General features: G+C 41.7%; 1 protein-coding gene across 2 annotated transcripts; it reads left to right on the top strand.

The window, feature by feature from the left end:
• Positions 1 to 27,315: 27,315 nt before the first annotated feature.
• Positions 27,316 to 68,023, top strand: LOC145864237 (mucin-5AC). Of its 2 annotated transcripts, XM_082969541.1 has the most exons (48): positions 27,381 to 27,432; positions 27,749 to 27,811; positions 28,832 to 29,093; positions 29,363 to 29,477; positions 29,762 to 29,852; positions 29,950 to 30,056; positions 31,178 to 31,394; positions 31,490 to 31,615; positions 32,005 to 32,122; positions 32,221 to 32,359; positions 32,865 to 32,975; positions 33,116 to 33,185; positions 33,405 to 33,542; positions 33,646 to 33,810; positions 33,921 to 34,015; positions 34,245 to 34,371; positions 34,480 to 34,735; positions 34,909 to 34,961; positions 35,243 to 35,343; positions 36,160 to 36,311; positions 36,388 to 36,526; positions 36,867 to 36,977; positions 37,314 to 37,493; positions 37,627 to 37,866; positions 37,947 to 38,103; positions 38,220 to 38,348; positions 38,866 to 39,016; positions 39,133 to 39,176; positions 39,264 to 39,521; positions 39,924 to 61,808; positions 61,948 to 62,189; positions 62,334 to 62,505; positions 62,756 to 63,003; positions 63,207 to 63,390; positions 63,478 to 63,667; positions 63,859 to 64,037; positions 64,131 to 64,200; positions 64,291 to 64,421; positions 64,777 to 64,811; positions 65,105 to 65,273; positions 65,422 to 65,520; positions 65,636 to 65,676; positions 65,947 to 66,069; positions 66,282 to 66,380; positions 66,625 to 66,753; positions 67,056 to 67,095; positions 67,195 to 67,318; positions 67,631 to 68,023. In XM_082969541.1, exons 1-48 carry the CDS (start codon positions 27,396 to 27,398, stop codon positions 67,836 to 67,838), a joined length of 28,320 nt encoding a protein of 9,439 aa, XP_082825667.1. In that variant the 5' UTR covers positions 27,381 to 27,395; the 3' UTR covers positions 67,839 to 68,023. The 2 variants fall into 2 exon arrangements, with proteins under 2 accessions (XP_082825668.1, XP_082825667.1); XM_082969542.1 differs by lacking the exons at positions 36,160 to 36,311; positions 36,388 to 36,526; positions 36,867 to 36,977; ... (24 more) ...; positions 67,195 to 67,318; positions 67,631 to 68,023 and having other exon boundaries at positions 27,316 to 27,432; positions 35,243 to 35,950.
• Positions 68,024 to 72,089: the final 4,066 nt, after the last annotated feature.

The raw sequence follows: 72,089 nt of genomic DNA, 5'->3' as shown, positions 1-72,089 counted from the left end.
ATTCATTTCCTCCACACCTGGCTTTTGGGGATTAATGAGTGTTAAGTTCTCTGCTCTGTATTCCCTCTCCCACGCTGACTGATGCTCTTCCTTTTTTGTCCTTCATTCTCCATCCCTCTCTTTCTCTTCCTCTCTCTCCCCACTTTCATTCTCTCTCTCTCTGGATTTATTGATCCTGAGTGGTGCAGCGGTCTAAGACACTTTATCGCAGTGCTAGAGGCATCACTACAGACCCGCGTTCAATCCCGGGCTGTATCACAACTGGAAAATAGGGCAGCGCAGAATTGACCCAGTGTTGGGGGAAGGTTTGGCCGGGGTAGGCCGTTATTGTAAATAAGAATTTGTTCTTAAAACCTGTTTGGGATAGAGGGCAGTATTTTCACGGCCGGATAAAAAACGTACCCGATTTAATCTGGTTATAACTCCTGCCCAGAAACTAGAATATGCATATAATTAGTAGATTTGGATAGAAAACACCCTAAAGTTTCTAAAACTGTTTGAATGGTGTCTGTGAGTATAACAGAACTCATATGGCAGGCCAAAACCTGAGAAGATTCTATATGGGAAGTGCCCTGTCTGACCTTTTCTTGGCCTTCTGTAGCCTCTTTATCGAAAATACAGGATCTCCGCTGCAACGTGACATTTTCTAAGGCTTTCACTGGCTCTCAGAAGGCGCCAGAACGTGGAATGATAACTCTGCAGTCTCTGGGCGAAAAACAGTAGGGGTTTTGGAGAGTGGTACTTCTGAGAACAATGGCACTGGCGCGCGCATGCATGTGACGACTCCATTTTCTTCTTTCAGTGTTTGAACGGATACAACATCTCCCGGTTGGAATATTATCGCTATTTTACGAGAAATATCGCATAAAAATTGATTTTAACCTCTTACATCTAGACGTTCCGCTAGCGGAACACCTGCTGCAATATCCAATGATAGGCGTGGCGCGAATTACAAATTCCTCAAAAATACAAAAACTTCTATTTTTCAAAAATATGACTATTTCACAGCATTTTAAAGACAAGACTCTCCTTTATCTAACCACACTGTCCGATTTCAAAAAGGCTTTACAGCGAAAGCAAAACATTAGATTATGTCAGCAGAGTACCCAGCCAGAAATAATCAGACACCCATTTTTCAAGCTAGCATATAATGTCACAAAAACCCAGAAGACAGCTAAATGCAGCACTAACCTTTGATGATCTTCATCAGATGACACACCTAGGACATTATGTTATACAATACATGCATGTTTTGTTCAATCAAGTTCATATTTATATCAAAAACCAGCTTTTTACATTAGCATGTGACGTTCAGAACTAGCATACCCCCCGCAAACTTCCGGGGAATTTACTAACAATTTACTAAATTACTCACGATAAACGTTCACAAAAAGCATAACAATTATTTTAAGAATTATAGATACAGAACTCCTCTATGCACTTGATATGTCCGATTTTAAAATAGCTTTTTGGTGAAAGCACATTTTGCAATATTCTAAGTACATAGCCCAGCCATCACGGGCTAGCTATTTAGACACCCGGCAAGTTTAGCCTTCACCAAAATCAGATTTACTATTACAAAAATGTTATTACCTTTGTTGTCTTCGTCAGAATGCACTCCCAGGTCTGCTACTTCCATAACAAATGTTGGTTTGGTCCCAAATAATCCATCGTTATATCCGAATAGCGGCGTTTTGTTCGTGCGTTCCAGAAACTCTCCGAAATGGTATATCAGGGTCGTGCGCATGGCGCAATTCGTGACAAAAGAAATCTAAATATTCCATTACCGTACTTCGAAGCATGTCAACCGCTGTTTAAAATAAATTTTTATGCAATTTATCTCGTAAAAAAGCGATAATATTCCGACCGGGAATCTCCTTTTCGGCAAACAGAGGAAAAATCACAAAGACGGGGGCGGCCAGGGCACGCGCCTAAGCCCACAGTCCCTTGATCGGCCACTTGACAAAGGCGATAATGTGTTTAAGCCTGGGGCTGGAATGACGACATTCAGGTTTTTCCCGGGCTTTGAGACCCTATGGAAGACGTAGGAAGTGTCACGTTAGAGCAGAGATCCTTTGTAATAGATAGAGATGGCAAAGAAGTTCAAGAAATGGTCAGACAGGCCACTTCCTGTAAAGGAATCTCTCAGGTTTTGACCTGCCATTTGAGTTATGTTATACTCACAGACACCATTCAAACAGTTTTAGAAACGTTGGAGTGTTTTCTATCCAAAGCCAATAATTATATGCATATTCTAGTTACTGGGCAGGAGTAGTAACCAGATTAAATCGGGTACGTTTTTTATCCAGCCGTGAAAATACTGCCCCCTAGCCATAACAGGTTAAACAGCGTTTGACATGCTTCGAAGTACGGTAATGGAATATTTTGAAATTTTTTGTCACGATACGCGCCGGCGCGTCACCCTTCGGATAGTGATTTGAATGCACGAACAAAACGGAGGTATTTGGATATAACTATGGATTATTTGGAACCAAAACAACATTGGGTGTTGAAGTAAAAGTCCTGGGAGTGCATTCTGACGAAGAACAGCAAAGGTAATCCAATTTTTCTCATAGTAAATCTGAGTTTGGTGAGTGCCAAACTTGGTGGGTGTCAAAATAGCTAGCCATGATGGCCGGGCTATCTACTCAGAATATTGCAAAATGTGCTTTCACCGAAAAGCTATTTTAAAATCGGACACCGCGATTGCATAAAGGAGTTCTGTATCTATAATTCTTTAAATAATTTATGCTTTTTGTGAACGTTTATCGTGAGTAATTTAGTAAATTCACCGGAAGTTTTCGGTGGGTATGCTAGTTCTGAACAAAACATGCTAATGTAAAAAGCTGGTTTTTGATATAAATATAAACTTGATTGAACAAAACATGCATGTATTGTATAACATAATGTCCTAGGAGTGTCATCTGATGAAGATCATCAAAGGTTAGTGCTGCATTTAGCTGTGGTTTGGGTTTTTGTGACATATATGCTAGTTTGAAAAATGGGTGCGTGATTAATTCTGGCTGGGTACTCTCCTGACATAATCTAATGTTTTGCTTTCGTTGTAAAGCCTTTTTGAAATCGGACAATGTGGTTAGATAAAGGAGAGTCTTGTCTTTAAAATGGTGTAAAATAGTCATATGTTTGATAAATTGAAGTTTTTGCATTTTTTAGGTATTTGTAATTCGCGCCACGCTATACCATTGGATATTGGTGAGGCGTTCCGCTAGCGGAACATCTGTCCCTAACAGGTTTTAACTGACTTGCCTAGTTAAATAAAGGTTAAATAAAAGTAAAATATAAATTGCCCATTGTGTCTGTGCTGTTCAAATGGCCACTGTGAGGTTCCCCAAGCAGCTGTTAGAAAGTGGAGCAGTCAGCAGAATCTGGCATGCCTCTCTCGATCCCCAGCTTCCGTGACTTTTCTCTCCTCTCTCCCTCCATCTCCTCTCGTACTTTCCTCTTCTCCTCTTTCTTTTCCCTGCTTATTTCCCCCAAATTGATAGATTGCACACTTCTTTCTGTCCCTGTTAAAAAGTGTTCTAGAGCATTTGGTCCTGCCTTTTCCCAGCACGATAGTCAAGCTTAGATGGAGCACTGAAAGCTGAGTTATCAGAATTCCACCACTTTACAATATGAAAGGAAAAATATATCCAGCCGTTACACTCCATAGAGAACAATGGTGCTGTCAATCATTTTCTTAATGATTCAGTCTCAAGGATACTTGCAGTTTGTTTCTGTCACGTCGTTCGTCGGAAGAATGGGACCAAATCGCAGCATGTGTATCGTTCCACATTTTATTATAATTGTGAAACTATGCAAGACATACAAATAAACTAACGAACAAAACAACAAACCGTGACGAAGAGGTGCAACATACACTACTCAAAATAATCTCCCACAAAACCTAGTGGGAAAAACATCAACTTAAATATGATCCCCAATTAGAGCCAACGATGACCTCTAATTGGAGACCATCCCAAAAAACAACAACATAGAAATACAGAAACTAGAACTTCACATAGAAATCCAAAACTAGACAAAACCCCCAACATAGAAAAAAGAAACTAGAACCAACATAGAAATAAATCAACTAGAAAAAAAACCTGTTACGCACTGACCTACTTGACAATGGAATATAAAAGCTTTCTATGGTCAGGACGTGACAGTACCCCCCCCCTCCCAAAGGTGCGGACTCCGAACGCACAACCTTAAACAAAAAAAAAAAACAGGGAGGGTTAGGGTGGGTGTCTAATGTCGGTGGCGGCTCTGGTGCAGGACGAAGAACCTTCACATCCCGCGGATCCTCCTGCATCGGAGGAGGTTCTGGTGCGGGACGAAGAACCCTCACATCCTGTTTATCCGCCAGCATAGGAGGCGGCCCCGGTTTGGGGCGTAGCCCCCGCTCCGCCAGCTGATCCCTCCGCTTTTGTGTCACCGGACCGTGGATCATCGCCGGAGGCTCTGGACTGCAGACTACCGCTGGAGACTCTGGACTGCAGACCGCCACTGGAGACTCTGGACTGCAGATCACCGCTGGAGACTCTGGACTGCAGACCGTAGCTGGAGACTCTGGACTGCGGGACGTCGCTGGAGGCTCCGGACTTGGGGACGTCTCAGGAGGTTCCGGACTTGGGGCCATCTCAGGAGGTTCCGGACCTGGGGCCGTCTCAGGAGGTTCTGGACTGTAGACCGTCTCAGGAGGTTCCAGACTGGGGACTGTCGCTGCAGGCTCCATGCCATGGATCATCACTGCAGGCTCCGCACCATGGATCATCACTGGAGGCTTTGTGCCATGGATCATCACTGGAGGCTCCGGGCCATGGATTATCACTGGAGGCTTCGTGCCATGGATCATCCCTACAGGCTCTGGGCCATGGATCATCACTGGAGGCTTCATGCCATGGATCATCACTGGAGGTTTCGGACCATGGATCATCACTGGAGGCTTCTTACATGGAGCCGGAACAGGTCTCACCGGACTGAGGAGACGCACTGGAGGCCGGGTGCGCAGAGCAGGCACAGGATATACTGGACCGTGGAGGCGCACTGGAGGTCTGGAGCGTAAGGCTAGCACAACCTGTCCTGGCTGGATGCTTACTTTAGCCAGGCAAGTGTGGGGTGCTGACACAGGATGAACTGGGCTGTGAAGGCGCACTGGCAACACAGTGCATAGAGCTGGGAGGCACACTGGAGACCAGGAGCGCTGAGCCGGCACAATCCGTCCTGGCTGAATGCCCACTCTAGCACGGCAAATGCGGGGCGCGGGCACAGCGCGCACCGGGCTATGAATGCACACTGGAGATATAGTGCGCATCACAGCATAACACGGTGCCTGGCTGTTCACCTGCTCCCCACGGTAAACACGGGGAGTTGGCTCAGGTCTCCACCCTGACTCTGCCAATCTACCCGTGTGCCCCCCCCCCCTAAAAAACATTGGGGGCAGCCTCTCGTGCTTCCGTCGTTGCCGTGCTAGTTCCTCATATCGTCGCCGTACCTCTCTCGCTGCCTCCACCTGTTCCCATGGGAGGCGATCCCATCCGGCCTGGATCCTCTCCCACGTCCAGGATCCCTTGCCATCTAGGATGTCCTCCCATGTCCAGTCCTCCTGACCACGCTGCTTGGTCTTTTGGTGGTGGGAGATTTTGTCACGTTTGTCGTATGATGAATGGGACCAAATCGCAGCGTGTGTATCGTTCCACATTTTATTATAACTGTGAAACTATGCAAGACATACAAATAAACTAACGAACAAAATAACAAACCGTGACGAAGAGGTGCAACATACACTACTCAAAATAATCTCCCACAAAACCTAGTGGGAAAAACAACAACTTAAATATGATCCCCAATTAGAGACAACGATGACCAGCTGCCTCTTGGAGATCATCCCCCCCCAAAAAACATAGAAATACAGAAACTAGAACCCCACATAGAAATACAGAAACTAGACAAAAAAAACAACATAGAAAAAAGAAACTAGAACCAACATAGAAATAAATAAACTAGACAAAACCCCCTGTCACGCCCTGACCTACTCTACCATAGAAAATAAAAGCTTTCTATGGTCAGGACATGACAGTTTCCTATGTGATCTCATTAAAAAGTTTCCCTAGGCCCACACCACACCTCCCACTTCCCCTCCTCCTCATAATAAATGGTTTGTATTTAGAACCTTATGCCACAGGATTGGTGTCCCTAAACTGGGACAGTTCAAATCAAATCAAATCAAATTGTATTGGTCACATACACATGGTTAGCAGATGTTAATGCGAGTGTAGTGAAATGCTTGTGCTTATAGTTCCGACAGTGCAGTAATATCTAACAAGTAATCTAACAATTTAACAACAACTACCTTATATACACAAGTGTAAAGGAATGAATAAGAATATGTACATATAAATATATGGATGAGCGATGGCAGTGCTGCATAGGCAAGATGCAGTAGATGGTATAGAGTACAGTATATACACTGCTCAAAAAAATAAAGGGAACACTTAAACAACACAATGTAACTCCAAGTCAATCACACTTCTGTGAAATCAAACTGTCCACTTAGGAAGCAACACTGATTGACAATAAATTTCACATGCTGTTGTGCAAATGGAATAGACAACAGGTGGACATTATAGGCAATTAGCAAGACACCCCCCAATAAAGGAGTGGTTCTGCAGGTGGGACCACAGACCACTTCTCAGTTCCTATGCTTCCTGGCTGATGTTTTGGTCACTTTTGAATGCTGGCGGTGCTTTCACTCTAGTGGTAGCATGAGACGGAGTCTACAACCCACACAAGTGGCTCAGGTAGTGCAGCTCATCCAGGATGGCACATCAATACGAGCTGTGGCAAGAAGGTTTGCTGTGTGTGTCAGCGTAGTGTCCAGAGCATGGAGGCGCTACCAGGAGACAGGCCAGTACATCAGGAGATGTGGAGAAGGCCGTAGGAGGGCAACAACCCAGCAGCAGGACCGCTACCTCTGCCTTTGTGCAAGGAGGAGCAGGAGAAGCACTGCCAGAGCCCTGCATAATGACCTCCAGCAGGCCACAAATGTGCATGTGTCTGCTCAAACGGTCAGAAACAGACTCCATGAGGGTGGTATGAGGGCCCGACGTCCACAGGTGGGGGTTGTGCTTACAGCCCAACACCGTGCAGGACGTTTGGCATTTGCCAGAGAACACCAAGATTGGCAAATTCGCCACTGGCGCCCTGTGCTCTTCACAGATGAAAGCAGGTTCACACTGAGCACGTGACAGAGTCTGGAGATACCGTGGAGAACGTTCTGCTGCCTGCAACATCCTCCAGCATGACCGGTTTGGCGGTGGGTCAGTCATGGTGTGGGGTGCCATTTCTTTGGGGGGCCGCACAGCCCTCCATGTGCTCGCCAGAGGTAGCCTGACTGCCATTAGGTACCGAGATGAGATCCTCAGACCCCTTGTGAGACCATATGCTGGTGCGGTTGGCCCTGGGTTCCTCCTAATGCAAGACAATGCTAGACCTCATGTGGCTGGAGTGTATCTGCAGTTCCTGCAAGAGGAAGGCATTGATGCTATGGACTGGCCCGCCCGTTCCCCAGACCTGAATCCAATTGAGCACATCTGGGACATCATGTCTCGCTCCATCCACCAACGCCACGTTGCACCACAGACTGTCCAGGAGTTGGCGGATGCTTTAGTCCAGGTCTGGGAGGAGATCCCTCAGGAGACCATCCGCCACCTCATTAGGAGCATGCCCAGGCATTGTAGGGAGGTCATACAGGCACGTGGAGGCCACACACACTACTGAGCCTCATTTTGACTTGTTTTAAGGACATTACATCAAAGTTGGATCAGCCTGTAGTGTGGTTTTCCACTTTAATTTTGAGTGTGACTCCAAATCCAGACCTCCATGGGTTGATAAATTGGATTTCCATTGATTCTTTTTGTGTGATTTTGTTGTCAGCACATTCAACTATGTAAAGAAAAAAGTATTTAATAAGATTATTTCTTTCATTCAGATCTAGGATGTGTTGTTTAAGTGTTCCCTTTATTTTTTTGAGCAGTATACATATGAAATGAGTAATGTAGGGTATGTAAACATTATATAAACTGGCATTGTTTAAAGTGACTAGTGATATATTTATTACATCCAATTTTTTATTATTAAAGTGGCTAGAGATTTGAGTCAGTATGTTGGCAGCAGCCACTCAATGTTAGTGATGGCTGTTCAACAGTCTGATGGCCTTGAGATAGTTGTTTTTCAGTCTCTCTGTCCCAGCTTTGATGCACCTGTACTGACCTCGCCTTCTGGATGATAACGGGGTGAACAGGCAGTGGCTCGGGTGGTTGTTGTCCTTGATGATCTTTTTGGCCTTCCTGTGACATCGGGTGGTGTAGGTGTCCTGGAGGGCAGATAGTTTTCCCCCGCTGATGCGTTGTGCAGACCTCACTACCCTCTGGAGAGGCTTACGGTTGTGAGCGGAGCAGTTGCCATACCAGGCGGTGATACAGCCCGAAGGGATGCTCTCGATTGTGCATCTGTAAAAGTTTGTGAGTGTTTCGTTGACAAGCCAAATTTATTCAGCCTCCTGAGGTTGAGTGTGAGGTTCATTTCCTGACACCACACTCTGAGGGCCCTCACCTCCTCCCTGTAGGCCATCTCGTCGTTGTTGGTAATCAAGCCTACCACTGTAGTGAAGTCTGCAAACTTGATAATTGAGTTGGAGGCGTGCATGGCCACGCAGTCATGGGTGAACAGGGAGTACAGGAGAGGGCTGAGAACGCATCCTTGTGGGGCCCCAGTGTTGAGGATCAGTGGGGTGGAGATGTTGTTTTCTACCCTCACCACCTGGGGGCGGCCTGTCAGAAAGTCCAGGACCCAGTTGCACAGGGTAGGGTCGAGACCCAGGTTCTCGAGCTTAATGACGAGTTTGGAAGGTACTATGGTGTTAAATGCTTAGCTGTAATCGATGAACAACATTCTTACATAGGTATTCCTCTAGTCCAGATAGGTTAGGGCAGTGTGCAGTGTGAATTCGATTGTGTCGTCTGTGGACCTATTGGGGCGGTAAGCAAAGTGGGTCTAGGGTGTCAGGTAGGGTGGAGGTGATATGATCCTTGACTAGTCTCTCAAAGCACTTCATGACGACGGAAGTGAGTGCTATGGGGCGATAGTCATTTAGCTCAGTTACCTTAGCTTTCTTGGGAACAGGAACAACTGTTGACCTTGCCACATACGTCTCGTGTCTGAGCCGTTGAATTGCAACTCTACTTTCTCTCTATACTGATGCTTAGCTTGTTTGATTGCCTTGCGGAGGGAATAGCTACACTGTTTGTATTCGGTCATGTTTCCGGTCGCCTTGCCATCATTAAAAAGCAGTGGTTCGCGTTTTCAGTTTTGAGCGAATGCTACCATCAATCCACGGTTTCTGGTTGGGGAAGGTTTTAATAGTCACCGTGGGTACAACATCACCAATGCACTTGCTAATAAACTCGCTCACCGAATCAGCGTATACATCAATGTTGTTGTCTGAGGCTATCTGGAACATATCCCAGTCCACATGACCAAAGCAATCTTGAAGCGTGGAATCAGATTGGTCGGACCAGCGTTGAACCGACCTGAGCACGGGCGTTTCATGTTTTAGTTTCTGTCTATAGGCTGGGAGCAAAAAAATGGAGTCGTGGTCGGATTTGCCGAAAGGATATTGTTGCTCAATATGCGATAATGTGACTAGAAAACGTTGTAATCAACAGCCAACTTTCCGGGACTTAGACATGTCTTATATGGGTAGAAAGCTTAAATTATTGTTACTCTAACTGCAGTGTCCAATTTGCAGTAGCTATTACAGAAAAATAATACCATGCTATTGTTTGAGAATAGTGCACAACAACAAAACACTTTTATCACAGAAACTGGTTTGATACATTCACCTCTGAATAATGTACTTACATTCAGTAATCTTGCTCTGATTTGTCATTCTGAGGGTCCCAGTGATAAAATGTAGTTTAGTTTTGTTTGAAAAAATCTATTTTTATATTCATATGTAGGAACTGGGTTCTACAGTTTGACCACACTGCTGTCTCTGGCTCCACACCCACCCCACCCAGTCATTTAGATATGTGAAGGATAGTGTATTTTCTGTAGGGAAGCAAATTATCCACCATGTATGACATTCTTGGGAGTGTGTAAACTTAATTTTTTATTATCATAGAATTTTGATATGTAATTCGGCACATTTGGGCAAACTCCTGGCCGTCTTGATACAAAGTTTAATTATTCACTGGATTGGTCTGAAACTTTGCACACACACACTGTTGCCATCTTTTGGACAACATCTAAATTGCACCTAGGATCATATCTCAATGTTTTTTTGGTTTGTATTATCTTTTACCAGATCTAATGTGTTATATTCTCCTACATTCATTTCACATTTCCACAAACTTTACAGTGTTTCCTTTCAAATAGTATCAAGAATATGCATATCCTTGCTTCAGTTCCTGAGCAACAGGCAGTTAGATTTGGGTATGTTATTTTAGGCGAACATTGAAAAAAAGGGTCTGATCCTTATTAAATTGGAAGTGAACACTTTGAAAAAGCTCAAAGCTGTCTTACTAGATCAAAACACACCTCATCACTATGTTGATACACCAACTGAAAATAAAACAGCTCATTGTTTTACAAGTTTTCACTTAGGGTTAGGGTTCTGCTTCTTTGCACCATCATCCTTCTCCAATTTTTGGAGGGGAAAGAGGGAGTGAAAGCCAGAGACCCTTAATGAATAAATAAATCACTTCCTGGTTGGGAGCTGTGTTGTTTCACTGCCAATGGATCTCTTTCACAACACTGTAAATCAACACATACACACCGAGACACACGATTAGGCTTGGCTGGCAGTCTGCGTTCCAATTCATCCCAAAGGTGTTTGATGGGGTTGAGGTCAGGGCTCTGTGCAGGCCAGTCATGTTCTTCCACATCATCACGACACACTATTTCTGTATGGACCTTGCTTTGGGCACTGGGGTATTGTTATGCTGAAACAAACTGTTGACACAAAGTTGGAAGCACAGAATCATCAAGAATGTCATTGTATGCTGTAGCATTAAGATTTCCATTCATTGGAACTAACGGGCCTAACCCAAACCATGAAAAACTTGCCCCAGACCCTTATTTCTCCTCCACCAAACTTTACAGTGGGCACTATGCATTTGGGCAGGTAGCATTCTCCTGGCATCCGCCAAACCCATATTCGTCCGTCAGACTGCCAGATGGTGAAGCATGTTTCATCACTACAGAGAATGCATTTCCACTGCTCCAGAGCCCAATGGCGGCGAGCTTTACACCACTCCAGCCAACGCTTGGCATTGCGTATGGTGATCTTAGGCTTGTGTGCGGCTGCTTGGCCATGGAATCACATTTCATGAAGTTCCTGACGAACAGTTATTGTGCTGACGTTGCTTCCAGATGCAGTTTGGGACTAGGTACTGAGTGTTGCAACCGAGGACAGACTTCAGCACTCGGCGGTCCCGTTCTCTGAGCTTGTGTGACCTACCCCTTCGTGGCTGAGCCGTTTTCGCTCCTAGACGTTTCCACTTCACAATAACAGCACTTACAGTTGACCGGGGCAGCTCTAGCAGAGCAGAAATTTAATGAACTGACTTTTGGAAAGGTGGCGTCCTATGCCAGTGCCACGTTGAAAGTCACTGAGCTCTTCAGTATGGGCCATTCTACTGCCAATGTTTGAATATGGAGATTGCATGGCATTTTGCTAAATTTCATACAGCTATCAGCAATGGGTGTAGCTGAAATACCCGAATCCACTAATTTGAAGGGGTGTCCACATCATTTTGCTGATGCAATATATACTGTATATGGACATAGTTTAGTGCCTAAAATAAGGGGATAAATACATGTAAAAAAAAAAGTAAAGTTTAAACTTCCTTTGGATTTTTTTGGGATCTGTTGTTCCATGTTTCATCCCATAATTTTTTAACCTTAAGGGGTCTTAAAATTCAAAATCAAATAGCCCCATATACTACCCACCACTGCGACCTGTACGCTCTCGTTGGCTGGCCCTCGCTTCATACTCGTCGCCAAACCCACTGGCTCCAGGTCATCTACAAGTCTTTGCTAGGTAAAGCCCCGCCTTATCTCAGCTCACTGGTCACCATAGCAGCACCCACCCGTAGCACGCGCTCCAGCAGGTATATCTCACTGGTCACCCCAAAGCCAATTCTTCCTTTGGCCGCCTCTCCTTTCAGTTCTCTGCTGCCAATGACTGGAACGAACTGCAAAAATCTCTGAAGCTGGAGACTCTTACCTCCCACACTAGCTTTAAGCACTAGCTGTCTGAGCAGCTCACAGATCACTGCACCTGTACATAGCTCATCTGTAAATAGCCCATCCAATCTACCTCATCCCCATACTGTATTTATTTATTTACCTTGCACCCCAGTATCTCTACTTGCACACCCTACCATTCCAGTGTTTAATTGCTATATTGTAATTACTTCGCCACCATGGCCTATTAATTGCCTTACCCCACTTATCCGACCTCATTTGCACATGCTGTATATAGATTTTTATACTGTATTTTTGATTGTGTGTTTGTTTATTCCATGTGTAACTCTGTGTTGCTGTATGTGTCGAACTGCTTTGCTTTATCTTGGCCAGGTCACAGTTGCAAATGAGAACTTGTTCTCCACCAGCCTACCTGGTTAAATAAAGGCGAAATAAAATAAATAAATCAAATTCCATATGACAGGGCTTGGACTCTAGAGGGTTAACTAGTTCACATTAGAAGCCTAAGTTACTTATGGATTTGTTTAGATCAAATGTTTTGACACATTTTGAAGTGAACCTGTAAATAATATGAATGTAAATACATTTTGTGGGAAATTATACCATTGTAATCAAATACCTAACAGTGCCTCAGCTGTTACGGTTGTCGTAGGGTGAAGCGGACCAAAGTGCAGCGTGATTATCATTCCACATATTTTATTGAACTGTGAAACTATGCAATACATACAAAATAAGCTGAATAAACAAAAACAACAAACCGTGACGAAGAGTTAACATTCCCGTCCTCAAAATTAATCTCCCACAAACCCAGGTGGGAAAAACACCTACTTAAGTATGATCTCCAATTAGAGACAACGATGACCAGCTGCCTCTAATTGGAGATCATCCCAAACAAAAACCCAACATAGAAATACAAAACTAGAACATAACAACATAGAAAATCGAAACTAGAAAAAAGAACCTGTCACGCCCTGACCTACTCTACCATAGAAAATAACAGCTTTCTAAGGTCAGGACGTGACATCAGCAGGTTCCACACAGAGAAACATTGGGATGAATCCTTAGAAATGAAAGACACGGGAGCAGGTCACTGGAAACTAGCAGTGTCTAAAGGTATTTTTTTACTGTAAATAACACAAAAGCATTTGCTACATTGGTTCTTTAATGAATAGTTTTGAGTCTATACAACAGTGCATTCAGGTAGATTGTGGTATAGTACAATAAATTATGTCACCACAAGGGGAAGTTAGAACGCTGATTATGCTTTTGGGTTCAGTGTAAAGCGTTGGAACCCAGGCGCTAATGGTTTTCTCTCCTCACTGGAGGAATGACGTGAATTGATGAACGTGTGATAAAAAACACATAGAAACTGACAATTGTGCACTTTACTTCACGATTGAATTTGAATTAACGGAATGATGAGGATGAAAAAGAGGGTGATTTGAATTTAGAACAATAGCGGAAGATTGATCTTCCTCTGTCCCGTGTGCACACCTGGAAAAATACACCTATTTTTGTTGTTTCTACTTTGTCAGAAGAAGCTGTATCTGAACTGTGGTCTATTACTTGCTATAACTGTTGTTACTCTGAAATGTTTTAATTCTAAGAGAAATTAAGATGTTCTGTTATATTCCATTATATTCTTAAAATATATGGGTTGACTGAATATACGCAAGTGATGTCTGCTAAATTAACAAGTAGCCTCGGTAACTGAGCACAGATAAATACAAAAATAAATAAAAAAGGTTTCACATATTTACAAGACCTGAGCTATTTAATTGATTTGTTTTATTTATTACATTTACGTGTGGAATGTTACCAATTATTCAACGGGTGGGTTTAATGCTGATTGGTTAAAAGCACATTCCAGCCGGTGTCTATTCCACAAGTAACCTCCGGATAAATCTATGACATTAAAATGCCTATTTACTCTGTTCCATCTGACTGCGCAATATACTGTCATCAGCCGAGCCAGGCAAGTTATAAACTTGATCGCCACTATAAAAAGTATATAGACATTGTCTAACATTTCTTTTAGACTAACATTTCGTTTTCAACAGCAGAGATTTGTATAAACATTGCTGTATGTCTCGCCAACATTTGCTACATTGTTTCAATATTCAAATTCGATCTCCAGCTGTCCCATAGTAATGAATGTGTAGGGGTCGGGAGTCGGGACGAGACAGAGAGGCAGGAAGGAAGCGTTTCTTTGCCCGTCGAAATCATGAATCACCTGGCATCATTGTTATGTATATATACGTACAAAGAAATGTCAATTGAAAAAAGGTAAAAACGAAGTGAAGTGTCGCTAGTTTGCAGTCTTTCAAGCTTCAGTTTGAAGTTATTGTGTTAGCTGTGTTGATGGCTAGCTCCTCTGAACAACAGTGTCCTGATGAGAGAGCATATTTTCTATGCCAGGCGAAATCACACCTGATTAGCTGTGTTATGGATGTATCAGGGGCGAAAATCTGATATCAACTTTGGAGGGGACAATTACATGCAATTTTCTCAAGAGCAATTCTGAGGGGGACACCAAAAGTAGTGCTGTAACACATAGCCTACATTGTAATATGGTAAATGTATATTGAGGAACCAAAGAAATAAGGTGTTTGCCGTACTCCTAACTACCGGTACCCAAAACTACACAATAATCACAACAGCAATACCATTGCCTTTAACAAATCTTAGTTCAGTCACCAGTTTAAGTTGAGAGTGGGGGTATCCATGGCATTTTCCAATTATGTTCCTATTTTACAAGTCAAAAAAATTGAGAACCTTTCATAATGTTGCCAAACAAAGACTCAACAAAGTTACCTGAGACTCCCTGTCTCTGCCAGTCTGTCCCTGCATATCTGTCCCCAACTCTGCTGTCTGTGTGCCATCTGTTGCCTGCTCTGCCTAATGACATCATTGTGAAACATTTCCATTAGAATTTCATTTCTTTCTTATGAACATTTTATCAACTAGTCTTTGAGATATTAGGCTACTAGGGTTCTTACTATGCGTTTTGGTGTATTGAAAAATACTCTGATGTCCGTCTTTTATTTTTCTGCCATTTTTCTACCTGGCTGGCTGGCTGGCTACACACACACAGTGTGTAGGTTATTTACAGTAGGAGATGGGCTTCTATCATCTTCTATCATTCTATTTGGGCTTCGATCTAAAAGGTAGCTAGCAAATGTGAAACGGATTAAAATGACAAGAGTTGACAGTTGTATGAGTTCACCATTTACACAACATATGCTGCAACCTTTTGTAATTTTAATAGTTTGTTTCATATTGGCTGGCTTCCAACAATAGCTGAATTTGCAAAGCTAGCGAGCACCAATTCAGTTTCAGTGGTGTTTGCTATAATCTTTGCTACCCGGGTTAAATAAAGGTGAAATAAAATAAATAAATAAAAGTTCCCTTGCGACAATTTTGCTTTTGCAACGAGACCATTAAATATATTTAAGACATTGGTAGAAGAGAGTGTAGTTCTGTTCAGTTTGGACTTCAGTTTATTGCTAACCTTATCACAGGGACTTTGAAGCACTAACTTACATCATCTGCATGCTGACCTTGGAATAAATTGACGATAGCAAAGATTCCATCTTTGACGACGCCACGTAAATGGAATAGGTACTAGCTAGCTTAATAGTTAATATTTGCGCGCTAGCTCTGCATATTCAGCTAGTGTGTGTGCGCGATTGACTAGATTAAACTCACGTCAGTTACATTCATTGAGTACCTTTCAGACAGTAGACACGACCCCTCTGTTACCTTGCCAACTAAGGAACTGGCAGTGGATCAAACCATTGTGAGGCAAAGGGTGGGGGGGTCGCAATCTTTTGAAACTTAAAAACGCGCTATTAAGTGTCTATAATCAGCACAATTGCTTTCATTGCGTATTATTAATATTATTTAAATTACATAGTTATGTTTCAGTGATATATTGGGGGGGACAAATCATATTTTTCCCAGGATGGGGGGGTCGTGTCCCCCCCTTCCCCCCCGGGATTTCCGCCCCTGGGATGTATCCAAATAAATGTCACTAGAAAAGAGCTTAAACAAACGCAAATGCAGCTACTGTTGTTATTCTGTCTGCACTGTTTGACGTGACTGTAAGTTAGCCGTAGTTGGCTAGCTTGCAAGCATGGGATAAGAACGTTGCCAGCCAGTATGGCAATGGAACATTTAGAACGAACGACTGTGTCGCGTCTGGGTCGCCTCTCTGGCAACCGAAACAATAGAATGAACGACCAGCCGGCATGGGTGTGTCGGGACTATATCTTGTGGAAAGATTAAATAGCATGAATAAATTAATCAAATAACGTTTTAATTAAAATATGTCAATCATTATTTGAATATATATATATATATATATATATATATATTTTTTTTTTTTCACCTTTATTTAACCAGGTAGGCTAGTTGAGAACAAGTTCTCATTTGCAACTGCGACCTGGCCAAGATAAAGCGTAGCAATTTGACACATACAACAACACAGAGTTACACATGGAATAAACAAACATACAGTCAATAATACAGTAGAACAAAAGAAAACAAAAAAAGTCTATATACAGTGAGTGCAAATGAGGTAAATCAAGGCAATAAATAGGTCATGGTGGCGAAGTAATTACAATATAGCAATTAAAACACTGGAATGGTAGATGTGCAGAAGATGAATGTGCAAGTAGAGATACTGGGGTGCAAAGGAGCAAGATAATTAAATACAGTATGGGGATGGGGTAGGTAGATAGATGGGCTGTTTACAGATGAGCTATGTACAGGTGCAGCGATCTGTGAGCTTCTCTGACAGCTGGTGCTTTAAGCTAGTGAGCGAGATATGAGTCTCCAGCTTCAGAGATTTTTGCAGTTCGTTCCAGTCATTATGAGCAGAGAACTGGAAGGAAAGACGACCAAAGGAGGAATTGACTTTGGGGGTGACCAGGGAGTTATACCTGCTGGAGCGTATGCTACGAATGGGTGCTGCTATGGTGACCAGTGAGCTGAGATAAGGCGGGGCTTTACCTAGCAGAGACTTGTAGATAACCTGTAGCCAGTGGGTTTGGCGACGAGTATGAAGCGAGGGCCAACCAACGAGAGCGTACAGGTCGCAGTGGTGGGTAGTGTATGGGGCTTTGGTGACAAAACGGATGGCACTGTGATAGACTGCATCCAGTTTGTTGAGTAGAGTGTTGGAGGCTATTTTATAGATGACATCACCGAAGTTGAGGATCGGTAGGATGGTCAGTTTTACGAGGGTGTGTTTAGCAGCATGAGTGAAGGATGCTTTGTTGCGATATAGGAAGCCGATTCCAGATTTCATTTTGGATTGGAGATGCTTAATGTGAGTCTGGAAGGAGAGTTTACAGTCTAACCAGACACCCAGGTATTTGTAGTTGTCCACGTATTCTAAGTCAGAGCCATCCAGAGTAGTGATGCTGGACGGGCGAGCAGGTGCGGGCATTGATCGATTGAATAGCATGCATTTAGTTTTAGCTGCATTTAAGAGCAGTTGGAGGCCACGGAAGGAGAGTTGTATGGCATTGAAGCTCGTCTGGAGGTTAGTTAACACAGTGTCCAAAGAGGGGGCAGAAGTATACAGAATGGTGTTCTCTGCGTAGAGGTGGATCAGAGAATCACCAGCAGCAAGAGCAACATAATTGATGTATACAGAGAAGAGAGTCGGCCCGAGAATTGAGCCCTGTGGCACACCCATAGAGACTGCCAGAGGTCCGGACAACAGGCCCTCCGATTTGACACACTGAAGTCTATCAGAGAAGTAGTTGGTAAACCAGGCGAGGCAATCATTTGAATAACCATGGTTGTCGAGTCTGCCAATAAGAATGTGGTGAATGATAGAGTCGAAAGCCTTGGCCAGGTTGATGAATACGGCTGCACAGTAATGTCTCTTATCGATGTCGGTTATGATGTCGTTTAGGACCTTGAGCGTGGCTGAGGTGCACCCATGACCAGCTCTGAAACCAGATTGCATAGCGGAGAAGGTACGGTGGGATTCGAATAGGTCGGTAATCTATTTGTTAACTTGGCTTTCGAAGACGTTAGAAAGACAGGGTAGGATAGATATAGGTCTGTAGCAGTTTGGGTCTAGAGTGTCACCCCCTTTGAAGAGGGGGATGACCACGGCAGCTTTCCAATCTTTGGGAATCTCAGACAATACTAAAGAGAGGTTGAACAGGCTAGTAATAGGGGTTGCAACAATTTCAGCAGATAATTTTAGAAAGAGAGGGTCCATATTGTCTAGCCCGGCTGATTTGTATGGGTCCAGATTTTGCAGCTCTTTCAGAACATCAGCTATCTGGATTTGGGTGAAGGAGAAATGGTGGGTTGTTGTGGAGGGTGCTGGGCAGTTGACCGGGGTAGGGGTAGCCAGGTGGAAAGCATGGCCAGCCGTAGAGAAATGCTTATTGAAATTCTCAATTATAGTGGATTTATCGGTGGTAACAGTGTTTCCTAGCCTCAGAGCAGTGGGCAGCTGGGAGGAGGTGCTCTTATTCTCCATGGACTTTACAGTGTCCCAGAACTTTTTTGAGTTAGTACTACAGGATGCAAATTTCTGTTTGAAAAAGCTAGCCTTAGCTTTTCTAACTGCCTGTGTATATTTGTTCCTAACTTCCCTGAAAAGTTGCATATCACGGGGGCTATACGATGCTAATGCAGAACGCCACAGGATGTTTTTATGCTGATCAAGGGCAGACAGGTCTGGAGTGAACCAAGGATTATATATATTCCTAGTTCAAAATGTTTTGAGTGGGGCATGCTTATTTAAGATGGTGAGGAAGGCACTTTTAAAGAATAGCCAGGCATCATCTACTGATGGGATGAGGTCAATGTCATTCCAGGACACCCCGGCCAATATGTTGGTAACCCGTTGTATAAAAGTTATAATGCCCTTGAAGCTGGTGTTTGGAGGATATATTGGCATGGTTGCCCAACACCCGTGCCAATATATCCTCCAAACACCAGGTTCAAGGGCATTATCACTTAAATAGATAACAACAATAGAATGAAGCATCTGGTGGCATGGACATAGAGGCAGGTGGAGAACGGAGTGAATGTGAACTGTAAGTACGCTAAAAAGCCGTGGGCTAGGTGTAAATGGTTTGGCAGCCTTTCCAATAAATTGGAATACAAAAGAAGTCATCCACCCTTGATGGGCTATTAGCAGGACAATAGACTCTTGCTGATTTAAGGGACTTTACATTTAGTCATTTAGCAGACGCTCTTATCCAGAGCAACTTACAGTAGTGAATGCATACATTTCATTTCATACATTTCATTTTTTTTTTTTATTCCTGTGCTGGCCCCCCGTGGGAATCGAACCCACAACCCTGGCGTTGCAAACACCATGCTCTACCAACTGACCTACAGGGAAGACTTTAAATGTATTAATGGTTGTTTTAGGTAGGCTATACTTTATAGGCTATATAGGCTGTGAAATGCATGCTCTCAGGCCTACATAACAATGGTGGTTATACAAGGCTATTTGTCTACTAAGCCTACTAATGATGTACAGTGCCTTCAGAAAGCATTCACACCACTTGACCTTTTACGCATTTTGTTGTGTCACAGCATGAATTAAACATTTATTATTTTTAGATTTTTGGGTCAGTGGCCTACACATAATACCCCATATTGTCAAAGTGGAATTATGTTTTTAAGAAATGTTTACAAATTAATAAAAAATGAAAAGCTGAAATCTCAATAAGTATTGAATCCGTTTGTTATGGCAAGCCTAAATAAGTTCAGGAGTAAAAATGTGCTTATCAAGTCACATAATAAGTTGAATGCAATAATAGTGTTTTACATGATTTTTGAATGGCTACCTCATCTCTGTACCTCACACAAACAAGTATCTGTAAGGTACCTCAGTAGAGCAGTGAATTTCAAGCACTGATTCAACCACAAAGACCAGGGAGGTTTTCCAATGCCTCACAAAGAAGGGCACCTATTGGTAGATGGGTAAAAAAACAAGCAGAGAATGAATATTAGTACGAAGATACAGGCGTCCTTTGGGCTCCCGAGTGGCGCAGCGGTATAAGGCACTGCATCTCAGTTCAAGAGGCATCACTCCAGTCCCTGGTTTGAATCCAGGCTGTATCACATCTGGCTGTGATTGGGAGTCCCATAGGGTGGCGCACAATTTGCCCAGCGTCGTAAATAATAATTTATTCTTAACTGACTTGCCTAGTTAAATAAAGGTAAAAAAAATATTATAATAATAAAAAATATATATTAAACAAAACTCTCAGGGATTTCACCATGAGGCCAATGGTGACTTTAAAACAGTTGCAAAGTTTAATAGATGGGATAGGAAAAAACTGAGGATCGATCAACAACCTTGTAGTTACGACATAATGCTAACCTAATTGACAGAGAGAAAAGAGGGTACACTGTACCGAATAAAAATATTCCAAAACATGCATCCTGTTTGCAACAAGGCACTAAAGTAATACCGCAATAATGTTTGGGGAAAATCCAATACAACACATCACTGAATACCACTCTCCTTGTTTTCTAGCATAGTGTTATGGGTATGCTTGTAATTGTCAAGGACTGGGGAGTTGTTCAGGATAAGAAATGGGATGGCGCTAAGCACAGGCAAAATCCTAGAGGAAAAACCTGATTCAGTCTGCTGGGAGATGAATTCACCTTTCAGCAGGACAATAACCTACACTGGAGAACAAGGCCAAGTCTACACTGGAGTTGCTTACCAAGAAAACAGTGAATGTTCCTGAGTGGCCGAGTTACAGATTTGACTTAAATCTACTTGAAAATCTATGGCAAGACCTGGAAATGGTTGTCTAGCAATAATAAACAACCAAAAAATGTTTTAAGAATAATGGGCAAATGTTGCACAATCCAGCAGTGGAAAGCTCTTAGAGACTTACCCAGAAAGACTCATAGCTGTAATCGCTGCCAAAGGTGATTCTAACATGTATTAACTCAGGGGGGTGAATACTGTATCTAGTAAAGATATATTAGTGCTTTATTTGTACTTTTTTCAAAATTCCACACATTTCAAATCACAATAAGTAGTTTTCCGTGTTCAACACAAACAATAATGTCCCATGTCCAATATGACTTGGTTGAAGGAGTTTATCATTGTTTGGTAATGTGGTAACCTGATGTTGTCCCAACTGAGCTTGAGAGAGAAAATCCCAGCATGATGTAAATTCCACATATCAAGATAGAAAAGGGCTAATTGTAGCAATGAATCATATTTGACGTTCGATTTACAACATTAGACTGTTGTTCTACCGTACATACGTAGGTGCAGCCACATACACTTGAGGCAGAGAGGTTTTGATTCTCATTATCTGAGGTCTCAGCCACATGACCCTTGCCCTGACTTCCAGATTGCTCCAGGGTTGGGGGTGGGATCTGTCTGTCAGTCGGTCTATCTGTCTGTGCATTTGTTACAACTTAGGTACCTGTTATACATTTTAAGATAATGCTAGACTGTAATTTTGGCAAAGTGGTTGTATGCTAATATTCGCGTGAGAAAGACTAGCAGTTTTTTTGGTTGCTTACCAATGTGTAACTTGGATGGCACCAATGACTTGCAAATATTTGCAGAAGGGTTGACAAGTATTGAGGTATGGACACCCAGCAGGGACTGTATAATTGCATACGCAAACAGACGCATATGTTATGCGCCTGTGTTTCACCACATAAGGTCTTTCCATCCAGAACTTTTTTCACAAATCTGAGTCACTGCTTCCTTAAGCTCCCTGCGGGCAGCCGCTCCACCTGTGTATCTAGAGGTGGGTAGGGCTTTTGAACCAGTACCTTGTCATTGGTGATAGAACCCAAAGTACAAACTGATGCTCGAACATTCCACAATTCATCAAACACTTTTTTGAGGTTTCTGAATTCTTTATTGCTACATGTATGTATAGAAAAACTCTTCAAAAAACATTTGAAGGATATTGTTAGTTTGGTAGATTAACCAAGCCTTGCATAGTATTATTAATTAATTTGATCTGAACTAATATAGATAACAGAATTAAGATATCAAGTGGGAATGAAAAGCTTCCACTTGTAAAGTTATTATATGCAAACCGAAATTTGCTTGACATACAAACGAAATAACTAAAAACATTTATTTTGGAACCATTTTTTGTTGTTGTTTGCATCATAACATCACACCAAATGTAGAGTATACAGTATGTAGTTACCCCACTTTGTTTAGCTATGTTTACATATTGTTTTGTCTGCTTGGTTACAATAAAGACGTAGACTAACGCCCAGGTTTGTTTGGCTCTCAGTGACACACCATGTACATTGACAATCTCGTCCCAGAAAGAAATCCCTACTCCACTCATGGAGTTCTAACCACAGACCTGTGGGTTCCAACTGTAAAATTAAAATCTCTGTGTGTAAAATATCGACACGGTGTGGAGAGAGGGACACGTTACTGATCAGGGTTTTCACTGAGCAAATGTTGTATTAGGCTGAATTTATACTCCCCTAGACATACTCAGTAGAGGCTTTGTGACATCACCATGCACTACACAGAGGGCTAAGTACAGAGATTATGTTGCATGCTGTAAGTTAAAGCTTGGTGTCTTGCTACGGTGAACGTTTGGTGGAGTATAAACCCAGCCTTAGCTAGACGTCATCCTCACTGGCATGGGCTGTGCATTTCCCCTTTGGACTAAATAGCCCTGTCGCAGATATGGATTGAGACATTTCCAAATCAGGAAGGAGGAAGTGGTAGTCATTTTTGGTAGGTATTGTTTGATGCATGTATATTTCCTTCTTCTAAATGGAGTCGGAGATTATAAATCATTCACAAACCTTCAGTTTATGGTTTAAAGAAATAAATACTTTTCGCTCTAATGTTGCATCTTTACTTTTTGGGGATTTTGCATCTTTGGGACCTTGTCTAAGTTACCAATGTTGTTTTTGACTTGAATAAGTCTAAAACAACATATATACAGAGACTTAAGAAACGTTGAATCCCATGCAATTATGTATGTACTCTCCCCTACATATTTATTTGGACAGTGAAGCTAAAATGTTTAGCTCTATACTCCAGCATTTTGGATGTGAGATCAAATGTATTATATGAGGCAACAGTACAGAATGTCACCATGTCACCACAGCTTCACTGTCCAAATAAATACGAAGGGGAGTGTATGTATAGCAGGATTGTTTGCAGGATTGATTGAATAGCTAAGTCCCTGTGAGACTGCCAGAGTGATACTCCTTTGCGCTACGCTTGAGAAATTGTTGTTCTGACATTGTTAAATGTAAGGCCTGCTGACCTCTCAGGGAGGTCCCCCATCAAATGATTCGTTTCAAATCATAATTATATGATAATTCTATCACGTCAAGGACATCAAATACAGCTGTATTACTTTTTAAATGGGTGCATATCATGAGTGCCGGGATCCAGATCCTAATCTTGAAAGTGTAATGCTGACTAATTTTGGCAGTGCAACCATTTGGTGAGTCTAAGGAGTGGCAGTGAATGAATTGGGAATGACCAATCAATGGCACATTTTTCAGGTGATTAATGAACTATGGAATGATTCAATTGCCACACCTTCAACCCTTAGCCTACAATTTCTGTGCCCCCACAGAAATCAAATTAAGATAATAAAAAAATACCCATCAAAATGCGTCTTTTTAAGTGAAGTGGTTGAGGCATCAGTGCAGAGTCCAATTTCTCTTGTCTTATATGGCTAGACGGGCTGACATTTCCTCCTAATTTCAAGATGGATTGAAAGCTGCTATACAGTACATACAGCAAGACATAAAGCAAGACAGGCTTTATTAAAGGGGAAGTTCAGGATTTTACAACTTGTCATTAGATGGTTCCTCATCCTAAAAGTAGTCTGTGGGCCAGGAGAAACTGTAATCAGTTCTCTAAACAGCCACTACAAATGTCAGCTAACTTTAGCCACTGCTAGGTAAACATCTATGGAAGTGATGGGGGCATGTGTGCAATTGTCAAAATGTCAAATAAATTGAAATAAACTTAATATTTGGTTTGATGTTACCAAAAGGCGATTAAGTCATTTTTTAAAACATGCACATGTAAAGGACGTCACACTGCTTGCTTAGCGAGTGCCACGTCCTGATTCGGCTCACACCGAGGCTCACACCCAGGACCTCTGACTTGCTAGTATGCATGACTGCCCTCCTATTTGACCCAGGTCTGGTATTTTTCTTGCTTCAACTCTGACCCAACTACCTTTGATGCATGGTATATGTACAGTACTGGACATCTGTACCAATGACACAACATTATTAAGTTAATTCATGGCTATAGGGATATATGGCATAGAGCTCTCTGGTTGTTGTGTCCAGGTGTGAATGGCCCTTTGGTGTCTATTCTAGTGTGTAGTCTCCATGGCTCTGTGGGTAAATGACTAAAGCCAATTATTTTGCAACATGTTATGGAAAAATGACACATTATTCTTCTTGTGGCGTTAAACATGAATACTGGTATATTATACAAACGGATTTATTTGGTAACACTTTACTTTAAGGTAGGCTACACATACAGTATAAACCACTTGTTTAGAGTTTATAACTCTTAGTAGCTGTTTCAGTGTGGAACTAATAAAGACAGTGTGTTATTTACAGAAATAGTAGCAAGTGCTAATACATATTTAAAGATACTTGCAGAGATATTGTCCAGAAATGACCTCATTTGACACATTACATTCATATGGAGAGCATCACTGTCCAAATTCACATGGAGACCACTGTACAGTATACTAGCAGCAAGTGATAATACATAGTGGTCATTCTAATTAAAGATACTATGGAAAGAAGTTTAGTTGCTAATTGTTATTAGATGCGTATGTACTGTACATGCAGATGAACTACACATTAGTGGCTAATATGTGTACCAACATATAAAATGTTACAATTTATTTACTTTCAAGGATATGACTATATGTTTAAATCACAAGATGGTATCCAATATCCTTAATGAGAACTTGTTCTCAACTAGCCTACCTGGTTAAATAAAGGTGAAAAAATAACTAAATAAATAGTCTTGTCAAAGACTATTAATCTTTCTAACCCTTGTGTGAAATGAATGAAAAGCTCAGTAACAATTGCATTTTCTAATCTCAAGTCAAGTGATGCTTTGCAAATGGAACACAGCTTTCAACAATACATTCTATTAATTCACAGTTTTAATGGACGTATTTTGAAGCCAAAAAGGGGTTTTCATGCCAAAGCACTCTTTTTGAACTTTAGTTCTGGGTCGTTCCATTTGATTTCAATCCATTTTTGACCGCACCCCTTTTGATTTGAACAAAACTTTCCATACTTATTTGCCGTGGTAGAAGCTGTCAGAAACATTTATGAGATAGAGGTTTTCAAAGTTGACCCATTTTGCATACCCCACCCTACCATGAGACATCCATGTCTTCAGCACTGAAAAAGATAAACGGTTGAGTTTGATATCATTTAAAACCTTACAAACAGGGTTGTAAAACAATTTGATAAAATCTTGAAAATATATTTTTAAATAAAACTAGATTATTTTTTTTATCCACAAAGAAGGCTTCCGGTCCACACACTGTCAGAAATCAACTTAAATAGGAATGGCTATTCTATTATCTATATTTCTATGATTTCAATAGGTTTTGTGTGGAAGATTGACAGCATAATTTAAAACAACTGATATTCCCATTCATTTCAACATTCTGTGATATGTGGAACTTCAACCATTTTTGTGCTGTCCTTTAAAAGTTAAAATGTTGATTTTATCAGCCAAAACATGACACACAACCTGTATTCAAGAGCGTGCAGTGTCTAAACCGATGTCGAACACAACACAAAAACCTCAGATGATGTAAAATAGGGTCTAAGCTACAAAATATGCAGAACAATATTTTTTGAATCAGTTCATGCATTTTGGGATAATTGATGTTAAAGGTAAAAAAATGTCAATTTTTCTAAAAACTAAAAATTCTTCAAGATATTATAATTTTTTGTTGTTGTTGACTAACCTGTTTGCAAGCTTTTCAATTATATCAAACTCATGCCGTTTGTCTTTTCCAGTGACAAAGACATGGATGCAAAATGGGTAAACTGTGAGCACCTATGTCTCCTAAATGTTTTGGCATTCAGGTCCAAAAAGTTTGTTTCTGACTATTTTATTTAACCTTTATTTAACTAGGCAAGTGAGTTAAGAACACATTCTTATTTACAATAACAGCCTACTGTGGAACAGTGGGTTGACTGCCTTGTTCAGGGGCAGAATGACAGTTTTTTACCTTGTCAGCTCGGGGATTCAATCCAGCAAACTTTCAGGTTACTGGCCCAACGCTTTAACCATTAGGCTACCTGCCGACTACTTCTATGATGGGCAAAAATGTCTAGAAAGTTTTGTTCAAGTTAAAAGGTTTGCAGTCAAAAAGTTAATGAAATCAAATGGAACGACCCTTCTACAAGAATATTGACATAAGGACATGAGATGGTGGAGTTACATTACACAACACCACATAACCACATTGTGCATTGCAACAATACTAATGGCATTTTGAAAATGTTTCGTGTTTATAAAACAATTAATTAGTAAAGTAAACAAGGGTTTTCCTTCATATCAAGTCATGAGCAATATTGCCATTGTGTGTAAAAACTCTTTGTGACATGAGAAACAATAAGACATTTCAGCCTCAGTGTAAGGACAATAGATTGAATCAGTAATCACTCTTATCATAGGAACACACCTGCATCGTGTTATGTTGGTCTATTAAATGAGTCATAAGAGATAAACAAATGAACACAAACACTTTATGACCTGTTTTGATGCTTTATTTAGTCCATATATATATATATATGAATTAATAAATACAATGAATCTAATAGATTAACTACTGCAACTTGTTTATTACACGTTTTTCTGTGCAATGAGAAAATGGGGTTTAAACCTCTCATATTGGTATGAGATGGCCATAAAATGCTTGGAACGGAGCCAGCCCTTCTGCCACACCTTCACGTCCAGAAGAACCAAGGACCTTCCCTTCACTCAGGTGGTATAAAGCCAAGAACCAACAAGTACCTTTCTCATACCACCTGTGTTCACTACCCAGAGGATGACCATGGGGACAACACAGACACCCACATGGGTGTTAATATGGATGGCTCTGGCGATTGGTTTAACTGCCTCTCAAAGTGGTAGGTAGAATCCATGATTTTGTTTTACATGAAACCTTGTACTTTAGTGTTGACAGGGCTAAAATGTATGTTACCATATGTCATAGCACTCTCACAATAGCTCCAATGTTTATCTAATTGGACAGCCTAACAATGAGGGAATATTTGACAATGCTAAGTCCTGCTTTTATGTGCTTTTAAGCACGAGTTATGATTGATGATTAGGTAAATGTAGGATTGGCAAGAGAACTACAAAACAGAGCCCGAAATACACAGGATTCCACAACGATTTACAGTAAAACTTCATGCAACTTATTAACATACACTTTGATTTCAGAGGATACATCAAAGGCCACAGTTAACATCATCCCCTCAATGTCAAGGATGCCTGAGATTGCAGGTAAGCTTCATAATACATGTGCTATACAGATGTGTGAGCCCTGAGGATGATGACAATGATTAACACTGCAGCCTTACATATCCACAGACAATGGTGAAAGGACAATAACCATGATGGAGACAGTCATAGCAAGTTGTGCAACAGGTTTTGTGGATTAGCTGTTTTTGAGAAGCATGAAGTAGCCTAAATAATTCAGTTCCTAAACATGATAGAGTTTGGATGTACATTGAAAGTTCTTGGTTTTTAGTTGATCAAATATTGAATTTGGCGTTTACTAATATAGCCCATAGAAACGCCTTGAATAACACGTTCATAAATGCCAAGAAAATGTATCCTAAGGAATAAGGTTTTGAAATGTCTGGAGATAAAAGAAAGCTCAGGAAATATTAGTTTTTTTTACACATATTTAACCCCTTTTTTTGTTGGCACAAAACTACCGCCATGCTTCCATTAAGTGACACTTGTGGGGGTCGTAGACCAAACGTTTCGGACGCTACAGACAGAGGTTAGCACATCGGTGGTACTGACACCAGACGAGTCCCGTGACACCATGGAGTGGTGATATTAGTTCGTAGGCCAAATCGTTCGGACGCTAAAGAAGTTTTCGTGAGAATACCAATTTTCAAGATGTCCCCTGGTGTGACAAACAGCTCTGTAGCTCTACCACTTTCAACTGCAGATGCGGAAGGTCGACATACTGTAGGTGGATATGGTGGATTGAGATGCAACCCATGCAAAAAAACTGATATCTTTAGCTTAAACTGACAGATTTTGATGATGATGTTTTCATGATGTTAATTAGATTGACACACGGGTGCGTCAGTAGACTCTTATGGTGAGTGAGTGAGGCCAATCTAGCAGTCAACCAATGGACTACTAGTTAAAAGCAAGATCTTACAAGGGGCACAAATTTGAAATAATTCTGTTCCCCGTTGTCTACTCATTTCTTTCTCTGTATCTAAAGATAAAACCTGCTGAATTGTATGCTATCATAGCTGAATTGGTTATCCATTTCCTCAGGAGTGAGTCCTATACATAATGGCCAGGTCTGCAGCACATGGGGTAACTACCACTTCAAGACCTTTGACGGAGACATCTTTCAGCTCCCCTCCACCTGCAACTATGTTGTGACCTCACTGTGCCATAGCAGTTATGAGGATTTCAACATCCAGATGAGGCGGCAGGTGGTGGACAACCAGCCCACCATTAGCAAGATCACCATGAAGCTGGATGGCGCAGTGGTGGAGCTATCCAAGGGTTCCGTTGTTGTTAATGGGAAGAAGTAAGTTCGTCAAGAATTTCTCATGTAGCAGTATTTCTCAATCAGTGCTCAAGTAGTTGGATGTCATATTGTTGTCCCAGTCGCTTTGACTTAAAAGATTAGACGCAACCTTATACTGTGTAATTATGCTCCAGCACATATTTACAGTGATTGAGATGAGATTGCTGTTTTTATACTACCAATGAAAATGTCTTAAAATGAAGTCAATTGATTGGTTGGTCTGACTAAGTTCTAGTTGAATCTAGTGCTTTGTCTTCCTCTTCCTCCAGTGCCACCTTACCATTCAGCCAGTCTGGTATTCTCATTGAAGAGACTCCCTCCTACATCAAGATCAAAGCAAAACTGGGATTGGTAGCCATCTGGAACCAGGAGGATTCCTTCTTGGTAGTACAACAATTATGCATTTATGAATATTTCTGTTGTGGAGTTAGGTTTCTGCAGTGTGGTCAATGTCTGCATTTGAAGGCCTGTGCTGTGGTGGGCACTTGGAATGAATGTAGGCACTTGGAATGACTATAGGTAGTACTAATCTAAAGTTATTTTAAGGAATAGGTTGTCACTGCGGTTAAATGTTCGTTTTGTTACAGTCATTTCCCGTTTTTGTCGAGTGTTATGCGGTGATGGAGGTAAAATGTCGCCCTAAAATGTCTAATGGTCTTCTATTTCAGGTGGAGATGGACATCAAATTCAGAAATAAGACCTGTGGTCTATGTGGAGATTTTAATGGAGTTCAACAATTTGATGAGTTCTATAGCCATGGTACATTTTCACTGACATTATCAACACGTCAACCATAGCCTATTATTTGGAATACAGTTGACATTCAACAATAATTTGATTTATTTTTATGCCAAAGGTATGAAATTGTCCCCTGTCGACTTCGGAAACTTCTGGAAATTGGATGGTCCAACTGAAAGCTGTACTGAAAATACACTGCCTTCGAATCATAAATGCCCCAATCTGGTAGGTTAAACTTTAGCGCTTATGATAAGAATAGGGATATTGGCTACGCTGCTGTGTACTTAACAACATTTAAAGTGGGGCCTGAAATTACTGACTCCCTTGATAAAGATGAGCAAAAATGACTATACTGTATACTGCTACAGTATATATGCTCCATTTCTTGGAAAAATATATTATTTTATACTAATACAATTGCTCTGAGAAAGAGATTTTGTTTAAAAGTCATATTTTCTTTCTCTCCAGTCAGGGGTCAAACACCCCTGTTTTCAAAACCTTTCAACACCACACCTTGAGAGAATAATAGGACTGAGCCTTTTTCTAAAATGTTTTATGAGTTGGAGAACATATTGGGAGGGATTTTAGACCATTCCTCCATACAGAATCCTTCCAAATCCTTGATATCCTTTGTCTGTGCTTATGGACTGCCCTTCAATTCAAACCACAGATTTTCAATGGGTGTCAAGTTCAGAGACTGGAAAATAACCCCTTTTTGCAATGGCCATCTCAGTCTCTCTTTGAAACCCACTGAAAATCTGTGGTTTGAATTAAAGAGGGCAGTCCATAAGAACAGACTACGATTATCAAGGATCCTAATCAGTGGAGGCTGCTGAGGTAAAGACGGCTCGTAATAATAGCTGGAACGGAGCAAATGGAATGGCATCAAACACATGGAAAACATGTGTTTGATGTATTTGATACCGTTCCACTAATTCTGCTCTAGCCATTACCACAAGCCCGTCCTCCCCAATCAAGTTCCCACCAATCTCCTGTGCTCCTAATATGTTCTTCAACTCATAAAACATTTTAAAAAAGGATTATTGCAGTTTTCCTCGCAAGGTGAGGTATTGAAAGATATTGAAAACAACGATGTCAATAATTTTGACCCCTACCTTTTAGAGATTTATTTTGTATTACTTTTTAGACAAAGTCTCTTTCTAGAAGCAATTGTATTAATATAAAATTAAATATTTTCCCAAATTTGTTTTGCATACAATATAGTTACATTTTTGAATTATTTATTTTATACAGTCCTTTCTACTCGTCTTTATCAAGGGTGTCAATCATTTCAGACTCCACTGTATGTGTCCTAATTATAACATCTCTCTGTTTTTGTTTGATAGAAACCAGTTTGTGAGCAGTTGCTCTCCGGTCCTGCCTTCAGCAGCTGTAAGGACTTGTTGGCCATCGACTCATTTGTTGAGGCCTGTGTATCTGACCTGTGCCACTGTGATAACAGCACCAACTCCTTCTGCCTGTGCAACACCATCTCAGAGTACTCCCGCCAGTGTGTTCATGCAGGCGGGAAGCCACAACAATGGAGGACTGAACAGTTCTGCTGTAAGCATGCCATTACTCCCCATATCAAAAATCTAATCGCACATTGGTTAGTTGCAACAGTATACTAATATTTTGAAATAACCTTATCTTTGCAGATAAGACATGCCCCTTCAACATGGAGTACCAGGAGTGTGGAAGCCCCTGTGTTGACACCTGCTCCAACCCTGAGAGAGGCCAGTTGTGTGAGGAACACTGCTCAGATGGCTGCTTTTGTCCTCCAGGTAGGTAGACATATTTAAACGTTCTCTGCACATCCTCTTCTTCAAAGAGATGTGATAAAATGCATTGGAATGTAGCAGACTGCATACTGATAGAATGCAAAGCAATTGATTCCATATTGTGGACCGGACTATGTTGCGTTACAAAGGCAACTACACATTTGGTCAAAAATATTTGATCTGTTTCATGTGGTATTTAATTTCCTGACACAAACAAGCCAGTTGATCAGAATATATTATGGAGTGTCAGAAATGATTGTCTGTCTAGACAGAAAAATACTTTGAATTCAGATTTTGGAGTAAAAGAAAACACATAGTTACTGCGTTTTGCCTTTGTAGGGCAGTATGTTGGGATGGAGACATAATAAACACATGTATGCTCTCACCCAAAGGAACCGTTTTTGATGACGTCAACAAGAATGGTTGTATCGCCTTGAGTCAATGCTCCTGCCGCCACAATGGAAAAACCTACGCACCCGGAGAGTCTTATTCAAGCACTTGTAAAGATTGGTAAGAGAACCTGGCTAAGAATTTTGACTTGAGACTAAAAGTTATTCCCGCAGTGACAATTTGTAAGTTCCATTGAATAATTGATATGTTGCCCTTAGCTCCTGTGGTGGTGGTCAGTGGAAGTGTGTGGACAAGGACTGTCCTGGCACCTGTGCTGTGGAGGGAGGATCCCACATCAACACCTATGATGGAAAAGCATACACCTTCCATGGGGACTGCTCTTATGTTCTGACCAAGGTCAATATGCAGTTTCCTCACCTAAGATCTGTGTGCATCAATCTCATCCACATAAGACATCTTAAAACTTGTCAACTTTTTTGTAGTTATTATGTCTGTATTACAGCTTTGTCTACAGCTTCTTTACTTTTCTTCTAACAAATCCAGGTTTATGATGAACATTGTTATCAAACTATATAGAACAGGGCTCTCCAACAATGTTCCTGGAGTGCTACCGTCGTGTAGGTTTTCACTCCAACCCTAATTTAGGGCACCTGATTCTACAAATTAGCAGGTTGATGAGCTGAATCATGTTAGTTACAACTGGGTATGGAGCAAAAACCTACAGGAGAGTAGCTCTCCAGGAACAGAGTTGGAACAATACTATTCATCTTGTATTCATACGTTTATCTATTGAGAAATCTGGGTTGTTCATGTTTACTCTGTCTCTTGTTTTACACTGAGATATTGATTTTTCCTTTTATTAAGGCAAATATTTGTAACAACTTATTCATGTTTTTTTCAGGACTGTGATGGGATGCAATTTACTGTACTGGGTGATCTGGTGCAGTGTGGGCTTTCTGACAGTGAGACTTGTCTAAAGGCTGTTACCCTGTCCCTCTCAGAAGGAGCCACTGTAAGTATTCTTTGACTGACATGCTCTCAGCCTTTGACTGCAGTAGATGTTTTTCCCCTAATATTGTTAGGTTTTAGACTTTAATGTATAATTTGAATATCATGAATAAGAATATGGATACGCAATGCCCCTCTATGCAGGTGATCAACATACAACCCAATGGAAAAGCCTTTGTAAATGGAATCTATTCTCAGCTGCCCTTTTCTGTTGGTAAGTTAGAGTTGCACAATAAACATACCGTACTATCAATGTAGTCATGACTAGGCATACATGAAACTTGTGTCCTACAGGTAAGCACATCATTGTATGGGGAATACATAATGATTATTGGGAATGTCGTGATGGCGATGGAACTTTATCATTCAACACTGACACATATATTTTAATGCTGCATCATACTCCTTCCTCTTCCCACTTTGTTCCTTATAGCTGGAGTAACTATTTTCAGAGCCTCCTCATTTTTCATCATCGTCCAGACCACCTTTGGCCTCCAGTTGGAAATCCAACTCTCACCAATCATGCAGGTCTATATTGCTGCAAGCACCGTTTGGCAACAGAGAACTTGCGGTATGTCAAATCATCCTTTGACCAACCACCACAGTCCACTGAGGTGTTCATGTTCTGGGAATGATTTATTTTCCCTGTATATAAATACATGTTCACCTTACAGGTCTTTGTGGAAACTTCAACAACAACCAAGGAGATGATTTCAAGGTCCTGAGTGGAGTGACTGAGGGCACAGCCATTGGTTTTGCAAACACCTGGAAAACACGAGCCAGCTGCCCTGACATCAAGAGTAGCTTTGAAAGCCCCTGCAGTTTAAGTCTTGACAATGGTAGCTGCATGGTTTATCACCTTTCCATGTCAGTTTTAAATGTTATGGAGAATGGTGCAAGTGTTTCTTAAAGTTGGCCTAACTAATTCCTGTGGTTTTCACTATTTCAGAGAAGTATGCCCAGCACTGGTGCTCTCAGCTGGCTGATCCTAAAGGGTTGTTTGCTCCATGCCACGCAGCGATAAGCCCAGACATGTACAAAGACGTGAGACTCCATCACCATACTATTAATTTCTGAATATTTCATGAGCATAGCTAATACACAGATGTATGTATCATGTGATTACAGCTGTTATGGGGCAATTGAGAATCATTTTGCTTGCTGTTAAATATTGTTTTCTGCGCAGTGTTCGTGCATATTATGCACACACAATTAATTAAAACTATTGTACAGTATAATATGGATGCTGTTCTGACTGTGGTTTTCTATTCAGAACTGCATGTATGACAGCTGTAACTGTGAGAAGAGTGAGGACTGCATGTGTGCTGCCGTCTCCTCTTATGTCCACGCTTGTGCTGCCGAGGGTATCCAGCTCAGAGGCTGGAGAGACACTATCTGCAGTAAGTGACAATCACACCATAATACCTAAGAAGATGTGTCAATTGTGGGAGAATAAGATACAAATATGATAAATATTTACATCTAATAGTAATTGTTGCCATCCCCAGACAAATACTCCACCTCGTGCCCTAGCACCATGGTCTACAGCTACAGCATAAAAAACAGTGATCGCTCCTGCCGCTGCTACAGCGACTCTGACTTTACCTGTTCAATCACCTTCGAGTCTGTGGATGGGTGTGTCTGTTCTGAGGGAACCTACCTGGATGATGAGGGCAAGTGTGTTCCACCAGCCAGCTGCCCTTGTTATTACAAGGGCTCAGTGGTGTCCCCTGGAGAGGTCATCAGCAAGGATGGAACCATGTGGTATGGACCGAGTTATTTACTTACCTATACTCAAACTGTATATCAATGTAATTCACAACACATTTTATTTTAAAGGTATATTTTTGGGACTTTATGAACCAAGGGCCTTGGGCCTTGCTTTCCTGTAGTGAGCATAGGGACATTCAAGTACCATTAACACCATTTTATTTCAGCACCTGCAAGGAGGGCAAACTCCATTGTATTGGAGATTCATCTGATCATCCATGTAAGTTCATGTATATAAATTGTCAAAGCATCTCACAATTTTTAGATATTGTACTGTGCTAGGCAACACTGAATTTGAAACAAGTCTATTCTTTTAATGGCACTCTGTCCAATCCTATATACACATGTGGTGTGTGGTAGTAGTATGCTATTGGCAACAGAACCAGGCAATGTGCATGTTGAATTATCATCTCTCCATCCTAGTACACACTTTATAGAGCATATTGATTTTGTGAAAGACACAACAGAGTCATGATACATGAATTCCCTTTATTTCCACAGCATGTGTTGCACCAATGGTTTTCTTCAACTGCTCCAATGCAAGCCCAGGAGTGAGAGGGTTAGAGTGTCAGAAGAGCTGCAATATTCTGGATATGGCCTGTGTAGGTCCCCTATTTACTTCGTCTCCAGACCGTTCCACACAGCGGATATAAACCTGTGTACAAAACATTAAGAACACCTTCCTAATATTGATATTAATACACAATCTGTCTCAATTGTCTCATGGCTTGAAAATCCTTCTTTAACCTGTCTCCTCCTCTTCATCTACACTTATTGAAGTGGATTTAACAAGTGACATCAATAAGGGATCAATGTTTTCAGCTACATTCCCCTGGTCAGTCTATGTTATGGAAAGAGCAGGTGTTCTTATTGTTTCTACACTCAGTGTATAGTCATCTAATGCCCAAAGGATTGTGAATAAAAAATCGAGTGTAAAATATAAACTTTCAGTTTTTTATATATTGATAAAGTTAACATAGTCTCCAAGCTATTGTGCACAGCGTATATAAGCCTGGTACATCAACGATTCAATTTTGTCCTTAGTGGGAGTGATCATATAATTCTATGGTAGTTTCCTTATTGAGTATAGTATTTGTCATCATTTAATTTGAGCGAATCACACGACTGCGAGGCGTGGCTCTGTGCTTGTGGTGTGCTAGTGTATGGGGGAGGGTTATTGGGAAGGTTTTGTGGGAGATGATTGTTTGGTAGATTAAGCCGAATAAACCAATATCTATGCGCTGGGAGTTTCTCCTGGTCTCTCTGTATTGACTAATGGCTAACGAAGGCCAAGTTTGACCTTTTGGTCCACAAGACTCTTCACGCATTTGGGCTGAACTTTCTGGGAACCAGATGAACTTATAGTTAACACCATTTTTACACAACATATTTTCAAATAAATAATTTTCATTTTACAGATCAGCACAGAGTGCATTTCAGGCTGTATGTGTCCCTCTGGACTGGTATCCGATGGAAAAGGAGGCTGCATCAAGCCAGACCTTTGTCCTTGTTCTCACAATGCAGCTACTTACCAACCAGGAGACAGAATCAAGGTCGACTGCAATACCTGGTAAGCTCATCTTGCCTCATTTGGGGTTTTAAACCAATTAAGACTTCAGTCTGATATCTGTTTTTGCCACTTTCAGCACTTGTAAAGACAGAAAATGGCAGTGCACAACTAACCTGTGCCATGGAACCTGTGCCATTTATGGAGATGGACACTACATTACTTTTGACGGGAAACGATTCACTTTCGAAGGAGACTGTGAATACACTCTTACAAAGGTATGCTTGCAGGGTAACATGATAGTCTAAGTGATCAACAGCAGTATTATTTGTTTTATTAAGTATTAATACATGATGACCAATAAGGGTTTGTGTTCATTCTTTTAAGGTATATACTGTAGGTGTTTCTGGGGAGTCTGAAAAGCAATATTTGAAACTGTTTGGACATTATCTGCTGTTGCTTTGTGAATGCTGCTGTAGCATTCCCAACGAGATGAACCTTTTCATTATTTCAATGATTGACTTACCACATGTATGGTTGGAGATAATGTACCATCCACCATAATACTGTGTTGGCTGTTGTTTCATTCATGACTGAAATTGAGTCTACCTTAAACAGGACTACTGTGGAAACAACAATGCCAATGGCAGCTTCAGAGTCATCACTGAGAACATTCCCTGTGGAACAACAGGCACCACCTGCTCCAAGGCCATCAAGCTCTTCCTGGGGGTAACTAGATTCCTGCATCCTGCCTGGAACATACCATTATTGAAGCAAAGACTACTACTATTTAGTCATACATACATACATACATACATACATACATACATACATACATACATACATACATACATACATACATACATACATACATACATACATACATACATACATACATACATACATACATACATACATACATACATACATACATACATACATACATACATACATACATACATACATACTAGCTTCATGAGGCTAGGCAAAAAAACAAACATTATAGCAGAGATTATAACATAATAAGTAATTAGATAAATTCATATTTTTTAAAATCTCTTTCAGAACAATGAATTAATCCTGACAGAAGGGAACTACCAAGTCATTGAGAGAAATACAGGGGAGGTGGTTCCTTACCAGATTCGCACAATGGGCATCTACCTTGTGATTGAAGCCAATAATGGTTTGATTCTCATGTGGGACAGGAAAACAAGCATGTTCATCAAACTTAACCCACAGTTCAAGGTACATTTCAACTTTGATTGGATGACAAATTAGATATTAAAATATGTTTCTAGTATTCCATCAACTGATATTCACAAGTCTGTTATGACCCATTTTTATCACTCAACTGAATCTAATGCTATGTCCTCTTCAGGGACATGTCTGTGGTCTGTGTGGAAACTATGATGGCAACGCAAACAATGACTTCACTACCAGGAGCCAGGCAGTTGTTGTCAATCCTCTAGACTTTGGAAACAGCTGGAAAGTCTCTGCAAGCTGCCCCGATGCAAAGAGCAAAAGGAGCCCCTGTACTGCCAACCCTTACAGGCAGTCTTGGTCGCAGAAGCAGTGCAGCATCATACAGAGCAAAGTTTTTACAGACTGCCATTCTAAAGTAGGTTTAGACTTTAGTCGTTCACTGAATGTTTTGGAATTTTATATGATCATGTTGACTAAATTATGTTCTCCAACTAGGTGGACCCCTCTCCTTTCTATGATGCTTGTGTAACAGACTCATGTGCTTGCGACAGTGGTGGAGACTGTGAGTGTTTCTGTACCGCTGTGGCAGCTTATGCAGAGGCCTGTAATGAGGCTGGAGCCTGCATAGCCTGGAGAAGCCCACAAATATGCCGTGAGTTTCTAAATGTTCAATTCATTTAAGTGCTGACATAAAAACAGGCTTAATTCAGTCGGTATAAACCGAATTGAAGATAATACTTACAGAGAGCTTTTGTCCACCACATACAGCACTGTTCTGTGATTACTACAACTCCCCTGGAGAATGTGAGTGGCACTACAAGGCATGTGGAGCTCAGTGTATGAAGACCTGCAGGAATCCCTCCGGGAGCTGCTCCACTCAGATACCACCTCTTGAAGGTACAGTAGACATTCATTTAGGATCTATTTTGGGCAAAAACAATTTTCCATAACAGGTACTTAGTATTTCTTTAATGTTAAAGCTAGAGTCCTTAATTGAAACAGTAACAAAGTCGTCACCCCGCCACTGTTTCGGTAAAAAGCTGAGGGAAGGCCCAGGATAATTGTAACCACTCTCAAATTCATAGAGGGCTATGGATGCAAGGGCTGACCATTTATAATATAAAAATTATTGTTTTAACCATGTTTTGAGGCTACACAGTGTTTGACTTAATTTGTATTGTTTACAAACATTGTGGTAAAACAAACGTATATTTTGGGTTCTTATGGGGTACGACAGTTGAACTAAGCTCAGGAAGCATTTATAAGTTATATTCTTCAAGAATGAATGGGTATATATTATTCATTTATAGGTTAAAAAAATTGCTGTAGCAACAAAAGATTCTAGCTTTAAATTACCTCTATCAATCAGTTGCTTTTTGATCATTAATATTTGAATATTTTTCTTCTTCTTTAGGTTGCTATCCAAAATGTCCTCCTGCTCAACCCTTCTTTGATGAAGATATAATGAAGTGTGTGGAGAAGGAGCAGTGTGGCTGCTATGGCAGAGATGGAAAACACTACAATAATGGAGAAAAAGTACCGACCACAGAAAACTGCCAGACATGGTATGTCTTTAGTAATACAGAGAATCTTGGTCTTGGCTAAAATTGTGAACACCGTAACTTTGTTTGAATATCAAGAATGAAACTAAGTAGAATTGTAAATGTTTCTTTTTCCAAAGCTATTGTAATTCCGTGACAGTGGACTGCAAATACGATGTACAAGGTATGAATGCATCCCTCAACAAAAACAAAAACACATTAATAATGTTTTCAACTTTCCAGTACCCTAAAATATATCTTATCATTTCAGCTTGCACTTGCACCTACAATGGGAACAAATACCCCTATGGGCATATCATATACGATACAACGGATGGACATAGCAGCTGTATGACAGCAGTTTGTGGGAAGAATGGAACCATTCAAAGGGACATGTACCCTTGTTCAACTACAACGCCAATAACTTCTATTCCATCTCACCCAACTCCATCTACGAATGTTCCTACCTCTACATCATTCTCTACAGTGACAACAAATGTTTTCACTTTCTCAACACCAACGCCAACTGGTGGGTACCTGAGACTGAGGCTTGAGGGACTAGTGACTAGTATGACTTGGTTATATATCAGAGTAGGCTGAGGAGGGGAGGACGGCTCATAATAATGAGTGGAAAAGAGTGAATGGAATGGTGTCAAACACAAGGAAACCAAGTGTTTGTGTTTGAGACCATTCCATTCCAGTTATTACTATGAGCCCATCCTCTCTGTTTAAAGTGCCACCAGCCAACATTGTTGCATATGAAGTGTAAACACTAAAGCAAGTATCTCTTATGATCAAATTGGCTGAAGACATTGCTAACTAGGCACCTTCCTTAGATTGTGTTACATTACCACCAATCTAAAAGAAGAAAAGGTATTTTTATATTTTTGTATTTAACTGACTAACTGTAATGTATACCCTGATTCTATAGAGCCAGCCACATCTTCAACAGAGACAACAGCGTCTCCAACAACCTTTACTACTACATGTGGATATCCATGTGTGTGGTCACAATGGTTTGATACCACATTCCCTACACTTGGAACTCCAGGAGGAGACTCTGAAACCTACAAAAACATAAGAGCAAAGGGACACGATATATGTGAGATGCCAAGCAAGATCCAATGCAGAGCCGAGAAGTACCCAAATGTTAGCATAAGCCAAGTGGGTCAAGTGGTGCAGTGTAATGTAGCAGAAGGTTTGACTTGCAGAAATGAAGACCAGTCAGGCCCATTCCCACTGTGCTTTAACTACCAAGTTCGAGTCCTCTGCTGTGATGAAAATCTTTGCACATCTAAGCCTACAACCATTTCACCAACAACAAGACCACCTGTTACGACGACAACAACAACTACAACAGCAATCACCTCCACTATATCAACGACCACATTGAATACAAAAACCCCTACCTGCACAGTTTGTGAGTGGTCACCTTGGTATAATGTGGACTATCCTCAATTTGGTCCTGGGGGTGGCGACAATGAATCAATTAAAAAGATTAGAGAATCTGGGAAAGATATTTGTGAAAAACCAGTAGATGTCAAATGCCAAGCAGTGCGATATCCAGGGGTCCCATTGTCTGAATTAGGACAGAAGGTAGAATGTAATACGAAGGTTGGATTAATATGCCAGAACAAAGATCAAAGTATTCCTCCAATATGCCTTGACTATGAAATTAAGGTCAAATGTTGTAAGACTGTGAAATGTCACACAACAACACCAGAAACTACAACTACATCTACTGTCACAACTACAACAATGTCAACATCCACATTAACTACAATAACAAGTAAACCAATGACAATCACTATTCCTCCAACCTCAACTCAACCTCTGACCACAACTACAACTCTTACCAACACTACAAAACCACCTACTACAATATTGACATCGACTGCTCCAGCTACCACATCAACAACAGTTCCATCGACCACTACACCTACACCCACTACTACAATCTTAACTTCGACAGCTCCATCTACAACAGAAACAACAACTCTGCCTTCCACCACTACTACAACTCCAACCTCTACTCCTACATCAACCTCAACAGGAGTATCAACTACCCAGTGCAGTGGTGAAGAAAGTTGCGTGTGGTCAGACTGGATCAACCTTGGTGGGCCAACCTCTGGCTCTGAAGGTGGAGATAATGAATCCATTAAGAACATCATTGCCAGCGGTTATCACATTTGCTCAGCTCCAGAGGCAGTTGAATGTAGAGCAAAACAATACCCTGGACTTCAGATCTCTCAGCTTGGCCAAGACGTGACTTGCAATCCATCCGTTGGACTGATTTGTAAAAACAATAAGCAAGGTCTTCAGCAAAAGTGCTTTGATTATGAGATACGAGTGAAATGTTGTCAATGTCCTCCCACAACACACATCCCGACAACAACAACAACAACAGTTCCTTCGACCACCACTCCTACACCCACTACTACAATCTTAACTTCGACAGCTCCATCTACAACAAAAACAACAACTCTGCCTTCCACCATTACTACAACTCCAACCTCTACTCCTACATCAACCTCAACAGGAGTATCAACTACCCAGTGCAGTGGTGAAGAAAGTTGCGTGTGGTCAGACTGGATCAACCTTGGTGGGCCAACCTCTGGCTCTGAAGGTGGAGATAATGAATCCATTAAGAACATCATTGCCAGTGGTTATCACATTTGCTCAGCTCCAGAGGCAGTTGAATGTAGAGCAAAACAATACCCTGGACTGCAGATCTCTCAGCTTGGCCAAGACGTGACTTGCAATCCATCCGTTGGACTGATTTGTAAAAACAATAAGCAAGGTCTTCAGCAAAAGTGCTTCGATTATGAGATACGAGTGAAATGTTGTCAATGTCCTCCCACAACACACATCCCGACAACAACAACAACAACAACAACAACAACAACAACAGTTCCTTCGACCACCACTCCTACACCCACTACTACAATCTTAACTTCGACAGCTCCATCTACAACAAAAACAACAACTCTGCCTTCCACCACTACTACAACTCCAACCTCTACTCCTACATCAACCTCAACAGGAGTATCAACTACCCAGTGCAGTGGTGAAGAAAGTTGCGTGTGGTCAGACTGGATCAACCTTGGTGGGCCAACCTCTGGCTCTGAAGGTGGAGATAATGAATCCATTAAGAACATCATTGCCAGTGGTTATCACATTTGCTCAGCTCCAGAGGCAGTTGAATGTAGAGCAAAACAATACCCTGGACTGCAGATCTCTCAGCTTGGCCAAGACGTGACTTGCAATCCATCCGTTGGACTGATTTGTAAAAACAATAAGCAAGGTCTTCAGCAAAAGTGCTTCGATTATGAGATACGAGTGAAATGTTGTCAATGTCCTCCCACAACACACATCCCGACAACAACAACAACAACAACAACAGTTCCTTCGACCACCACTCCTACACCCACTACTACAATCTTAACTTCGACAGCTCCATCTACAACAAAAACAACAACTCTGCCTTCCACCACTACTACAACTCCAACCTCTACTCCTACATCAACCTCAACAGGAGTTTCAACTACCCAGTGCAGTGGTGAAGAAAGTTGCGTGTGGTCAGTCTGGATCAACCTTGGTGGGCCAACCTCTGGCTCTGAAGGTGGAGATAATGAATCCATTAAGAACATCATTGCCAGTGGTTATCACATTTGCTCAGCTCCAGAGGCAGTTGAATGTAGAGCAAAACAATACCCTGGACTGCAGATCTCTCAGCTTGGTCAAGACGTGACTTGCAATCCATCCGTTGGACTGATTTGTAAAAACAATAAGCAAGGTCTTCAGCAAAAGTGCTTCGATTATGAGATACGAGTGAAATGTTGTCAATGTCCTCCCACAACACACATCCCGACAACAACAACAACAACAACAACAACAACAACAACAGTTCCTTCGACCACCACTCCTACACCCACTACTACAATCTTAACTTCGACAGCTCCATCTACAACAAAAACAACAACTCTGCCTTCCACCACTACTACAACTCCAACCTCTACTCCTACATCAACCTCAACAGGAGTATCAACTACCCAGTGCAGTGGTGAAGAAAGTTGCGTGTGGTCAGACTGGATCAACCTTGGTGGGCCAACCTCTGGCTCTGAAGGTGGAGATAATGAATCCATTAAGAACATCATTGCCAGCGGTTATCACATTTGCTCAGCTCCAGAGGCAGTTGAATGTAGAGCAAAACAATACCCTGGACTTCAGATCTCTCAGCTTGGCCAAGACGTGACTTGCAATCCATCCGTTGGACTGATTTGTAAAAACAATAAGCAAGGTCTTCAGCAAAAGTGCTTCGATTATGAGATACGAGTGAAATGTTGTCAATGTCCTCCCACAACACACATCCCGACAACAACAACAACAACAACAACAACAGTTCCTTCGACCACCACTCCTACACCCACTACTACAATCTTAACTTCGACAGCTCCATCTACAACAAAAACAACAACTCTGCCTTCCACCACTACTACAACTCCAACCTCTACTCCTACATCAACCTCAACAGGAGTTTCAACTACCCAGTGCAGTGGTGAAGAAAGTTGCGTGTGGTCAGACTGGATCAACCTTGGTGGGCCAACCTCTGGCTCTGAAGGTGGAGATAATGAATCCATTAAGAACATCATTGCCAGCGGTTATCACATTTGCTCAGCTCCAGAGGCAGTTGAATGTAGAGCAAAACAATACCCTGGACTTCAGATCTCTCAGCTTGGCCAAGACGTGACTTGCAATCCATCCGTTGGACTGATTTGTAAAAACAATAAGCAAGGTCTTCAGCAAAAGTGCTTCGATTATGAGATACGAGTGAAATGTTGTCAATGTCCTCCCACAACACACATCCCGACAACAACAACAACAACAACAACAACAGTTCCTTCGACCACCACTCCTACACCCACTACTACAATCTTATCTTCGACAGCTCCATCTACAACAAAAACAACAACTCTGCCTTCCACCACTACTACAACTCCAACCTCTACTCCTACATCAACCTCAACAGGAGTTTCAACTACCCAGTGCAGTGGTGAAGAAAGTTGCGTGTGGTCAGACTGGATCAACCTTGGTGGGCCAACCTCTGGCTCTGAAGGTGGAGATAATGAATCCATTAAGAACATCATTGCCAGCGGTTATCACATTTGCTCAGCTCCAGAGGCAGTTGAATGTAGAGCAAAACAATACCCTGGACTTCAGATCTCTCAGCTTGGCCAAGACGTGACTTGCAATCCATCCGTTGGACTGATTTGTAAAAACAATAAGCAAGGTCTTCAGCAAAAGTGCTTTGATTATGAGATACGAGTGAAATGTTGTCAATGTCCTCCCACAACACACATCCCGACAACAACAACAACAACAACAACAACAGTTCCTTCGACCACCACTCCTACACCCACTACTACAATCTTAACTTCGACAGCTCCATCTACAACAAAAACAACAACTCTGCCTTCCACCACTACTACAACTCCAACCACTACTCCTACATCAACCTCAACAGGAGTTTCAACTACCCAGTGCAGTGGTGAAGAAAGTTGCGTGTGGTCAGACTGGATCAACCTTGGTGGGCCAACCTCTGGCTCTGAAGGTGGAGATAATGAATCCATTAAGAACATCATTGCCAGCGGTTATCACATTTGCTCAGCTCCAGAGGCAGTTGAATGTAGAGCAAAACAATACCCTGGACTTCAGATCTCTCAGCTTGGCCAAGACGTGACTTGCAATCCATCCGTTGGACTGATTTGTATAAACAATAAGCAAGGTCTTCAGCAAAAGTGCTTTGATTATGAGATACGAGTGAAATGTTGTCAATGTCCTCCCACAACACACATCCCGACAACAACAACAACAACAGTTCCTTCGACCACCACTCCTACACCCACTACTACAATCTTAACTTCGACAGCTCCATCTACAACAAAAACAACAACTCTGCCTTCCACCACTACTACAACTCCAACCTCTACTCCTACATCAACCTCAACAGGAGTTTCAACTACCCAGTGCAGTGGTGAAGAAAGTTGCGTGTGGTCAGACTGGATCAACCTTGGTGGGCCAACCTCTGGCTCTGAAGGTGGAGATAATGAATCCATTAAGAACATCATTGCCAGTGGTTATCACATTTGCTCAGCTCCAGAGGCAGTTGAATGTAGAGCAAAACAATACCCTGGACTTCAGATCTCTCAGCTTGGCCAAGACGTGACTTGCAATCCATCCGTTGGACTGATTTGTAAAAACAATAAGCAAGGTCTTCAGCAAAAGTGCTTCGATTATGAGATACGAGTGAAATGTTGTCAATGTCCTCCCACAACACACATCCCGACAACTACAACAACAACAACAACAACAACAGTTCCTTCGACCACCACTCCTACACCCACTACTACAATCTTAACTTCGACAGCTCCATCTACAACAAAAACAACAACTCTGCCTTCCACCACTACTACAACTCCGACCTCTACTCCTACATCAACCTCAACAGGAGTATCAACTACCCAGTGCAGTGGTGAAGAAAGTTGCGTGTGGTCAGACTGGATCAACCTTGGTGGGCCAACCTCTGGCTCTGAAGGTGGAGATAATGAATCCATTAAGAACATCATTGCCAGCGGTTATCACATTTGCTCAGCTCCAGAGGCAGTTGAATGTAGAGCAAAACAATACCCTGGACTTCAGATCTCTCAGCTTGGCCAAGACGTGACTTGCAATCCATCCGTTGGACTGATTTGTAAAAACAATAAGCAAGGTCTTCAGCAAAAGTGCTTCGATTATGAGATACGAGTGAAATGTTGTCAATGTCCTCCCACAACACACATCCCGACAACAACAACAACAACAACAGTTCCTTCGACCACCACTCCTACACCCACTACTACAATCTTAACTTCGACAGCTCCATCTACAACAAAAACAACAACTCTGCCTTCCACCACTACTACAACTCCAACCTCTACTCCTACATCAACCTCAACAGGAGTTTCAACTACCCAGTGCAGTGGTGAAGAAAGTTGCGTGTGGTCAGACTGGATCAACCTTGGTGGGCCAACCTCTGGCTCTGAAGGTGGAGATAATGAATCCATTAAGAACATCATTGCCAGTGGTTATCACATTTGCTCAGCTCCAGAGGCAGTTGAATGTAGAGCAAAACAATACCCTGGACTTCAGATCTCTCAGCTTGGCCAAGACGTGACTTGCAATCCATCCGTTGGACTGATTTGTAAAAACAATAAGCAAGGTCTTCAGCAAAAGTGCATCGATTATGAGATACGAGTGAAATGTTGTCAATGTCCTCCCACAACACACATCCCGACAACAACAACAACAACAACAGTTCCTTCGACCACCATTCCTACACCCACTACTACAATCTTAACTTCGACAGCTCCATCTACAACAAAAACAACAACTCTGCCTTCCACCACTACTACAACTCCAACCTCTACTCCTACATCAACCTCAACAGGAGTTTCAACTACCCAGTGCAGTGGTGAAGAAAGTTGCGTGTGGTCAGACTGGATCAACCTTGGTGGGCCAACCTCTGGCTCTGAAGGTGGAGATAATGAATCCATTAAGAACATCATTGCCAGTGGTTATCACATTTGCTCAGCTCCAGAGGCAGTTGAATGTAGAGCAAAACAATACCCTGGACTTCAGATCTCTCAGCTTGGCCAAGACGTGACTTGCAATCCATCCGTTGGACTGATTTGTAAAAACAATAAGCAAGGTCTTCAGCAAAAGTGCTTCGATTATGAGATACGAGTGAAATGTTGTCAATGTCCTCCCACAACACACATCCCGACAACAACAACAACAACAACAACAACAACAACAGTTCCTTCGACCACCACTCCTACACCCACTACTACAATCTTAACTTCGACAGCTCCATCTACAACAAAAACAACAACTCTGCCTTCCACCACTACTACAACTCCAACCTCTACTCCTACATCAACCTCAACAGGAGTATCAACTACCCAGTGCAGTGGTGAAGAAAGTTGCGTGTGGTCAGACTGGATCAACCTTGGTGGGCCAACCTCTGGCTCTGAAGGTGGAGATAATGAATCCATTAAGAACATCATTGCCAGTGGTTATCACATTTGCTCAGCTCCAGAGGCAGTTGAATGTAGAGCAAAACAATACCCTGGACTGCAGATCTCTCAGCTTGGCCAAGACGTGACTTGCAATCCATCCGTTGGACTGATTTGTAAAAACAATAAGCAAGGTCTTCAGCAAAAGTGCTTCGATTATGAGATACGAGTGAAATGTTGTCAATGTCCTCCCACAACACACATCCCGACAACAACAACAACAACAACAACAACAGTTCCTTCGACCACCACTCCTACACCCACTACTACAATCTTAACTTCGACAGCTCCATCTACAACAAAAACAACAACTCTGCCTTCCACCACTACTACAACTCCAACCTCTACTCCTACATCAACCTCAACAGGAGTTTCAACTACCCAGTGCAGTGGTGAAGAAAGTTGCGTGTGGTCAGACTGGATCAACCTTGGTGGGCCAACCTCTGGCTCTGAAGGTGGAGATAATGAATCCATTAAGAACATCATTGCCAGTGGTTATCACATTTGCTCAGCTCCAGAGGCAGTTGAATGTAGAGCAAAACAATACCCTGGACTTCAGATCTCTCAGCTTGGCCAAGACGTGACTTGCAATCCATCCGTTGGACTGATTTGTAAAAACAATAAGCAAGGTCTTCAGCAAAAGTGCTTCGATTATGAGATACGAGTGAAATGTTGTCAATGTCCTCCCACAACACACATCCCGACAACAACAACAACAACAACAACAACAACAGTTCCTTCGACCACCACTCCTACACCCACTACTACAATCTTAACTTCGACAGCTCCATCTACAACAAAAACAACAACTCTGCCTTCCACCACTACTACAACTCCAACCTCTACTCCTACATCAACCTCAACAGGAGTATCAACTACCCAGTGCAGTGGTGAAGAAAGTTGCGTGTGGTCAGACTGGATCAACCTTGGTGGGCCAACCTCTGGCTCTGAAGGTGGAGATAATGAATCCATTAAGAACATCATTGCCAGTGGTTATCACATTTGCTCAGCTCCAGAGGCAGTTGAATGTAGAGCAAAACAATACCCTGGACTGCAGATCTCTCAGCTTGGCCAAGACGTGACTTGCAATCCATCCGTTGGACTGATTTGTAAAAACAATAAGCAAGGTCTTCAGCAAAAGTGCTTCGATTATGAGATACGAGTGAAATGTTGTCAATGTCCTCCCACAACACACATCCCGACAACAACAACAACAACAACAACAGTTCCTTCGACCACCACTCCTACACCCACTACTACAATCTTAACTTCGACAGCTCCATCTACAACAAAAACAACAACTCTGCCTTCCACCACTACTACAACTCCAACCTCTACTCCTACATCAACCTCAACAGGAGTTTCAACTACCCAGTGCAGTGGTGAAGAAAGTTGCGTGTGGTCAGACTGGATCAACCTTGGTGGGCCAACCTCTGGCTCTGAAGGTGGAGATAATGAATCCATTAAGAACATCATTGCCAGCGGTTATCACATTTGCTCAGCTCCAGAGGCAGTTGAATGTAGAGCAAAACAATACCCTGGACTTCAGATCTCTCAGCTTGGCCAAGACGTGACTTGCAATCCATCCGTTGGACTGATTTGTAAAAACAATAAGCAAGGTCTTCAGCAAAAGTGCTTTGATTATGAGATACGAGTGAAATGTTGTCAATGTCCTCCCACAACACACATCCCGACAACAACAACAACAACAGTTCCTTCGACCACCACTCCTACACCCACTACTACAATCTTAACTTCGACAGCTCCATCTACAACAAAAACAACAACTCTGCCTTCCACCACTACTACAACTCCAACCTCTACTCCTACATCAACCTCAACAGGAGTTTCAACTACCCAGTGCAGTGGTGAAGAAAGTTGCGTGTGGTCAGACTGGATCAACCTTGGTGGGCCAACCTCTGGCTCTGAAGGTGGAGATAATGAATCCATTAAGAACATCATTGCCAGTGGTTATCACATTTGCTCAGCTCCAGAGGCAGTTGAATGTAGAGCAAAACAATACCCTGGACTGCAGATCTCTCAGCTTGGCCAAGACGTGACTTGCAATCCATCCGTTGGACTGATTTGTAAAAACAATAAGCAAGGTCTTCAGCAAAAGTGCTTCGATTATGAGATACGAGTGAAATGTTGTCAATGTCCTCCCACAACACACATCCCGACAACTACAACAACAACAACAACAACAACAGTTCCTTCGACCACCACTCCTACACCCACTACTACAATCTTAACTTCGACAGCTCCATCTACAACAAAAACAACAACTCTGCCTTCCACCACTACTACAACTCCGACCTCTACTCCTACATCAACCTCAACAGGAGTATCAACTACCCAGTGCAGTGGTGAAGAAAGTTGCGTGTGGTCAGACTGGATCAACCTTGGTGGGCCAACCTCTGGCTCTGAAGGTGGAGATAATGAATCCATTAAGAACATCATTGCCAGTGGTTATCACATTTGCTCAGCTCCAGAGGCAGTTGAATGTAGAGCAAAACAATACCCTGGACTGCAGATCTCTCAGCTTGGCCAAGACGTGACTTGCAATCCATCCGTTGGACTGATTTGTAAAAACAATAAGCAAGGTCTTCAGCAAAAGTGCTTCGATTATGAGATACGAGTGAAATGTTGTCAATGTCCTCCCACAACACACATCCCGACAACAACAACAACAACAACAACAGTTCCTTCGACCACCACTCCTACACCCACTACTACAATCTTAACTTCGACAGCTCCATCTACAACAAAAACAACAACTCTGCCTTCCACCACTACTACAACTCCAACCTCTACTCCTACATCAACCTCAACAGGAGTATCAACTACCCAGTGCAGTGGTGAAGAAAGTTGCGTGTGGTCAGACTGGATCAACCTTGGTGGGCCAACCTCTGGCTCTGAAGGTGGAGATAATGAATCCATTAAGAACATCATTGCCAGTGGTTATCACATTTGCTCAGCTCCAGAGGCAGTTGAATGTAGAGCAAAACAATACCCTGGACTTCAGATCTCTCAGCTTGGCCAAGACGTGACTTGCAATCCATCCGTTGGACTGATTTGTAAAAACAATAAGCAAGGTCTTCAGCAAAAGTGCTTCGATTATGAGATACGAGTGAAATGTTGTCAATGTCCTCCCACAACACACATCCCGACAACAACAACAACAACAACAGTTCCTTCGACCACCACTCCTACACCCACTACTACAATCTTAACTTCGACAGCTCCATCTACAACAAAAACAACAACTCTGCCTTCCACCACTACTACAACTCCAACCTCTACTCCTACATCAACCTCAACAGGAGTTTCAACTACCCAGTGCAGTGGTGAAGAAAGTTGCGTGTGGTCAGACTGGATCAACCTTGGTGGGCCAACCTCTGGCTCTGAAGGTGGAGATAATGAATCCATTAAGAACATCATTGCCAGTGGTTATCACATTTGCTCAGCTCCAGAGGCAGTTGAATGTAGAGCAAAACAATACCCTGGACTTCAGATCTCTCAGCTTGGCCAAGACGTGACTTGCAATCCATCCGTTGGACTGATTTGTAAAAACAATAAGCAAGGTCTTCAGCAAAAGTGCATCGATTATGAGATACGAGTGAAATGTTGTCAATGTCCTCCCACAACACACATCCCGACAACAACAACAACAACAACAGTTCCTTCGACCACCATTCCTACACCCACTACTACAATCTTAACTTCGACAGCTCCATCTACAACAAAAACAACAACTCTGCCTTCCACCACTACTACAACTCCAACCTCTACTCCTACATCAACCTCAACAGGAGTTTCAACTACCCAGTGCAGTGGTGAAGAAAGTTGCGTGTGGTCAGACTGGATCAACCTTGGTGGGCCAACCTCTGGCTCTGAAGGTGGAGATAATGAATCCATTAAGAACATCATTGCCAGTGGTTATCACATTTGCTCAGCTCCAGAGGCAGTTGAATGTAGAGCAAAACAATACCCTGGACTTCAGATCTCTCAGCTTGGCCAAGACGTGACTTGCAATCCATCCGTTGGACTGATTTGTAAAAACAATAAGCAAGGTCTTCAGCAAAAGTGCTTCGATTATGAGATACGAGTGAAATGTTGTCAATGTCCTCCCACAACACACATCCCGACAACAACAACAACAACAACAACAGTTCCTTCGACCACCACTCCTACACCCACTACTACAATCTTAACTTCGACAGCTCCATCTACAACAAAAACAACAACTCTGCCTTCCACCACTACTACAACTCCAACCTCTACTCCTACATCAACCTCAACAGGAGTTTCAACTACCCAGTGCAGTGGTGAAGAAAGTTGCGTGTGGTCAGACTGGATCAACCTTGGTGGGCCAACCTCTGGATCTGAAGGTGGAGATAATGAATCCATTAAGAACATCATTGCCAGTGGTTATCACATTTGCTCAGCTCCAGAGGCAGTTGAATGTAGAGCAAAACAATACCCTGGACTTCAGATCTCTCAGCTTGGCCAAGACGTGACTTGCAATCCATCCGTTGGACTGATTTGTAAAAACAATAAGCAAGGTCTTCAGCAAAAGTGCTTCGATTATGAGATACGAGTGAAATGTTGTCAATGTCCTCCCACAACACACATCCCGACAACAACAACAACAACAACAACAACAACAGTTCCTTCGACCACCACTCCTACACCCACTACTACAATCTTAACTTCGACAGCTCCATCTACAACAAAAACAACAACTCTGCCTTCCACCACTACTACAACTCCAACCTCTACTCCTACATCAACCTCAACAGGAGTATCAACTACCCAGTGCAGTGGTGAAGAAAGTTGCGTGTGGTCAGACTGGATCAACCTTGGTGGGCCAACCTCTGGCTCTGAAGGTGGAGATAATGAATCCATTAAGAACATCATTGCCAGTGGTTATCACATTTGCTCAGCTCCAGAGGCAGTTGAATGTAGAGCAAAACAATACCCTGGACTGCAGATCTCTCAGCTTGGCCAAGACGTGACTTGCAATCCATCCGTTGGACTGATTTGTAAAAACAATAAGCAAGGTCTTCAGCAAAAGTGCTTCGATTATGAGATACGAGTGAAATGTTGTCAATGTCCTCCCACAACACACATCCCGACAACAACAACAACAACAACAACAGTTGCTTCGACCACCACTCCTACACCCACTACTACAATCTTAACTTCGACAGCTCCATCTACAACAAAAACAACAACTCTGCCTTCCACCACTACTACAACTCCAACCTCTACTCCTACATCAACCTCAACAGGAGTTTCAACTACCCAGTGCAGTGGTGAAGAAAGTTGCGTGTGGTCAGACTGGATCAACCTTGGTGGGCCAACCTCTGGCTCTGAAGGTGGAGATAATGAATCCATTAAGAACATCATTGCCAGTGGTTATCACATTTGCTCAGCTCCAGAGGCAGTTGAATGTAGAGCAAAACAATACCCTGGACTGCAGATCTCTCAGCTTGGCCAAGACGTGACTTGCAATCCATCCGTTGGACTGATTTGTAAAAACAATAAGCAAGGTCTTCAGCAAAAGTGCTTCGATTATGAGATACGAGTGAAATGTTGTCAATGTCCTCCCACAACACACATCCCGACAACAACAACAACAACAACAACAACAGTTCCTTCGACCACCACTCCTACACCCACTACTACAATCTTAACTTCGACAGCTCCATCTACAACAAAAACAACATCTCTGCCTTCCACCACTACTACAACTCCAACCTCTACTCCTACATCAACCTCAACAGGAGTTTCAACTACCCAGTGCAGTGGTGAAGAAAGTTGCGTGTGGTCAGACTGGATCAACCTTGGTGGGCCAACCTCTGGCTCTGAAGGTGGAGATAATGAATCCATTAAGAACATCATTGCCAGTGGTTATCACATTTGCTCAGCTCCAGAGGCAGTTGAATGTAGAGCAAAACAATACCCTGGACTGCAGATCTCTCAGCTTGGCCAAGACGTGACTTGCAATCCATCCGTTGGACTGATTTGTAAAAACAATAAGCAAGGTCTTCAGCAAAAGTGCTTCGATTATGAGATACGAGTGAAATGTTGTCAATGTCCTCCCACAACACACATCCCGACAACAACAACAACAACAACAACAACAACAACAACAGTTCCTTCGACCACCACTCCTACACCCACTACTACAATCTTAACTTCGACAGCTCCATCTACAACAAAAACAACAACTCTGCCTTCCACCACTACTACAACTCCAACCTCTACTCCTACATCAACCTCAACAGGAGTATCAACTACCCAGTGCAGTGGTGAAGAAAGTTGCGTGTGGTCAGACTGGATCAACCTTGGTGGGCCAACCTCTGGTTCTGAAGGTGGAGATAATGAATCCATTAAGAACATCATTGCCAGCGGTTATCACATTTGCTCAGCTCCAGAGGCAGTTGAATGTAGAGCAAAACAATACCCTGGACTTCAGATCTCTCAGCTTGGCCAAGACGTGACTTGCAATCCATCCGTTGGACTGATTTGTAAAAACAATAAGCAAGGTCTTCAGCAAAAGTGCTTCGATTATGAGATACGAGTGAAATGTTGTCAATGTCCTCCCACAACACACATCCCGACAACAACAACAACAACAACAACAACAGTTCCTTCGACCACCACTCCTACACCCACTACTACAATCTTAACTTCGACAGCTCCATCTACAACAAAAACAACAACTCTGCCTTCCACCACTACTACAACTCCAACCTCTACTCCTACATCAACCTCAACAGGAGTTTCAACTACCCAGTGCAGTGGTGAAGAAAGTTGCGTGTGGTCAGACTGGATCAACCTTGGTGGGCCAACCTCTGGCTCTGAAGGTGGAGATAATGAATCCATTAAGAACATCATTGCCAGTGGTTATCACATTTGCTCAGCTCCAGAGGCAGTTGAATGTAGAGCAAAACAATACCCTGGACTGCAGATCTCTCAGCTTGGCCAAGACGTGACTTGCAATCCATCCGTTGGACTGATTTGTAAAAACAATAAGCAAGGTCTTCAGCAAAAGTGCTTCGATTATGAGATACGAGTGAAATGTTGTCAATGTCCTCCCACAACACACATCCCGACAACAACAACAACAACAACAACAACAACAACAGTTCCTTCGACCACCACTCCTACACCCACTACTACAATCTTAACTTCGACAGCTCCATCTACAACAAAAACAACAACTCTGCCTTCCACCACTACTACAACTCCAACCTCTACTCCTACATCAACCTCAACAGGAGTATCAACTACCCAGTGCAGTGGTGAAGAAAGTTGCGTGTGGTCAGACTGGATCAACCTTGGTGGGCCAACCTCTGGCTCTGAAGGTGGAGATAATGAATCCATTAAGAACATCATTGCCAGCGGTTATCACATTTGCTCAGCTCCAGAGGCAGTTGAATGTAGAGCAAAACAATACCCTGGACTTCAGATCTCTCAGCTTGGCCAAGACGTGACTTGCAATCCATCCGTTGGACTGATTTGTAAAAACAATAAGCAAGGTCTTCAGCAAAAGTGCTTCGATTATGAGATACGAGTGAAATGTTGTCAATGTCCGCCCACAACACACATCCCGACAACAACAACAACAACAACAACAACAGTTCCTTCGACCACCACTCCTACACCCACTACTACAATCTTAACTTCGACAGCTCCATCTACAACAAAAACAACAACTCTGCCTTCCACCACTACTACAACTCCGACCTCTACTCCTACATCAACCTCAACAGGAGTTTCAACTACCCAGTGCAGTGGTGAAGAAAGTTGCGTGTGGTCAGACTGGATCAACCTTGGTGGGCCAACCTCTGGCTCTGAAGGTGGAGATAATGAATCCATTAAGAACATCATTGCCAGTGGTTATCACATTTGCTCAGCTCCAGAGGCAGTTGAATGTAGAGCAAAACAATACCCTGGACTGCAGATCTCTCAGCTTGGCCAAGACGTGACTTGCAATCCATCCGTTGGACTGATTTGTAAAAACAATAAGCAAGGTCTTCAGCAAAAGTGCTTCGATTATGAGATACGAGTGAAATGTTGTCAATGTCCGCCCACAACACACATCCCGACAACAACAACAACAACAACAACAACAGTTCCTTCGACCACCACTCCTACACCCACTACTACAATCTTAACTTCGACAGCTCCATCTACAACAAAAACAACAACTCTGCCTTCCACCACTACTACAACTCCGACCTCTACTCCTACATCAACCTCAACAGGAGTTTCAACTACCCAGTGCAGTGGTGAAGAAAGTTGCGTGTGGTCAGACTGGATCAACCTTGGTGGGCCAACCTCTGGCTCTGAAGGTGGAGATAATGAATCCATTAAGAACATCATTGCCAGTGGTTATCACATTTGCTCAGCTCCAGAGGCAGTTGAATGTAGAGCAAAACAATACCCTGGACTGCAGATCTCTCAGCTTGGCCAAGACGTGACTTGCAATCCATCCGTTGGACTGATTTGTAAAAACAATAAGCAAGGTCTTCAGCAAAAGTGCTTCGATTATGAGATACGAGTGAAATGTTGTCAATGTCCTCCCACAACACACATCCCGACAACAACAACAACAACAACAACAGTTCCTTCGACCACCACTCCTACACCCACTACTACAATCTTAACTTCGACAGCTCCATCTACAACAAAAACAACAACTCTGCCTTCCACCACTACTACAACTCCAACCTCTACTCCTACATCAACCTCAACAGGAGTATCAACTACCCAGTGCAGTGGTGAAGAAAGTTGCGTGTGGTCTGACTGGATCAACCTTGGTGGGCCAACCTCTGGCTCTGAAGGTGGAGATAATGAATCCATTAAGAACATCATTGCCAGTGGTTATCACATTTGCTCAGCTCCAGAGGCAGTTGAATGTAGAGCAAAACAATACCCTGGACTGCAGATCTCTCAGCTTGGCCAAGACGTGACTTGCAATCCATCCGTTGGACTGATTTGTAAAAACAATAAGCAAGGTCTTCAGCAAAAGTGCTTCGATTATGAGATACGAGTGAAATGTTGTCAATGTCCTCCCACAACACACATCCCGACAACAACAACAACAACAACAACAACAGTTCCTTCGACCACCACTCCTACACCCACTACTACAATCTTAACTTCGACAGCTCCATCTACAACAAAAACAACAACTCTGCCTTCCACCACTACTACAACTCCAACCTCTACTCCTACATCAACCTCAACAGGAGTATCAACTACCCAGTGCAGTGGTGAAGAAAGTTGCGTGTGGTCAGACTGGATCAACCTTGGTGGGCCAACCTCTGGCTCTGAAGGTGGAGATAATGAATCCATTAAGAACATCATTGCCAGCGGTTATCACATTTGCTCAGCTCCAGAGGCAGTTGAATGTAGAGCAAAACAATACCCTGGACTTCAGATCTCTCAGCTTGGCCAAGACGTGACTTGCAATCCATCCGTTGGACTGATTTGTAAAAACAATAAGCAAGGTCTTCAGCAAAAGTGCTTCGATTATGAGATACGAGTGAAATGTTGTCAATGTCCGCCCACAACACACATCCCGACAACAACAACAACAACAACAACAACAACAGTTCCTTCGACCACCACTCCTACACCCACTACTACAATCTTAACTTCGACAGCTCCATCTACAACAAAAACAACAACTCTGCCTTCCACCACTACTACAACTCCGACCTCTACTCCTACATCAACCTCAACAGGAGTTTCAACTACCCAGTGCAGTGGTGAAGAAAGTTGCGTGTGGTCAGACTGGATCAACCTTGGTGGGCCAACCTCTGGCTCTGAAGGTGGAGATAATGAATCCATTAAGAACATCATTGCCAGTGGTTATCACATTTGCTCAGCTCCAGAGGCAGTTGAATGTAGAGCAAAACAATACCCTGGACTGCAGATCTCTCAGCTTGGCCAAGACGTGACTTGCAATCCATCCGTTGGACTGATTTGTAAAAACAATAAGCAAGGTCTTCAGCAAAAGTGCTTCGATTATGAGATACGAGTGAAATGTTGTCAATGTCCTCCCACAACACACATCCCGACAACAACAACAACAACAGTTCCTTCGACCACCACTCCTACACCCACTACTACAATCTTAACTTCGACAGCTCCATCTACAACAAAAACAACAACTCTGCCTTCCACCACTACTACAACTCCAACCTCTACTCCTACATCAACCTCAACAGGAGTATCAACTACCCAGTGCAGTGGTGAAGAAAGTTGCGTGTGGTCTGACTGGATCAACCTTGGTGGGCCAACCTCTGGCTCTGAAGGTGGAGATAATGAATCCATTAAGAACATCATTGCCAGTGGTTATCACATTTGCTCAGCTCCAGAGGCAGTTGAATGTAGAGCAAAACAATACCCTGGACTGCAGATCTCTCAGCTTGGCCAAGACGTGACTTGCAATCCATCCGTTGGACTGATTTGTAAAAACAATAAGCAAGGTCTTCAGCAAAAGTGCTTCGATTATGAGATACGAGTGAAATGTTGTCAATGTCCTCCCACAACACACATCCCGACAACAACAACAACAACAACAACAACAACAACAGTTCCTTCGACCACCACTCCTACACCCACTACTACAATCTTAACTTCGACAGCTCCATCTACAACAAAAACAACAACTCTGCCTTCCACCACTACTACAACTCCAACCTCTACTCCTACATCAACCTCAACAGGAGTATCAACTACCCAGTGCAGTGGTGAAGAAAGTTGCGTGTGGTCTGACTGGATCAACCTTGGTGGGCCAACCTCTGGCTCTGAAGGTGGAGATAATGAATCCATTAAGAACATCATTGCCAGTGGTTATCACATTTGCTCAGCTCCAGAGGCAGTTGAATGTAGAGCAAAACAATACCCTGGACTGCAGATCTCTCAGCTTGGCCAAGACGTGACTTGCAATCCATCCGTTGGACTGATTTGTAAAAACAATAAGCAAGGTCTTCAGCAAAAGTGCTTCGATTATGAGATACGAGTGAAATGTTGTCAATGTCCTCCCACAACACACATCCCGACAACAACAACAACAACAACAACAACAGTTCCTTCGACCACCACTCCTACACCCACTACTACAATCTTAACTTCGACAGCTCCATCTACAACAAAAACAACAACTCTGCCTTCCACCACTACTACAACTCCGACCTCTACTCCTACATCAACCTCAACAGGAGTTTCAACTACCCAGTGCAGTGGTGAAGAAAGTTGCGTGTGGTCAGACTGGATCAACCTTGGTGGGCCAACCTCTGGCTCTGAAGGTGGAGATAATGAATCCATTAAGAACATCATTGCCAGTGGTTATCACATTTGCTCAGCTCCAGAGGCAGTTGAATGTAGAGCAAAACAATACCCTGGACTGCAGATCTCTCAGCTTGGCCAAGACGTGACTTGCAATCCATCCGTTGGACTGATTTGTAAAAACAATAAGCAAGGTCTTCAGCAAAAGTGCTTCGATTATGAGATACGAGTGAAATGTTGTCAATGTCCGCCCACAACACACATCCCGACAACAACAACAACAACAACAACAACAACAGTTCCTTCGACCACCACTCCTACACCCACTACTACAATCTTAACTTCGACAGCTCCATCTACAACAAAAACAACAACTCTGCCTTCCACCACTACTACAACTCCGACCTCTACTCCTACATCAACCTCAACAGGAGTTTCAACTACCCAGTGCAGTGGTGAAGAAAGTTGCGTGTGGTCAGACTGGATCAACCTTGGTGGGCCAACCTCTGGCTCTGAAGGTGGAGATAATGAATCCATTAAGAACATCATTGCCAGTGGTTATCACATTTGCTCAGCTCCAGAGGCAGTTGAATGTAGAGCAAAACAATACCCTGGACTGCAGATCTCTCAGCTTGGCCAAGACGTGACTTGCAATCCATCCGTTGGACTGATTTGTAAAAACAATAAGCAAGGTCTTCAGCAAAAGTGCTTCGATTATGAGATACGAGTGAAATGTTGTCAATGTCCTCCCACAACACACATCCCGACAACAACAACAACAACAACAACAGTTCCTTCGACCACCACTCCTACACCCACTACTACAATCTTAACTTCGACAGCTCCATCTACAACAAAAACAACAACTCTGCCTTCCACCACTACTACAACTCCAACCTCTACTCCTACATCAACCTCAACAGGAGTATCAACTACCCAGTGCAGTGGTGAAGAAAGTTGCGTGTGGTCTGACTGGATCAACCTTGGTGGGCCAACCTCTGGCTCTGAAGGTGGAGATAATGAATCCATTAAGAACATCATTGCCAGCGGTTATCACATTTGCTCAGCTCCAGAGGCAGTTGAATGTAGAGCAAAACAATACCCTGGACTTCAGATCTCTCAGCTTGGCCAAGACGTGACTTGCAATCCATCCGTTGGACTGATTTGTAAAAACAATAAGCAAGGTCTTCAGCAAAAGTGCTTCGATTATGAGATACGAGTGAAATGTTGTCAATGTCCTCCCACAACACACATCCCGACAACAACAACAACAACAACAACAACAACAACAGTTCCTTCGACCACCACTCCTACACCCACTACTACAATCTTAACTTCGACAGCTCCATCTACAACAAAAACAACAACTCTGCCTTCCACCACTACTACAACTCCAACCTCTACTCCTACATCAACCTCAACAGGAGTATCAACTACCCAGTGCAGTGGTGAAGAAAGTTGCGTGTGGTCAGACTGGATCAACCTTGGTGGGCCAACCTCTGGCTCTGAAGGTGGAGATAATGAATCCATTAAGAACATCATTGCCAGTGGTTATCACATTTGCTCAGCTCCAGAGGCAGTTGAATGTAGAGCAAAACAATACCCTGGACTGCAGATCTCTCAGCTTGGCCAAGACGTGACTTGCAATCCATCCGTTGGACTGATTTGTAAAAACAATAAGCAAGGTCTTCAGCAAAAGTGCTTCGATTATGAGATACGAGTGAAATGTTGTCAATGTCCTCCCACAACACACATCCCGACAACAACAACAACAACAACAACAACAGTTCCTTCGACCACCACTCCTACACCCACTACTACAATCTTAACTTCGACAGCTCCATCTACAACAAAAACAACAACTCTGCCTTCCACCACTACTACAACTCCGACCTCTACTCCTACATCAACCTCAACAGGAGTTTCAACTACCCAGTGCAGTGGTGAAGAAAGTTGCGTGTGGTCAGACTGGATCAACCTTGGTGGGCCAACCTCTGGCTCTGAAGGTGGAGATAATGAATCCATTAAGAACATCATTGCCAGCGGTTATCACATTTGCTCAGCTCCAGAGGCAGTTGAATGTAGAGCAAAACAATACCCTGGACTGCAGATCTCTCAGCTTGGCCAAGACGTGACTTGCAATCCATCCGTTGGACTGATTTGTAAAAACAATAAGCAAGGTCTTCAGCAAAAGTGCTTCGATTATGAGATACGAGTGAAATGTTGTCAATGTCCTCCCACAACACACATCCCGACAACAACAACAACAACAACAACAACAGTTCCTTCGACCACCACTCCTACACCCACTACTACAATCTTAACTTCGACAGCTCCATCTACAACAAAAACAACAACTCTGCCTTCCACCACTACTACAACTCCGACCTCTACTCCTACATCAACCTCAACAGGAGTATCAACTACCCAGTGCAGTGGTGAAGAAAGTTGCGTGTGGTCAGACTGGATCAACCTTGGTGGGCCAACCTCTGGCTCTGAAGGTGGAGATAATGAATCCATTAAGAACATCATTGCCAGTGGTTATCACATTTGCTCAGCTCCAGAGGCAGTTGAATGTAGAGCAAAACAATACCCTGGACTGCAGATCTCTCAGCTTGGCCAAGACGTGACTTGCAATCCATCCGTTGGACTGATTTGTAAAAACAATAAGCAAGGTCTTCAGCAAAAGTGCTTCGATTATGAGATACGAGTGAAATGTTGTCAATGTCCTCCCACAACACACATCCCGACAACAACAACAACAACAACAACAGTTCCTTCGACCACCACTCCTACACCCACTACTACAATCTTAACTTCGACAGCTCCATCTACAACAAAAACAACAACTCTGCCTTCCACCACTACTACAACTCCAACCTCTACTCCTACATCAACCTCAACAGGAGTATCAACTACCCAGTGCAGTGGTGAAGAAAGTTGCGTGTGGTCAGACTGGATCAACCTTGGTGGGCCAACCTCTGGCTCTGAAGGTGGAGATAATGAATCCATTAAGAACATCATTGCCAGCGGTTATCACATTTGCTCAGCTCCAGAGGCAGTTGAATGTAGAGCAAAACAATACCCTGGACTTCAGATCTCTCAGCTTGGCCAAGACGTGACTTGCAATCCATCCGTTGGACTGATTTGTAAAAACAATAAGCAAGGTCTTCAGCAAAAGTGCTTCGATTATGAGATACGAGTGAAATGTTGTCAATGTCCTCCCACAACACATATCCCAACCACCACAGAATTGGTTCCCACGACAGCAACAACAACAACTCAGCCACCCATCACTCGTACTTTTCCTACAACCTCAACACCAACATCTCCATCCACTGAACCCCTTATTTGTTCTTGCCTTTTCAATCATCGTGAATTCTCCGTTGGTAAGTTTTTATTTTCCACCTTTTCACTTTCGAAACCTTTTGTATATTACCATTAGTTCAACCATTAGTAATGTTCAATTTATATTGAATTATACATGTTAAATTGTACAAAATGTAATACTCGTCAAAATTCTTTCAGGCTCAATTGTTTACAATGTCTCTGACCATGATGGATGGTGCTACATTGGTCTCTGCAACAAGACTTGCAAAGTAGAAGTCCATTCCGTCAGATGTGGTGTTCCAACTACCCCAGTTACTACTACTTCACCCACCACTACACTGCTCCCAACAATAACAATACCACGTACGACAGAAAGACCAACCACCACCCCAAAATTTCCATCTGAGAAACACTGTCCCCATGAACATCCTCCAAAACAGGTATTATCTCTTCTCTAGATAATAACTTTTTTGGAAACATTCCATAGGAATTATTATTTACAAAAGGGTGATTTAATAAAAAAAAAAGAATTGAATGATTTTGTATACATTTCCTGTAAGCCTAATAGTTTTCTGTGTTGGTAGAATGGTGACACCTGGAAACATAACCAGTGCACCAACGGAACATGTGCCAACGGGAAAGTTATCTATGAGCATGTACATTGTGAGACTCCGAAGCCTATAGCATGTGAAAATAACTATCCTCCGATCAAAGTGTATGACGAATCTGGATGCTGTTTCCACTATGAGTGTCAATGTAAGTTCACAACAAATTAAAATAAATGTTTATTCTTTGTGTCACAAAATCCACTTTTACTATTGATTTTAGTTCAAAATCTGAAAAATAATCCTTACTGTTGACTGGTTTAGCGTTATCTTATAGTTAATAGCAGTAAATGTATACGAATGTCTCACATTGGAAACATTTCAGCACCACACTATTCATTTAGCATAAAACATTCCATATCCGTGTCCTTCTAAATGCTAATTGTTCTCTTCTTACAAAGGTATCTGTTATGGTTGGGGAGACCCTCACTATGTCACCTTTGATGGAACATACTATGGCTTCCAAGGAAATTGTTCTTACGTCTTGGTCAAAGAAATCCTGCCAAAGTACAACTTCAGTGTGGTAATCGACAATTACTATTGTGATGCCCCAGATGGACTTTCCTGCCCTCAGTCTCTGACAATTTATTACCAATCTTACAAGATATTCATGACCAAGAAGGATGTTGATGGAGTTTTCACAAGTCTGGTAATTAAAATATCTCAAATACTGTATGTTCAAGACATTTTCTGTTGTTTTTCCTATAATAGAGATTAGATTTTCGATTAGCTTAAATATTGATTAGCTTTCATTTAAGATGGATTTACTTCCTCTATGTATTAGATATAGGAAATATTGGGTATACAAATTATTGTAACCATTTTGTCGATCTCTTAATATTTTTGTCTTAGATTTATGTAAACCAGCAACGCATCATCCCAGCATATGAGACCAAGGACTTCCGCATCACAGACAACGGAATTGAGACCCTTTTAGTCATACCAGCAATTAATGCCAAGGTGTCTTTCACTGGCCTTATGTTTAGCATATACCTGCCATGGGACAAGTTCAGTGGCAACACTGAGGGACAGTGTGGTGGGTACAGGTGTTTTATGGTTACTCTGTTACCATGATTACCACATGATGTCTCATTGTCTAACGATGGTTTTCAATCTTATTCAGGTACATGTGACAACAACCGGACAGATGACTGCCGCTTGCCAAATGGGACTATTGATTCATCTTGTCCAGACATGGCACACCAATGGCATGTTGCTGACCACAATAACAGTCAGTGCACACCACCACCAGAGCCGACACCAACACAGCCACCAGGCTGCGATCCACCCATTTGTCATCTCATTCAAAGCAAGTAAGTAACAATTAGTATTCACAATAAATCTCCTCTGTAGTATCGATAACTTCTCTATCAGAATAATCTCAGTGCGAACAATAACTTGACATACTAAAACACGGCAATCATTTGACAAAGCCTGATGACAAAACAAAGTGAATTAACATTTTTAAGTATCTACTCTAACTGAAGCGTGACATCTTTTCAAGGGTCTTTGAGAGTTGCCATAAGATAATCCCCTACGAGCCATTCATTGTGGCATGTATCTTTGATGCGTGTTATATGGATGATGTTACCATTGGCTGCACCAGCTTGCAGACCTATGCTGATGCATGTGCACAAGCAGGAGTCTGTATTGAGTGGAGAAATTATACAAATGGACAATGTGGTAAGTAGGTGACTCCGCAAGACCATAAAGATCAGACAGCCTCTCTATGATGTAGCTTATTGGTTATTAACCTTTTTATTTCACCCGCTACAGACTTCACATGCGAGAAACCCAAGGTTTATAATGCCTGCGGTCCACAAGTTGAACCAACCTGTAATGCCTGGTATGTATAATGCTGTTGTTGTTCAGTGGGTGGGTATAACGGTTAGGAAAAGTCTCTCAGCTATTGAAACTTTTTTGAATATCTCTGCAGGTACAATTTCAAATTCATCCAGACTCAAAATGAGTTCAGCGTCATGGGAGATATACAATTGGAGGGATGCTATTGCCCTCCTGGTACCACTTTGATGAGTTCCAGCTCAAACTACTGTATCCCCAGCTGTGGTAAGAATGGTCAAATAACAGCATTGTATATTGAGGGTGTTGTGACATACAGTATGGTGTTGTGATAGTAGCTACATCCTGCTGACCTTCACTTTGGGAAGCACAAAGTGTTAATTGTTCATTGCTACTGTAGTTGTCTTTTGAACGCTGGTTCAGCTTTTTGTAAAACAACAAAAAATCTGTTTTACCACAACATTTTTCACAGATACTTCAATGGTGTGGGTTTTGGTTTATTTTGATTGATATTGATTTCATCAAGTGATTCCGGTACATACAGTACATTATCAAAACGAAGTAGTAGAATGGACTTCAATGACTTTGTTTTTAATGTATTCTTTTCTCTTTGGTTCATCAGATATTTGCCCATTGCCAAATGGAGAATGGAAAGAGGTAAAATTGTGTTTGAATTTCACTCACAGATTTTAGGAGGGAAGAAAAACTATTAATTTCTGATATACACGTTAACAACATGTGGGTAGTTCACTTTTGACAATCATGTATAATAATGTATGCAATAATAATAACTATAATAATAATAATAATAATGTATTACATTTCTATAGTGCTTTTCATAGAACCTCAAAGCGCTTCAGTAATTTATGATTAAACAAACTGAATGATTGAACTTTGTACTGGTAGGATCCATACAAACCTTGATGTGCTTAAATTGTTCCTCATTGCAGGCTAATGAGACCTGGGTGAGCAACTGCCAGGATTGTGTGTGTGACCCATACAGTCTGGAAATCCAGTGCCAGCCTGTGGCATGCCAACATCAGCCTCCTCTCACCTGTGATCAGGAGGGCCAAGTTAAGGTCGTTGAAACCGTTGACTGTTGTCAAAAGGACAAATGCGGTGAGTGACTTTGGATAATATGCTCTTTATGGGGGCTTTGGAACAACTCTGTAAAAACATTTACATTTTTGGTGATTACCTAATATATGCAACCAATGTGGCCATTTGCATGATTTTTTGAAGCAATAGTTTTTTTCTTTCCAAACAGAGTGTGATGTCACACAATGCTCTACTTCCAAGATAACTTGTCCAGTCGGATTCGAGACAGAGGCAACTATGGGAGTCTGCTGCCCAACTTATCAATGCGGTGAGTATGCATCTGCATGTGCTTGAGTGTGCGTGTACAGTATTTGTGCATATTATAGAAATCCCAACATGTTAGTTGCAGTTTTGAATGATTATCCATGTTCTTTGCCCCACAGTGCCAAAGGATGTCTGTGTGTTTAACAACACTGAATATCAGGTGCGAATGCATTCTATGCTATGTTATTTGGCCAGTCCCACCACTTATAAATGATCAACACTTTTGAATGTAACTTAATAAAAGAGGACAATGTTATTTTACTTGCATACGTTAATAAAAAAATAAGTTAAACTAAACAAATACCTTCATTAAGCTATCAGGGTGCCAACAATATTTTTTGGTCAATCCATGTATGAGATTAAATAGGACACAAAAAAGGCGTCTCAATTCATAGATTTTCCATTGAAATATTGTATTTTCTCATTCCAGCCTGGTGCCAATGTTCCCGGGGACAAGTGTAAGAATTGTGTGTGTGGTGACAGGGTGGATGCCCAAACCCATCTACATATCATTGAGTGTCAACCTACTGAATGTGACACTCACTGCCAGCAGGTAAGTGATCGCCATTGACACATCGACACCCTTTGGCCTCATTATGTAATTCAACAATCTTTGTGTAATGTGAGTCCTTATCCATGTCAAAATATTATAATAACACTGATTCCTCTGTGTCCACTATTGGGCTACTAATGGATAAGTGTAATTTACTAGTGAGTTACCAGGATCACACATTGGTATAATCTGGTCTGTTTTCTTCCTTTCAGGGTTATGATCATCAAGCTGTTCCTGGGCAGTGTTGTGGGAAGTGTGTACAGACAAGCTGTGTGGTTATGCTGCCAGATAATACCACACACACTATTCAGGTAAAATAGCATCAGGCAGCATTATTTATCTCTCGCACAGATTCGCAAATTGTATTTTATTTTTTACAATTCATAAAACATATCAGTCCTATTTCGCTTGATTATTTAAAAAGAGCAACATGAAATTTTAATCTAGCACTCAAGTGTTACACAAAATAACTGTCTTACCAATGATATAGTATATCTTATCTTATATCATTTGAAGAATATCCTGTTGATATATTTCACATTCTCACCTCTACAGCCTGGTTCTGTCTGGATACCATCTGGAGACAAGTGTCTCAAGTTTGAGTGCGTAAAGATTATGGACCAATTCATCCCAATTGAGGCTAAGACTGTGTGCCCTGACTTCCACCCAGAAGACTGCATAAACGTAAGTTCCAATAACTATCTGGCAAATTATCTGGGTCTTGGAAACTAGCCCATTTAAAAACTGGACAATGTGCAAATTCATACTTGTGAAATACAGTTTAAATATGCCCAGTCGCTCAGACCAAGGCCTGTTGCTTAATATAGTATACCTACTGTGTATTTATGTGAGGTTATTGACACCTGCTGCTTAAAGTGAACAGTGCAAGAACACTGCACTGAAAAACATGTGGAGTGAGTTTGGTAAACGCTACGTCAGTGACTTAAAAATGTTCTTGTTTTTTCTTCCATTTTCTTGTTTTTAAGGGAACTGAAGTTATTGCGCCAGATGGTTGCTGCCATGTCTGTGAGTGTCTTTTTGATATACATTTGTAAATCATTCTTGCCCTTTATCATGCATTGAAAAAAGTATTTTCACTTTTGAAATTGTCACTTTTGTGTGCAGGTATTCCAATATATAAGCCATGCAATGTGACAAAGGGAAAAGTGTACCTGAACAGCAATGGCTGCAAGTCTGCAAATGAGGTGGAAGTGACAACATGCGGTGGATCCTGTGGCACCTATGCCATGTGAGTATTTTGATCATTCCTAAATATTTCAGGAACACTAACACATTAATCCTCCCAATTAAACAGAATTGGGCTGCCTGTCTAAATGCAAACTACAAATTATATTTTCACTAATATGTTATGTTACAATGGCTGTGTTTACGAAGGCAGCCCAATTCTGATATTCTTCCCAATTATTGTCAAAAGAGCTCATCTGATTGGTCAAAAGATCGGAATTAGGCTGCCTGTGTAAACACAGCCAATGTTATATAATTACAACTGCTACCATCATTACTTCCACATAATGACATCGCCTCTCCTTTCTGTTTTCAGGTATTCTCTTGAGGCCAACATGATGGAGCGCTCTTGTACCTGCTGTCGGGAAGTATCCACCACCAAGAAGGAAGTGGAGATGATCTGCCCAGACGGATCAAAGTTCAACCACTCCTACATCCACATCAATAAATGTGGCTGCCAGAGGACAGAATGCGTGACCCCAGAGGCGACCCAGGTCACAAGGTCACGACGCAGGAGAAGATGAATGACTCTCCACTACCATCCCTTTACTGCTTAGATTCATTTTCTATTTACGTTCAACTTGTTCACTTTCCTACAAAGTAATCTGCTAAACGTAGGAGAAATAGTTTCAGCTTCTTATTCAATTTTAATTTTATTTTAGCCATTCAAAACACATAAATAAAGTTGGCAATAGGCTATTCATATATACCACGTTCTTGTTTTCATTCCTTTTGAAGTTAAGTTGGGAAATATTTGATTGCAGACACCCAGTTCAACAATGGCTTATCCTCTTCCAGATAAACAACCACAATTCAAAGTGTCAAAACACTTATTTCAATTTGAGTTGGTGTTAGATTAGAGAAACGGATCCGTAATCTAAAGGTTTCTGGTTTCAGATCCCTGGCGCCACTTCCTACTGTTGTCCTTGAGCAACGCACTTAGCTAACCTCTAGATATATCCAGGGACAGCACTGTGGCTGACCCTGTGCTCCTCCCTATACAGTACTAAAGATACATTTTCATCTTAGAGGAATAATAAAGTAATAAAGTATTATGCACTTCAACGATTTCTTTCAAATGTTTTTGATAGTGTTTGTCAAACTGCGTGAACAGAAATGGGAAGGTTCCCACCTTAAGGTTCCCACCTTACCCAGAGCTTGTGTAATAAAGGTCCTATACAAAAACCAAGTATAGCTATGACGATAGAGCAGCCAAATACGCAACCCAGAGCTGCTAAAATCATCAAACATTGTTGAAGCCTTTGGGTAAGGTGGAGCCGCACACAGCCTCTGGCAAGACATGGGTGGGGATGGGTGGGGAAGGATGGATAGGCTATTCAGTCAGTGAAGGCTTTGTTTGGAAAGAAACCACCTGGGGTGTAGACACAAGAGCATATGCCTTAGCCTAGGCAGTGTGAAAGACATTTAAAGGCTGGGCCAATTATCAGTCATAAATCAGTCAATAGCATTTTGGAAGAGCGCCCTAGGTACGGTAGTGAGGTTTGAGCTCTGTATGAATTCCAGATTGACCACTATAAATATTCCATTGTCCAATGTAAAGATGTGTCAGATACAAAAAGTACTAACCTACAAACCTGCAACAGATTCAACCCTATAGCAGATTAATGTAGACAATCATATGCAGATATGTTCATTTCACACATAGGTCGGCTCTATCAGCAATGGATGATAAAAAAAAAGTTACATGATTGACCTCATAAAAAAAGGCAATTCTTCCACAAATGTTGATCAACTGACGGTACAATATTTAATGTGTTACATTCATGGCAGGAAAACCACTAAACCCAAGCAGGATTTGGCTTGACAGAACTGCCAAAATGAAGGAAACACCAACATAAAGTGTCTTAATTGGGCGTTAGAACATAAAAACTTCAATGCGCCTCAGCATAAATTCTACAGGTGTCTGGAACTCTATAGGAGGGATGCAACACCATTCTTCCATGACAAATTCCATCATTTGTTGTTTTGTTGATGGCGGTGGAAAGCACTGTCTCAGGCTCCGCTCCAGAATATCCCATAGGTGTTCCATTGGGTTGAGATCTGGTGACTGAAACACACACACACACACACACACACACACACACACACACACACACACACACACACACACACACACACACACACACACACACACACACACGCACCTACACATGACCATGCTAAACATGATGGAATGTTAATTGCTTAATTAACTCAGGAACCACATCTGTGTGGAAGCACCTGCATTTCAATTTGTATCCCTCATTTACTCAAGTGATTCCTTTATTTTGGCAGTTACATGTACATCGGTGGTAAAATAAGTTAGTATCAATGTAAAATGAAATATAGAAAGGCATGCAGGTATAGCAAACTTGTTTAATGGGTTTTTAGTCAAATGTGAACTTTCTGGTCATTTAGTGTGATATTTTACATGTTGTAAAAAAAAAATGGCACATCTTTATGTTGAGACACGTAACATATTGACGTTTTTAAAATGTATGCTTAAAGTGAGGGTTTGAAGGTATGTCTAATCTTAACAATAACTATAAGCCTTAAAGGACAACCATCAATTAAATAGGGAACGTTTGACAAAAAAGTTTAAAAAGTTACATTTTTAAACATGAATTTGGAAAACATAGATATGCTATGAAATATAAACAATGTTAATATGTTACTAAAGCTAAGTTAATTTTGCAACAGCATGGGCTGTATGTGCTATATACAAACTAGTTATTCCTGTTGAGTTTAAAAACACCCCAAAAAGAATAGGTTGATACTGTTGATAGACTTAGTGGCATATGAGATAGCTGAAGTGATTAACGTTATAATAGTTGTGAAATAATACTTACAATAGTTGTGCAAAAATGCACATTAGTGTGTTAAAATTATTTTACAATTATTTTCAATTTAATATATATATATTTTTAATCAGGATGCAGTTCCTGGATCAGCTCGGTGAGTCACACTAGCCCATGAAAACTAACTATGAATACAATTAGCCCGATCGCTCCTTTGAGCAACAGCAGAGAGACAAATGTTTGCATTTGGACAATGTGTGCTCAAGATACTGAGCCAATAGAGTGGATTAATGTATTATTAATCCGCTATACATTGGCTGAATTTTTGATGGCTGTGGAGATACACCATTTCGTTCTATCAAACCTCACTACTTATTTATTATGAATGTACCTGTAATTATACATTAAAATATACATTACATAAAGAAAAAAACATGTATTGTGTTGTGGACACCAGGAGGAGTATCTGCTGCATTTGGGATAATGGGGATCCTAATACAATACCAAATATCAAAAGCTCAAACCACTGGAGTGGAGATGCTGCCTGAGATAGATACTGAATGATGAAGGAAGACACCTCTCCCTGTAAAAAAGGAAATAACATAAGACTATTAAGTAACTTCTCTTGTGCAATATAGATGTGTAGGTCTATAATAAAGGACATTATGAACCCCCTGAGTTTATAATAACAATAGGGGTACACAACTAGTCCCAATAACAGAATACTTAATGAAAATAGCTAAATCTGTATGTAAATGCTCATGCACTAAAAAACCTGATAAGACAGAACATTCAAGTCTTAAAGTCGTCATTGAGTCATGTTTAACCTGTGGCCCCACCTTTGTGTTAACCTTTAAGGTCCCTCCTCAAATACAGGTGGTTATAAAAACCAGATCCATCCTAAGCACCTCTCTCATATCACCTGTGTAGGACCTGTTCACAACCCACAGGATCACCATGGGGACAACCAAGAATACACCGATATGGAGGCTGATATGCCTGGCACTACTGATCAAATCAACACAAACAGGTTGGTAGAATATTCATTCATTTGCCTAAATCAGAAACTGTTCTGATTATTACTATAATATAATTATTCTACATTTTTAAAAGTCTGACAAATCTGTAAAATCTACATATTATTTCATAAATCAGACTGATTGTTAATTACAAATAGTAAATATTCAGGGCAACGCCAAATGATTACGATTATTGACACTCAGCAGGTCGATAGGTTTTAAAAGCTGTAACCACAAGTTTAGTATGATTAGGTCACTTTCAGATTTGATAACATACACTATATATTTTATGTAAAATCTAATTATGTAAATAAAATCATGTGTTAGCTATTCAGAAATGTACTAACACACAGAAAAGGGATTACATGTATTATACATGCATTTGAAAACATTCAACAGTAGGCATACAGTAGCAGTTTTTACTCAATCAGTAATAACGGTTTTCCTTTTTTCTCATTTACTACGATCATATGATTACATTATTCATTTACGTTTTCATCCTAGTTCTGTTCCTTATACACATTTGTTAATGAGATTGTTTCTGTCTAAATTTGAAAATGTTACACATTTGTGGTGAAAAACCTGAAAATCTGTAGAAATCATTATCATTTGTGATTGTTATCATGAGTGGTTGTAGCATAGTTTATAGTGTTATAAATACATAAATGCACTCCCCACAATGGGTGTGTTTAATACAATTTTTGATTGGGAATGAAAACAAGAACAGAATACAGACAAAAACTCAAATGTATATTGTTAAAATAATAGTTGTGGTAAGTATGTCTGATATTACTCAAATAATACTGACAGGAAAAATGTGATGCCTAAATATGTAAAATAGGAACTGAACTGTCATCGGAATTCAATGTGTTTAGTTTACAAAGCAGATGACACTTGATTAAGGAATCTTCAGACCCGTTGCATGTGTCGGATGACCTGTCAGCCAGGGCTGAGTATT

Source organism: Salmo salar, chromosome 26, assembly GCF_965601325.2.
Source record: "Salmo salar chromosome 26, fSalSal1, whole genome shotgun sequence".
In the NCBI taxonomy this organism is placed as follows: Eukaryota; Metazoa; Chordata; class Actinopteri; order Salmoniformes; family Salmonidae; genus Salmo; species Salmo salar.
The sequence above is the reverse complement of the archived record's forward strand: the minus strand, read 5'-3'. Positions and strand labels throughout refer to the sequence as shown.

What these genes read in the sequence shown, in the direction of transcription:
- LOC145864237 (XM_082969541.1), top strand. Translation starts at nt 27,396, where the DNA reads ATGGCTCTGGCGATTGGTTTAACTGCCTCTCAAAGTG. An exon ending in ATATTCTGGATATGGCCTGT is followed by an intron (nt 35,344 to 36,159) that starts GTAGGTCCCCTA and finishes TTCATTTTACAG; the next exon opens with ATCAGCACAGAGTGCATTTC. An exon ending in AAGGTCGACTGCAATACCTG is followed by an intron (nt 36,312 to 36,387) that starts GTAAGCTCATCT and finishes TGCCACTTTCAG; the next exon opens with CACTTGTAAAGACAGAAAAT.